This window comes from Euphorbia lathyris, chromosome 4 (assembly GCF_963576675.1).
Source record: "Euphorbia lathyris chromosome 4, ddEupLath1.1, whole genome shotgun sequence".
Classification (NCBI taxonomy): Eukaryota; Viridiplantae; Streptophyta; class Magnoliopsida; order Malpighiales; family Euphorbiaceae; genus Euphorbia; species Euphorbia lathyris.
The window spans coordinates 88,280,438-88,352,526 of NC_088913.1; the positions used below are offsets into that span (position 1 = coordinate 88,280,438).

The 72,089-nt window shown below is 34.8% G+C and overlaps 3 protein-coding genes across 8 annotated transcripts in view; all 3 read right to left on the reverse strand.

Annotated features, from left to right (window-relative positions):
• Nucleotides 1–19,484: 19,484 nt before the first annotated feature.
• Nucleotides 19,485–34,846, reverse strand: LOC136225643 (putative disease resistance protein RGA1). Of its 3 annotated transcripts, XR_010687205.1 has the most exons (6): nucleotides 34,652–34,833; nucleotides 34,411–34,541; nucleotides 29,905–30,067; nucleotides 29,687–29,712; nucleotides 29,504–29,586; nucleotides 19,485–25,591 (listed from the first exon to the last, which is right to left on the reverse strand). XR_010687205.1 is itself a non-coding variant. In XM_066013739.1 (3 exons), the coding sequence occupies exon 3, from the start codon at nucleotides 34,012–34,014 to the stop codon at nucleotides 30,550–30,552; it is 3,465 nt and encodes a 1,154-aa protein (XP_065869811.1). In that variant the 5' UTR covers nucleotides 34,015–34,026; nucleotides 34,411–34,541; nucleotides 34,652–34,839; the 3' UTR covers nucleotides 30,114–30,549. The 3 variants fall into 3 exon arrangements, 2 of the variants coding, with proteins under 2 accessions (XP_065869811.1, XP_065869810.1); XM_066013739.1 differs by lacking the exons at nucleotides 19,485–25,591; nucleotides 29,504–29,586; nucleotides 29,687–29,712; nucleotides 29,905–30,067 and adding an exon at nucleotides 30,114–34,026 and having other exon boundaries at nucleotides 34,652–34,839; XM_066013738.1 differs by lacking the exons at nucleotides 19,485–25,591; nucleotides 29,504–29,586; nucleotides 29,687–29,712; nucleotides 29,905–30,067 and adding an exon at nucleotides 30,116–34,026 and having other exon boundaries at nucleotides 34,411–34,846.
• A 10,618-nt stretch (nucleotides 34,847–45,464) lies between these two features.
• Nucleotides 45,465–48,610, reverse strand: LOC136225646 (probable cinnamyl alcohol dehydrogenase 1). 2 transcript variants are annotated; one of them, XM_066013744.1, is made up of 4 exons: nucleotides 48,361–48,610; nucleotides 47,817–47,862; nucleotides 46,012–46,125; nucleotides 45,465–45,933 (listed from the first exon to the last, which is right to left on the reverse strand). In XM_066013744.1, the coding sequence occupies exons 2-4, from the start codon at nucleotides 47,819–47,821 to the stop codon at nucleotides 45,702–45,704; spliced, it is 351 nt and encodes a 116-aa protein (XP_065869816.1). In that variant the 5' UTR covers nucleotides 47,822–47,862; nucleotides 48,361–48,610; the 3' UTR covers nucleotides 45,465–45,701. The 2 variants fall into 2 exon arrangements, 1 of the variants encoding a protein (XP_065869816.1); XR_010687206.1 differs by lacking the exon at nucleotides 47,817–47,862 and having other exon boundaries at nucleotides 48,361–48,608.
• Nucleotides 48,611–70,864: 22,254 nt separating this feature from the next.
• LOC136225645 (putative disease resistance protein RGA3) overlaps nucleotides 70,865–72,089 on the reverse strand; it is a 4,244-nt gene continuing 3,019 nt past the window's right edge. For all 3 annotated transcript variants that reach the window (XM_066013740.1, XM_066013741.1, XM_066013742.1), the window contains exon 2: nucleotides 70,865–72,089. This exon is cut by the window's right edge. In XM_066013740.1, the coding sequence (XP_065869812.1) occupies nucleotides 71,067–72,089 (1,023 nt within the window). In that variant the 3' untranslated portion in view covers nucleotides 70,865–71,066.

The window sequence follows — 72,089 nt, forward strand, 5'->3', positions numbered from 1 at the left end:
ATCATATGAAACAGCAGCTCAAGATCCAAATTGGATTCAAGCAATGCACGAAGAGTTGTCAATGATAGAAAAGAATCAAACTTGGAGTTTGGTAAAGAGACCAGTTAATAAGAAGATTATTGGGCTCAAATGGGTGTATAAAGTCAAAGTAAATCCTGATGGAACTTTGAATAAAAGGAAAGCAAGATTAGTGGTTAAAGGGTATGCACAGGAAGCCGGCGTGGATTATGGAGAAACTTTTTCACCCGTAGCAAGGCAAGATACAATCAGATTTTTGGTTGCCTTGGCAGCTCAGCACAATTGGAGATTGTACCATCTTGATGTAAAATCGGCCTTCCTAAATGGAGTGCTTGAGGAGGAGATTTATGTTGATATTCCTCCTGGATATGAGGTACAGAACAATGAAAATGTGGTGTTGAAGTTACATAAGGCTCTCTATGGTTTAAAGCAAGCTCCTAGAGCTTGGTATGGCAGGATAGATTCTCACTTCATTCAATGTGGTTTCAAAAGAAGTGAATCGGAAGCTACTTTATATGTGAAACATGATACAAATGGAAAGATGGTTATTGTTTCTCTTTATGTCGATGACTTGTTAGTCACAGGAAATGATGAAGATCTGGTCAAGCAATTTAAGGAGGAGATGGAATCACAATTCGAAATGTCAGATTTGGGTGAAATGAGATATTTTCTGGGCATGGATGTAAAGCAAACTTCTCAAGGAACATTCATGTCACAACAAAAATATGCAGCTGGATTACTTAAGAAGTTCAAAATGAATCAATCTAAACCTATGTCTACTCCCATAGGGCGTAATGAAAAACTCTCAAAAGACTATAAAGGGGAAAAGGCAGATCCTTCACTCTATAGAAGCTTAATTGGAAGTTTGTTATTCCTCACTCACACTAGGCCAGATATCATGTTCCCTGTAAGTTTTCTCTCTAGATTTATGCATGATCCAGGTCAAATACATCTTGTTCATGCTAAAAGGATCTTGAGGTATGTGAAGGGAACAATCAATTATGGATTATGGTTTGAAGCAGGAAAGCCAGGAAATTTAATTGGATTTTCTGACAGTGATTGGGCTGGAAATGATGATGATTGCAAGAGTACATCAGGCTATGTTTTTTCATTTGGGAATTGTGTGTTTTCCTGGTGTTCCAAAAAACAGGATGTTGTAGCACAATCATCAGCCGAAGCCGAATATATCTCTGCTGCTGGTGCTGCTAACCATGCTGTATGGTTGAGAAAGTTGTTGACGGATTTGGGAATGACTCCTATAAATGCTACAACTATCTATGTTGATAATAAGTCTGCTATATGCCTTGCTAAAAATCCCGTTTTTCATAGGAATTCAAAACATATACGGGTCAAATATCACGTTTTGAGACAGTTAGAGGCTGATAAGGATATCAGTTTACTGCATTGTTCATCTGAAGAACAACTAGCAGACATCATGACCAAGGGACTCCCTAAAGGAAGGTTTGAAAAGCTGAGAAGTCTTCTTGGAGTATTAGAACAAAATTCTCAAGGAGGAGTGTTACAAAATTGAGAACTTTGTTCTATTTTTGTATTTAATTAAAATGTATGTTTTGTTCTTAATGTTTGTAAACTTTAGTTTATGATATTTGACTCTTTGAAAGTTAATTATGGTTAGTTGTTAGAAGTTTGTAGAAGAGTCAAGAAAGTAGAAGTTTGTAGAAGTCATGTACTGTACAAGATATTTTAGTTTAGTATAAATAGAAATGAAGTACCTCTCTAGAATGAGAGAGTTTTATCTATTTCACTATAATCTATCTATCTATTTGTTCTCTATAATCACTATCAAAAACAGAGTGTCTGAAATTGCAGCTTGTTCTCTTCTGAAATTAACAGTTATCATCAATCGGAAAATTGAAACATTTGAGATATCTTGATGCATCAGTTTCTAAAGCCAAAGTGCTGTCTGAGTCAATCACCAAGCTATACAATCTTCGAACTTTGAATCTCTCAAATTCTAGCATCAACGAATTACCTGAATTCATCACTAAGCTCTTCAATCTTCAAACATTGAATCTCTCAAATTCTAGCATCAAAGAATTGCCTGAATCCATTAGCAAGCTCCACAGTCTTCATACTTTGAATGTCTCAAATTCCAGCATCAAAGAATTGCCTGACTCAATCACCAAGCTCCATAATCTTCACACTTTGGATGTCTCAAATTCTAACATCAAAGAGTTGCCTGAATCCATCACTGAGCTCTGCAATCTTCAAACTTTGAAATTCCTTGAATGCAAGGAACTTACCAAGCTTCCTAGAAAGAAGATCAACAATTTGATCAGTTTGAAGCATATTGCTTTTTCTTATGAGTACCAGATGCCATTTGGTTTGGGGATTTTAAATGGTCTTGAAACATTGCTATTATTTGTTGTGGGTCCCGAGTGGGGAGGTAGCATTGAAGAACTTGAATGCTTAAATGAACTAAGAGGGGACTTGAAAATAACCAGGCTTGAGGAGGTGGGTGATAAGAAAGAAGTCGAGAGAGCAAATCTGCAGGGGAAAGCAAAAATCCAAGGACTTGCTTTTCAATGGAGTTATGAAGCAAATGATAGAAGTCCAAGGGATGAGGAACTGCTTGAAGGCCTTCAACCTCACCCAAACATAAAAAGAATAAAGATCGAGTATTACATGGGAGAAAAATGGCCATCATGGATGTTGAGAATGAAGAGTCCAGGTGATTGTGATTCTTCTGTAGTAGTTAATAATTTGGTGGATCTTAGGTTGGAGCGGTGCTGCAACTGTGTATGACTCCCTCGCCTTGGAGATCTTCCTCATCTTAAATTTCTTAAGATGAATCACATGAGAAAAGTGAAGCACATAGGTAATGAGTTCTATGGGATTGACCGTGAAAGTAGCAACACTGGATGCTTGAGGTTTTTTCCAGCATTGAAATCATTATCTATAACCCGGATGGAGAATTTGACCGAATGGAGCTCTCCATCGGATGGAAATAAGGTTCTTGTGTTTCCTTGTCTTGAAAATTTGTCCGTTCAATCTTGTGCTAAATTGACAGGTTTTCCAATGAGTGATCTATCTGAACTTGTGAAGTTAGAAATCAGAGATTGTGAGGAACTGAGGCTCTTAATTGACAAGCAGCAGCCGTTTGGCTGTCTTAGAAGTCTATCAATTGCTAGATGTTCAAAATTAACTTATCTTCTGTAACAGACCATGTAATACACCAGAATACATGGGATACCATGTAGATTAAGATCCTACATGAATATATTTTACTTGGGAACAATACACAGATATATATACAAGTAGTAGCTCCTGATATTACTCCTACAGTCAAGGAGACATGCTGACCCTACTAGCACCCTAAGCATGCCCCAACAGCCCTTCAGCAGCCTTAGGCATATTATTCATTAATTACATTGACTTATACTCTAACAATTACATTGACTTATTCTATAACATCTTCCAAATCGGTTTCTATCTGACATTTGTTTCATGGAATTGAGTGTAAGAAGATGTAAATGGCTGACATTTATTCCTGAAGATTTAGCGAAGGTAAGCTGTTTAACATCCTTAGAGATATATTGTTGTAAAAGATTGAGATACTTTCCGGAGGAGATATTATGCAAACTCACTCAGTTGCACGAATTTAACTATTGGTGCATTCTCAGAGGAGTTGGATGGTTTCCCTTATTTGAATGGAATCAAAAACCTTCCATGCCTTGAGGAGTTAGAAATATGGGGATCTGATTTTTTCGGTCGAGATATGTTTTGTCTACCAAATCAACTTCAACACCTCACTGTCCTTAAATCATTGAAGATAATGGGATTCACAACAATGAAAGCATTGCCAGAATGGTTGATGGATCTTCAGTCTCTTCGGTTCCTTTCTCTGGATTATTGTAGGCATCTCGGGTGTCAATCAACAGCTAGAGTCATACAACGCCTCTGTAGTTTAACGCATCTCAACGTGAACTGCTGCCCTGTTCTCGAGGAAAGTAAATCTGAAATGTTGCAGTCTTTGGACACCACAAGAATCAAAGTTGAGTTTTCACATGTCTCAAAAGTCAGAGTTCGTTTGGGATATTAGTTGAATGTATATGAATGTTTTTGTTTGAATAGTTATTGTTTAAGGTTTTCAAATGTAATTGTAGGAATAGATTTTTTCTGTAAATATTTTGAGAAGGAAAATTTGTATGATAAGTCATTCTTCTTATCTATTACGGAAACATTTAATCAAATTTTCCGTCCAACATGGATGTGAATCAGATATAGTTCTTTCACTAGTTTGCAGTGAAATGTTAAATATGATCAATTCCTGTGCCTCAGCCGTAACGGGGAGGGGATGACTAAAAGAGGGACTTGGTGCAGATTATAAATTTTGTGAAAATCCAATTGGGTGATTACAACAGTGCGACCGCCGTAATAGGTGATTATGGCCGTGGGAATGCTACTGTTGGGGTCTGCTATGGTTGACTTGTGGGAAAATGATGGTAATTGTGCAATTTTTCTGTTATTTTAGCTTTTGTTCATTATGTAGAGATGGTGATTCTGATATTGTTCCTGCAGAAGGTACTTAATTATTTGTAGTGAGTTGGGACCTCAGCCTGTTCCATTTATTGTTCCTGCAGAACACCAAGTGCTTCATGAAAAAGATGTGAGTTACTCTTCATTGAATCCATTTTTACATTTTGGGAGCAGAATTTTAAATCACCATCCATTGTAGTAGATGTACATTCTCGTGGCCGATCTTACAACTGCACTTGAGAAAAAGTAAGCTTCCTCTTTTCTATTGCAACAAGGATCTTATGTGTTATAAGTATTACATAAACATGTATTTATGTCTTTTCACTTGTGTTATGAAGCCAAATATGGTTCCTAAAAAGCTCGCTTATTTTCGGTTGCATTTAATTTTTTTATTCTATGGAGATTATATGCAATGAGTATGAACTTTATTTGCCCATCTTCTTGCTTTTACTTTGAAATAAGAGAGCTAGAAATTGGATATGTTTTCTAACAACTATATCATCTGAATTCTTTCTATTTACATGGCCTGTGGCAGGTCTGCAAAGCCCAAGAGGGTGACTCAAGTTGAGTTGAATAAGAGAGCTAGACTTGAAGAACAGCAGAAAAAAATTAGCAGAATCCAAGAAGAAAGAGGGACTCTCGAAAGAAATTGATTCCTATGCATTAAGATAGTAATCGTTGTTCAAGCGAGACATATTTCAGTGGGTAATCTATTCTAATGATTGTCTATTCTCCTCTTTTATTGCAGTTTGCTTGATATCACTGATGAAATAGCTAAACAAGAAAGACTAAAATTATGTCCACCACGCTTGGGAAAGCACAAGAATGCGTTTAAATTCTTTCGATGCCACTTATAAATTTGCATTGTATCTCTTTCGTTAGCCCCTCGTAATATGAACTAATCGCACTTCTGAAATGGCTTTGTTCAATCATTTTAATGTATCTCTTCGTTAGCCCCTCGTAATATGTCTAATCTGTAATGTATTTCCTTCCTAATATGCCACTTAATATAATGTTGTTAATTAGCTCAAGCATGGAAAAAACTAATTAGCAGTTTTCTGCTTCAGATTTGAGCCTGCTCCTCCTCAGGTACTATTATCTGAAACTACTGGAATCTTTTTTATATTTTTGAAAGTTGTACATTTATGTGTCATCAGATTCTGTGCTGAAAGTTGCACCTTTCTTAAGACCTGCCAAAACCCCAAGGTCAGTTTTAGTCTTGTTCTTTTTTTGACTAATTGAATATTATTTCTACTCAATAGCGTTTTTTTTTTTTTTTTGCTTCTTTATTGGGTACAAATGCATTAACTAAACTAACAAAATAAATGCTCAACTACCTGCACTCATTCATAAATCCATACTGATAAGCTTATGTAATGTTGAAAACACAAGTATGCATTTAAATTCCTTTGATGCCACTTATAAATTTGCATTGTATCTCTTTCCTTAGTCCATAATATGAACTAATCGAACTTCTGAAATGGGTTTGTTCAATCATTTTAAGCTTATGTAATGTTAATTAGCTCAAGCATTGAAAAAACTAATTGTCATGGAACAATTTGAACTAGAAGCTCAATCTTATAGTTATAGTTAAAGGTTCACTTGATATTAATATCTGACACACCCCCTCACGCGAATGCCACTGGACTTGAAGCGTGCACAAAACAGGCTCGTATTACCATCTCCAGTAATTAAATCAACAAATGGGGCCGCGAGGAATCGAACCTTAGACCACTTGGTCAAACTGGCTCCAAGCTAGATTTGAGCAGAAAATTGCTAATTAGTATGAGGATACTAGATTTGAGCCTGCCCATCCGAAGAAATTACTGGTTCTCTTCACTGGCTGAAGGTGTTGTCTGTAATCTTTTTATATTTTTGAAAGTTGTACTTTTATTTCTCATCAGATTCTATTTTGTTCAAGCTTCAGGAACTGAAAGTAATTTTGTTCAAGCATTGGATGCATGAGGTTGTTTCCAGCATTGAGATCATTGTTTATGAGCCAGATGGAGAATTTGACAGAATGGAGCTCTCCATCGGATGACAATAAGGTGGTTGTGTTTCCTTGCCTCGAAAATTTCTCCATTCAATCTTGTCCTAAATTGATAGGTTTTCCAATGAGTGATCTGTCTGAACTTTTAAAGCTAGAAATCAGAGGAACTGAGGCTCCTAACTGCTAAGCAGCAGTCCTTTTGCTTTCTTACAAGTCTATCTGACATTTGTTTCATGGAATTGAGTGTGAGAAGATGTGAATGGCTGACATTTAATATGATTTAGGGAAGCTAAGTTGTTTAACTTCCTTAGAGATATATTGTTGTAAAAGATTGAGATATTTCCCAGAGTAGATACTATGCAATCTCACTCAGGTTGCAAAATTGAAGTATTGGCGCATTCTCCGAGGAGTTGGATGATTTTGGTATCTGAATCGAATCAAAGATCTTCCATGCCGTGAGGAGTTAGAAATATGGGGATCTGATTTTTTTGGTCGTGCAATGTGTTTTTTTGCCAAATCTAACCTCAACATGTCACTGCCTTGAAATCATTGAAGATAACAGATTCACAACAATAGAAGCATTGCCAGAATGGTTAACTAATTATTATAGGCATCTCGGGTGTCCATCAACAGCTACAGTCATACAATACTGCGCATATCAATATTAACTGCTGCCCCATTCTCGAGGAAAGTAAATCTGAATGGTTGCAGTCTTTGGACACCACAGGAATCAAAGTTGAGTCCGTTTGGGATATTGGTGGAATCAATATGATTATTTTTGTTGGAGCAATTTTCAAATGTAATTATTGGAATAGAGTTTCCTAAGAACTAAAATTTTGTTCGTTCGATATAACATTCTTCTTATTTATTATGCGATCGAATCGGATATAGTTATTTCACTTGTTCACAATAAAAAAGGTGTAAATAAAAACCCACAAATTACTATTATTAAAGTTAATTTAAGTTTTCAAGACAATCTTATAATAAAATTTATTTATACTTTATTAAATACTCATAAAAACAAGTAAATTAATTATATTTTCAATACAAATAAATAAATATTTTAAGGTTTTTATTTTATTAAAAACATATGGAGAATCAAGGGACACTTATTTGGTTTGTCCCAATATGCATACCGTGTGTCCTACCGTGTGTCCACGGAGTATTCGACACTCATCGTCAACTTCTTAAAAACAATGGTGCGTCATGGATATATACATATATAGTTGATATATACATATATTGTTGTCAACGATGGTGCACCATGAAAACAAATATATAGTTGTGGCAAATAACAAGCAATCAAAAGCATACATAGAAGTGTCCTAAATTCAACATCATTGCGAAATAGCTATGTAATAAGACATAAGAAGTTATTATTATCATCAACATATAACATTAATACAAAATTAAGCTATCATTAATATAAGGAAAGATGAAATCATCAAAAACATGAATCAGCTGCAATCTCTTAATATCTGATTAATACAAAACATGAATCAGCATAATGCTCTACTTTTCACTACGATGAATCTCTCCAAATCAATATCGGAAAATGAACAAAGTAGGCTAGGCTAGGCTAGGCTCTGTGAGTTATATGCTGTTATTTCATTATTATATTGTAAGGAAATGGGGGAATTTAGGCTATCTATGGATGTTTTCATGGTTTCCTTCCTTAGACGATGACGACCAACTACCAAGTCCATAGAATGTCCATCTTCTACCAGTTCAATGCGAAACAGATAGGGACTACTGTACTAGTCGGCATTGCACAGTGACCGGGTTAAATATTGCCCGATCACATTGAATATAGCCAAGAAAGCAATTGAAGGAAAGAGAACATCAATGACTGTTACCGAATTCGTGGTGTTTTGAACAGCGTCCCTGTGATGTTTCCTTACTTCTTTCGCAATACCAGAAACTCTTCTATTAGTTTCAGTTACCTAGCATGCTTTGCACCTGCCCTTCGCAAGACCTTCCTCGACTTTGAATGCTGACTCTCCATGTTGGAGTTTATCTGCCAGATCCATTGCAGTCTCGCCTTGATTATTAATGGCGTTGACATCTAGTGATGTATAGCACAGCAAAACGTTCACTATCTGACGGTGTTTGTTTTGCATAATGTTCCAGTTTCATGTGTCCTAATTTTCCAGTTTCAAGTACATGAATTATGCATGCTTTGGTAACAATTGTTGGAAAATTTCACCGAATTGAATCCTTGCATATATAATGTATTGAGAACTAGGGCTAATTCTCACTTACTCACCGATTCTAGGAACATTTCAACCAATGTCATTGCATTTATTGGCACGGTTCTCTAGATGATTCCATAAATTCATTTCCCATTAGGCTCAAGGTTTAGATCATTGCTTAGCTGCAAAAATATCCATTCAAAATCAATTGTCAAGCAACTTGTTTCACCAAAAATCACCATAAAATGTGATAAATAATATGCAAAACATTTATTCAAGTTATTGAAAATTCGTAGAAATACCTTATTAGTAACAATGTTGAAGAAATAGGAATGAGAACGAAGGGGGCATGGGTTAAAGAATCATGACCCGAAATATTTCATGCAAGTTTTCAGAGAATTTCGATTTCCGAAACATCTTGGAAACTTGAAACGCTTTGAAATCAAAATTCTTATGCAACGTTGGTGTCAACGAGTGATAATTTTTATGCTTTAGTCTTCCATAATAACAAAACATTTTATTCAACTCAAAAACAACTATTAAAATCAAATAGTACTTTAACGAAAAAACAATGAATATAGAAAATGTCATACCCATATCTATAGAAAATGTATGCTGGACTGAATTTGAATTCACTTGGGATCCCTACAAGGACAAGAATCCCAGCAGCTTTGAAAAGTGACAAGTATTGATAAAATGGGCGATCACCAGATGATGTGTCCACTATGAAACATATACAGGCTTCGCATATGCGAATTAAATTCATCAAATAAATCAACCTCTAGCTTCGCAGGCTTCGCATATGCGAACTAAATTCATCAATTATTATGAACATTAGCTTCGCAGGCTTCGCATAATATGGAATTTGCGAAGTCAGACGGGAGGGGACGAGACGCGCGTAAATATTGAGGGTATTATGGGAAAGTCACACAAAATCAGTCTAGATATGTAGTAGGTTGAGTAAATAGGTTTAATATGTAAATGGGCCTCCCATTTGACCTAGTTTTGTAATTTTCCCTTTTCATAAACCACTAAGAGCAACTCTAATGGTTGAACACCCTCCAACTATTCCACCTCACCCATTTCTAACAACTCCCTCTTCAAAACAACTCTATCAAAAATTCATCCTCTTGAAGTTGAAGGAGATGAGAGTTGTTTTTCATTGCCTTTAGCAATCCAAAATATAACTACTAGTATGCCTAATAGAAGAAAAAATGAAATATGTGTAAATCATTAGAGAAATAGTACTACTATTTATACTTGTAATTGCACCAATGCAATGATGGTGAAGCTTGATTAGTGTTATTCTTAAGGAAATATTGACTGAGTGCTTAATTTGCGTTTCTGCATTAATTATTTTATAGAATACTTATATTATTCAATTTATATTCGTGACATCACTTAATTAGTATTTCTTTATAAGGAAACTCGATATTCATATCATATAAGAGAGATAGAAAGAGACATCGCTTAATTTATAAAATTCAAATATTGATAAGGAAATTCAATATTTATAAGATTCAAATACAGATAAGGAAATCAATATTCATGGAATTCAAATATAGATAAGGAAATTCAATATTCATGAAATTCAAATTATTTCATAACATTAATTTAGCTTTTGTTTACGAAGAATACCATGTGAAGTGTGAACAGTTGATGAACGTTAATTAGGTGGGATTTTAATACCATAAGAAATTGTTATTGATATTAACGTGAAAACTTCTATAATATATATATATATATATATATATATATAATTAAATATATTATATATAATAAAGATACTTTATTATTTTTCTTTTTAGGAATGAACGGATTAAATAGGTCTTGACCCATTTACCATTCCATTACGCCAGCTGTAATCTTATGGATTAGGGATTAGAGTTGGGTCAAATACATGAATATTATAATTGAGCATAAAATTACAACTAGGTCATATCACCAAACTTAATTCTTAATATGTATGTCATTATCTTCTATATATTATGATTTTACACCATATTATAACAATTCTGGACCCTAATTCATAAATCATAAACACTAGAAAATATATTCTAGACTCCTAATCCTTAAAATATTTTAAAAGTACTGATTTTACTAGGTTTGACATAATTGAAAATCATTACTTGACATACTTGTAGATAGTTTTTTAAAAGTGAATTTATATGTAAATTTCTCATTAGAATTTGGTCTAGCTATAAATAGATCTTAGTTAAACCTAAGACACAAAATACTGAACATAACCTTAAATACCTTAAAAGGCAATTGCTCTCCTTCTCTCCCAACTAAGCCGCCCCTTCCATCTTAGTGTGAATTCTTAGTTCGTGAAACTATAGTGATTGTTCCTCTAGTGTAACCTTCATCTAGATCGGTGATACGGAGCCACAATTCGTTTCTTCCATTGCAAATCAACGGATCTACGCTACAAGAGGTAAGCCTATATCCGTTGTATATTAATTGATAGATCTAGGTTCATTACCCGTCCCTTAGATGTTAAATATTATCCATCATGGGTATAACATTCAATACTCGTATCAGAGTCATTAGGTCCGTGTTCCGTCTGTTAGGAACCCTTTTGCATGATTAATGATTCTTTTTTTATTAGTTTGAAAGAATATTTTCATACGTGGTTGAGTGATATCTTCATCTATGTGTTTTTTGAATTTCAGGATGATTTAAATTCGCCCCGCGACTGTTTGTGTCATTCCCTAATTTCTAGCCGTCAAAATCCAAAACTGACAACACCATCGAACTCCTAGACCTCGTAAATCCCCACCGGCCGAGTCATACCACCTGAAACTGCTCAGAAGGCGACATGGCATGCACGTGCCGCTTGTCACCGCGTACGCGTACAACACATGTGGCTTCTCCCAACATCATCTCGACGTCCTTTTTCCCAGCTTGCTCGATATATTTTAGGGTTTTTCTGTATTTTTTAATTCATTTTTTTTATATAGAATAATTGATATTAATTTATTAAGTATTCTGAAATAGTTTTTAATATGTAAAAATTGTTCAAAATATCCAAAATATTATATAAATTAAAACTTAATGTCAGAAAATTAAAACTTTTTTTCAGATTTTAAAATTAATTTTTCAGAGACGCATGTCTGAGTAAAAGTTAAATTAATAGGTAATTGACTGTACTTTTTTAATTTTTAGATTATATATATATATATATATATGAATACGCTTGTGTTTTGCTTTATTAAAAATTATTATTAGAAATTTTTCTAATTAAATGATTATTAGTACAAGATTGATAATCAAAGATTATTTTTAAATATATGACGTCCAATACACAGAAGTAATCTGGGAATTTTTTTTCATGAATGCATTATTCTTCCAAAAATAAATCAAAGTGTGTTTTTGATCTCGAAAAGATTTAGTTCATGACCTAATCTTTCTGTTTCTTTTTTGCCTTGACAGTGGTAGGCATAACGAGGGTTCCACTCCTAGCTCATTTTTCAGAGCATGAGAGAAGAGTGAGACAGATGGAGAGGAACATTAGGAGGTGTCATCTTGATAAGCATATTATCTGAAATGACATTAATGCTATTACGAGCCACATAGAGACGTTGCATATTCAAATACAAGACTGCATTTGGATAGATGGCCTAGACTAGGAGTGAGCATAACTCGGTTTGGTTTAAAAACCGAACTGAACCAAACAATAGGGTTTTTTAAAATCAAATCGAACCAAATTTTAATTCAGTTCGGTTCAAACCGAACTGAATTATTTCGGTTCGATTCTGTTAGAACTGAATTTCTCTAATTATCTTACTTCCTATAACTTTTTTTTTCTAGTTTTCTAGTTTTTTAGTTTTTAAATTTTTAAGTTTTCATTTTTTATATAAGGAAATATAAATTATAATATCAATTTTAGTTCAAGTCAAGTTTTTTTTATCTTTCAGTAGTAGTAAACATATAATTACTCCGAATAAATACAATTTTCTCACACCAGTGATATTATTTCTTAGGGATAAAGTGTAAAAAAACGTTATCAACCAAGAGCATACTATCCCTAGCGTTAGACATGGTGCAATTAAGGATCTAAGGTTAGTATCTTGGTCTAATTTTGGACATCCCTAATAGATAAACTGGCGTTGTTACTTGCTTTGTTTCCTTAAAAAAACATGCCTCCTATATGTGATGAAATTTTGTAGAAATCATACTGATATTTCATCATCACAATTCACAATTCTCTCTAGATATTGTGAGGCGTAACTCTTAGATGGCTTACCTCAAGGGGGAAAGTAAGCACCACACGGTATCAATGAGTTGGTCCCCGTGACATTTGCACATCCCTCAAAAAATGGGCAATAGTTCTATTAAAAGCTTTTATAGAAATATAATTTTGTTGTATTAATACCTTTGTGTTCTCAGTCCAAAAAGAAAATAAAAGAAACGTTTTTTCTATGTATAAGTAGGCAATTCATTCTTTTTTTTTTATCTACCGTCTATAATACAAGTTGGACAAAAAAAATTCAAAATATTTCACCAAATTTATAGACATTAATCTCCAATTTTATTATTAAATCACAGAAAATATGAAATCTTTTTTTTGTAAAATGAACTGATATGCAATTGGTGGAGAATAAAAACAAAATATACGTGTTTTATAATAATATCTGAAATCGACTCAACTAGCCAACGTTAGGGTAAAATTGCTCTTGACTGCCAACGTTAGGAGTAAAATTACTCCAGATCGTAAACGTTAGAAGTATTTTTGCACCTTATCCTTTTTACTTTCATCCACACTTGCTAATTGGCCTCTTCTAAATTTCAAATTTATAATTGAAATTCTCATGAAACAATCTAATTTCCATGTTGGTTTTTGATAATGCTTTAAAATATACATGTTAACCAATATCGGAAGATACTGCAATTCCCATGAGTTCCATTTTCAACCTTTTCATAAGGTGCGTTTCACTTATTTTTCTAATTCTTATTCTACGAATTCTCATATTCCAACTAAATTAAACATTTGTGGAAGCTTCAAACTTTCCAAACATACTCTTATCCATTGAATGTTGAACCTTGAGCTGTAAATTTTTATATTTTTCTATGTTATTTTTTCTAAGCCTTTTCATTCCAAATTTTTAATCTTGGTGTCATTTTCTTTTTCAATCTCCATCTTGACTTTAATAATTGAATTGCACACAAGGAATACAAAGTTCCAGTTACAAGTTTCTCTTTAATCATATGAATTGATTCAAAAGAAAACAAATATGAATATATCTTTATATGGAGGAAGCCATAGCCAATAGAAAGAGAACGAAAAAAAAAGAAAATGGAAGATCAACAGAACTAATTAGAAACAAATGATAGAATCCATATAAGAACAAAGTTAGAAATTGGGAAACAAGAAAACAAAAAGGCAAATGAAAAAAAAAACATATTATGAGAGTATAAACTTAAGAAACATGTTAGGTAAGAAGAATTTTTTTTAACAAAAAACTAAAAACTGACACAGAAGCAAACAATGACAAGGGAATAAAAACTGCAAAAGAGAAAGTGAAAACTAGAATGATTATTCAGATAACATTTAATAATGAGAAAAATTAAAAAAACCCTAATGTACTCTCTACGTTAAGTAGCCCCGCCTCCGAGGTCGCGTTACCATCCTCCTCTTTCCTGCGACTTCCCCGTGCACCACCGGACGGACATGTTGATGTTGGTTCTCCTCATGAAAATAAATTGCCTCGCCTCTCTTGGAGGGATCTCTTGCTCGATAAAGAAGTGCTTCATGAATCCCGTCAATGAGAAAACCTCTGCAAGCGATGCGTCTCGGAGCTAACGCTGAATGAGACTCAGTAAGGGATAAGTGTACCCTGTCATTATCAAGTAATAATTTGGACAAGTCCAGGTATCGAATCCACATGATTTACTTTTGCAAGTATTGAGCTATTAAGCTTCTAATGTTATCTAGGCTATGCGGGTTTGAGATTGAGTTTTGTTTATATCAATCTACTCCTAAGTTATTCTACTCCTAAGTGATCCTTTAACAATCTAATTACCCTTTAACAATCTAATTACCCTGAGGGAAGCGTAGTGATACGATAATGTTGAATTCAACCTAATTCATTAACCAATTGTTAACCTAATCTGAGTCGCTTTTGCCTAAGGCGATTAACCCTACTATCCTTCTATGGTTCCTAGTGCGTGATTCCCTTGTAAGCCCGAAACTAGCTCTAAGGCTCAGTAATTTGGGCTTAATCTTCCATAGGGACCTTAATCCTATAAGCTCTGACTAGGTTAGATTCAGCTTGCAATATGTGCCAAGTATATGTTTGGACTTATGAATGAGTTAAACCAATTAAGCAAAGCGTAAGACAAAGATTAAAGCATACAATTAATTGAACAAAACAAGAAACTGAATTAATATTAAAGATGAAAAGTGTTGTTATGAAGATACAATGAGCCTAGGATTCATAACATGGATCAGAGGCAAATAGAATGTAAAAGATAAAGAAAATCCCTTTCAGGGAACTTGTCTATCAATGCAGGCGTCTTTCTAGGACTTAAGGATGGAGCCTTGAACAATCCTCGGGGAGTGGAGCTTCAAGGTTCTTCAATGGTGGATAGAAAAGGACGAGAGGATTCGTCAAAGAGGAAGACTAGGATTTTACAAAAGATAAAAGATATAAAAACTAAAAACTAAAATTGATCGATCAAAAACTAATTACAAAATAATTCTCTACAAAAACTGACTAACTCTCGGGGTGTTTGTTAGAAAAATATAGGAGGTGGGATAGGGATAAAAAAACACGAGATAAGTTATCATGTATTTGTTTGGGAGATAGAAGACTGAGACAGATGAGGGATAAGCTTCTTATACCTCAAATCATATACCTAGGAGGAGGGTGTTATAAGGAGGTGAGATAAGCTCATGCAATTGTAATAGGATGGAAAAGTCCATCTTATCCCTCAAATTAATGTTATGTAGTTTAAATAAGGTTAAAAATAGTAAAATATATTATTTTATCTCTATCCCTATCCCTATCCCACATACCAAACATTAGATAATAATTCTCGACTATTATATTTTTATCCGTATCCCAACCATTTATCTTTGTCCCTATCCCAACCTTTATCCTTATCCCTATCACAATAGAATACCAAACACCCCGTAAAAAATGTCTAACTCTTTATTCCTAACAAATGGAACTATTTATTACGAAAAACTAAAATCTATTCCTAATAAAAGACTAATTAATAAAATCTATTTCTAATGAAAGACTAATTAATAAAAAGTTATTCTAATGAAACACTAATTAATAAAAAGCTATTCTAATGAAAAACTAACTCGTCAACCATTATCTAATAAAAACTAATTTATCTTTGGGGATAAAAAAATCTAATTATTTAAATACAAAAAGTCCAGAGATAATCCCTAAAAATCTAACAAAATATCATGCAAGATTTTTATTTGAATTGAACTCTTGAGTAGGTTCAATGAATCTGGTCAGAAAAGCATCCTGGTTCTGATCCTTAAAAATTTCACTTTTATCTCTAAAAATCTGCACATAATCTCATAAAATATTATTTAGATAATTCACCCAAAATTAATTAATTATCCTACCAAAAATCATTTTTAATTACCAAGTCAAAATTGATTTATTTTTTGTAGGTTAATTTCTTAATTTTAGGCACAGATAAAGCTCAAAATAACATATAAAGATTAATTTATTAAAAGTGACAAAATACTTGACAAAAGTTGGGAATATTTAATAAAATGATAAAAAGTAATTTAAAAATCTAAAATTGGCAAAACAATGATAAATTACTATTAAAGCAAATAAAATATACAAAATAATCCCTAAAACTGTACTACAATATATGGGTTTTTGACCCCTATCAGCAAGCTCGGCCAAGTTGCCATTGAAATCGCCGAGGATAACCTATTGTATCCTAAAGTATTGCTTACAACTGAACTGAGGAAAAAAATAGAGACTCATTGGAAAACTGCGTTGATTATTAATCTCATTGGTAAGAACCTCAGCTATATTGCACTACATAAACGTGTGATGGACATGTGAAAGCCAATTGGGAGCTTCAAGATGATGGATTTAGGGCATGGATTCTACGTGGTCAAGTTTGATGACCCTCTAGATAGGGAACATGTTGTGATGGATGGCCCGTGGTTAATTCAGGGACACTACATTATGGCCCGAACCTGGTCTCCTTCGGATTCACTAATAGAGTCGACCCTGGTATGGATTCGATTACCCCATTTACCTTTGTTTCACTACAATCAGGATGTCCTTCTTGTTATAATTGAGGATATTGGAAGTCGATCAAGGTTGATGATAATAGGACCTTTTGCGAAGTTAACCTAATGAACCTAATGAACCCCCTTATTGCCTAGTTTGAGCTGGATGGCCCTGAACAAATGGTTGAATATGAAAGGTTGCACACAGCTTGTACGAAGTGCGGGAGATATGGTCATATTCGGCAATTTTGTAATTGGCCGAGTGTGTATATGACGGAGGGCGATGTCCATTCTGATATGGAGGTAGAAGTCACTAGAAGGGTTGACATGAATCTTGGCAAGGATATTATGGATCGGGATGCTGAAGCTCTGAACGGTCAATCTTCCTCGTCTGATACGGAGTATGGACCTTGGAATCGGAGATCTAAAATTGGGTCAAATACTAGTATTTCAATTGGGTTTTTTAAATGAAAATCATAATCTATATATAATATAAAATAGTAACGATGGAGCTGAGATGTCACTCCCTCCTTTTCATCTGATAAAAATATATAATATAATATATTAATTTTAATTATATTATTATATTTATCTATAAAAAGATAGATTTTATCCGTACTACATCTAAATCTCTCTAATTCTCTGCATATCTATATATAATATAAAAAAAAAGTAACGACGGAGCTGAGATGTCACTTCCTCATTTTTTACTGATAAAAAATAAAATAAAATATATAATATATTAATTTTAATTATATTATTATATTTATCTATAAAAAATATTATTTAAAGTAAATGTGAAAATAAAATAATAATATTTAATTTATATAGCATTTTTATATCATTAATTATTAATTGTAATTATTATATTATATTTTTGAATTTTAAAATGAATTTGTGCCTCGGAGCTAAATATAAAAATACAACTAAATCATACTATTGAAATTAATTCTAAATATGTCACTTTTTCTATATATCAGAAATAAATTATGATTTTATACCCAAAAAAAAAATTCCGACCCCAATTCGTAGATCATAAATCCTATAAAATATATCATATAATCATACGAGGCATTTAACATTCTATATCTTGGGATAGAAATAAGGATAAAAGATTGGCTTAAGGTGTTATTAAGTCTCTGATCTATTCAAAATTTTATCATTTGACCCATGACCTATTATTCGGTCATATTTGGCCCTTGAACTATCTCAATTGGTGAAATTTCACCCAATGTAGATAGAGACTAAACAAAACTTACCCCCGCTCATATGTAATAGTATTTTGACATATGAGCTTAACACATCACATGTCTTGAAGTTTATTTGCTATATAAACTCTCTTATGTGAAAATATTAATTAGATTAAAAAAATAAAAACAAAAAAAACAAATATCTAAACTCAAATTTATTAAATTTAAGTGTCAAAATATCATCACATGCTAATAAAATAACAATTATATTAAGTCTCTATTTAAATTTGGTGAAACTGTACCACTTGAGATATGTCATGAACCAAATGTGATCAAATAATAGGTTAACGGTCAAATAACCAAATTTTGGATAGATTGATGGCCAAATAGTGGTTTAAGCCTAGTTTTAACCAAATACACAAAAATCTCTTGTTTGGAATGGAACAGCAAAAAAAAGCAACCCAACGAGCTCTTAGTCCTGTCATTCAATGGTGGAGCCAGTAATTTAAATTTGAGGGGCTAATTTTACTCGTGCAGTTGAGGCTAAATTTTCAAAAAAAAAATTAGCCTCCAACGCATTAAAATTGTAAAAATGTTATCATTTTTTAGAAACTACCATTGAACTTATAGAAAATTAAATATGTTTACTTTTTTTTAATGGAAAAAACATAATAAAAATGAATTCAAAAGTCTTATCAAAATAAAGAGTCTATTTAAATTAATTAATAATGGTAACATTTTTTATAATTATTTAAAAATAAAGTTAAAATAAATATAAAAACTTTCAAAAAGAAAATGAGGTTGAACTTCAACATAGGACTTCTCAAATAGATCTTTAAGACATGTAATTACCCTCGAGCCCTGGGCTGGCTCCGCCCCTACCTGTCATGATCAACGAGATCTTTAGTAAGCTGGATAGCCGAAGTATTATCACAGTACAGTTATGTAGGATAAGGAATAGAGATAGGCCAAATCAGTAAGGAGATAGGATATCCATTTAAGCTCGCATGAAGTAGTTGCGGAACACAAACATACAAGCATCAATGTTCCTAAAAACAGACGTAAAAACACAAAACATTGTGGATAAGATATCATTCTGAAAAATGAAAAAGAGTCATGCATCGTTTGAGACATAGTTGTTAAATGCGTAAGGCACACTAAGACGCTAAAGGAAAGAAAAAACACATATGACCACAAACAAAAACAAAGCAAGACCACATAAAAACATAATACTAAATGTCAAAAACACCAAGTTAAGTTCATACTTACGTCTCTTGATTTTTTTTATTTAGTACACCCTTGTGGTGGGATCCCTCCCCGGACCCTCGCTCAGTAGGGAGGCGTAGTGCACCGGGCCGCCCCTTAGATCACTAGTTAAGATTAAGTTTATTTAAATTAGATCAGTGGTTGAGATTAATCAACCATTTGTCTTATACAAAACGGTAAAAAAAATAGTGAAAACAGTATAGGTTACTGAGGCGTGCCTTGGCTCAGGCTCCGAATCAACGTGCACAAAGCGAGAGCCTTTTTAAACTGCACCTCACCCTGTGCAATCAAGGCTCACTACCTTGAGCCTTCCGCAAAGCGCCCCTTTAACAACTATGGTTTTAGGCAGATTGAATTTCATACACTGACATTCGTCTTTCCTATATACATCTCCTTTTTCTCCCTGCTCTCAGTTTTTTCTTTTTGTAATCCACAACATATAATATGTCCATAAAAAAGAAAGCATAGCTGAGACAAGAATGTTGAGATGAATGTGACAATGTAGCTAAGATGACTGGATAGGTAAATCAGTGAATGGGGGCATTTCCAGTATAGATCAACAGCATGCTAGTGCAGAAAACTAACAAACTGAGAAGATAGAAGGAATAAAAAGAGTAAAAATAATAGTGTATAGTAACGTGAAAACCCGCATTTGCATCACCGTTTAAAAAAAAAGAATTCAGAACAGTAAAAATTACCAGTGTAAGCTCCACAGCTAGATTGAAATGAAACTCAGTAGTTGAATTTTAACAGTGGTCTACACTACACAAACAAAAAAAATTGGGTAATAGAGTATTTGGTTTTTTCGGTTAAGTTCGGTTTTCAACCGACGCACACCCCTAGTTAACGCACAATGAAATAACATAACCAAATCAACCGACCTTCGGCTTTTGGCAGGTGGGATCAATCCTCTCCTCTTCTCTAGACTTTTAAACCAATCCCTTAGAAGGGTGCAGCAATGTTATGATCGTTGGTTTTATTGTCTATTTATTATTTACGGGGCGTTTGGTATTCTATTGGGACAGGGATAGGGATAATGATAAATGGTTGGGGTAAGGATAAAAATATGATAGTCGAGAATTATTATTCAATATTTGATATGTGTGATAGGGATGGGAATAAAATAATACACTTTACTATTTTAACCTTATTTAAACTGCATAACATTAATTTGAGAGATAAGATGAACTTTTCCATCCTATTAAAATCGCAGGAACTTATCCCACCTCCTTATACCACCTCCTCCTGGATATAGTACTTGAGGGATAAGAAATTTATCCCTCATCCATCTCACTCTTCTATCTCCCAAACAAACACGAGATAACTTATCTCGTGTTTTTTTTATCCATATCCCACCTCTTATATCCCTTCTCACAAACACCCCGTTAGGAGTTTTTATTATTTAAGTCTTTATTATTTATGAGTCTTTTATTAATTAGGCAGATTTACTTGTTTTTATTATTATTTAGGAGTCTTTTGTTATTTAGGAGTTTTACTAGGAATATCTTTTAGGAGTTTTATTATTTAGGAATATCTTTAGTATTTATCGGTTAAAATCCTATTTTGGTTTATGTGATCAGGAACCACTGTACCTTTTTTTTTTTTTGATAATAATACTAATATTTCATTAAGTAGTAAAATTGCAAGTACAAGATAAGACCGGTAAGGCATAAAACCTCACATACATATAGGCTAAGCCTAATACATAGTCCACTAGGGCAAGAAAATGATTATTAAAAGCAAAAAGGGTCATCAAAGGCACATCGAACATAAACAACAGTTGAAACATATATTTATCATAGCTCCTAATGCGCTGTAAAGCAACTGTAGACCAATCTTCAACATTTGAACCATTCTGAACCTTCGGATCTAAGTCCTTTCTTATGCAACCACGTAGATTCATTGATCTACGGATAAGATCTACCGTTTCTGCTCTTGCTAAAACAGAAAAAGTTACAAAAATAAAGATTGTAGCCACCAGATGCAATTCCAACAGATCTAGAGATCTGATAAGATATAGGATCCAACAAACAAGACCAACACAAACAAAAGGAAAAACAACTACAAAGACGAAAAACAAAGAAAAAATAAAATGGTAGGAGGAGCTTCCTTCTTCCTCCTCAACTAGCCTGCAGCAAAAGGAAGAGAGCTAATGGAAGATCGGTAGGTTGGGCTGGGGCAAAGAAGAAAAAAGAAAAAGAAAGAAGAAAGCGGCGGGAGGCGGCAATAGGAGGCGGTGGTGTATGTAAATCCTAGAGAGAAGGCAGACCTTCTCTCTCTAGGAGGCGGGGAACCACTGTACCTCTTTAAAAGGGGATTTTTCATCGAATAAACTTATGCAAAATTTTAAATCAAAAATATCAGAAAGAGATGATGAACTCTTAAATAAAAACATCCACCATCGTTTATTGAGTAAATAGTTCCTTCAAAGAGGGCAGAAATACCAACAAAGGAATCGCATCTGATTTCATTGTGGAAAGACCCGTGACGAGATCCTATTCGCGGAACCATAACAAGCAACCCTTTACAAAATTCAATAAAAAGACCAAGAACACAACTTCAGTTCTTAAAGCTTGAGATGGATATATTCTCATGACACATAAATGTAAGACTTTCAAATATAAAAAGATTCAAGTGAGCACCTTCAGCTTGCGAAGAGAACCAGTAATTTCTTGTTCTTGAGGAGGGAGCAGGCTCAAATCTGAAGAAGAAATTTTCTAATTAGTTTTTTCCATGCTTGAGGTAATTAAAAACATTATACAAGCTTGAAATGGTTGAACAAACCCATTTTAGAAGTTACAGCTTAATAACAGTGAAACCTTGACATAAATGTGTATTTGTTCATATTACTAAATAAGTAACAAAAGAAAAACATTGCAAATTTTTAAGTGGAACCAAAGGAATTTAAATGCATACTTGTGCTTTTTCCACCGTGCAGCAAAAATTAAATCTACAACAAGCCGACCTATGTCCCTAATGATCAATGGTCAACTCTCGTCGGATATTGATTGTATCGCAAACCATGCGGTTTCATTCTATGCAGGATTGTTCAGAGCTGATAATACCACGTCACACCTCGGACATATCAGTTCGGTCATTCCTCAGTCCATTTCAGAGGGGGAAAACGCAAACCTCGTCGCATGCCCTGACGATGAGGAAATCCGCGACACGGTATTTGGTATGAACAAGGAGAGCGCACCAGGGTCAGATGGTTTCGGTGGTTGTTTCTTCCAAGCTTTTTGGGATGTGATTGGCAAGGATGTCTGCAGCACTGTTAAGGCATTCTTTGGCACAGGTTATATTTTACCCGGGTTGAACTCTAATCTAATGGCACTTTTGCCAAAGGTTCCCGATGCAACTAACATTGAGAACTTCAGGCCCATTGTAATGAGCAACTTCTCTTACAAGATAATCACTAAAATCTTGGCTGGTCGTTTAGCTGGAATTGCAGCTAGAATCATATCTCCTAACCAGTTCGGATTCCTGAAGGGGCGGAATATTTAGCATTGTATTGCGGCAGCCTCAGAAGGCGTTAATACCTTAGGGAAGAAGACTTATGGTGGAAGCATGGCACTGAAAATAGATATCAAAAAGGCATTTGACACCCTAGATTGGAACTTCCTGCTCTCGGTTATGGAAGCTTTCGGCTTCTCATTGAAATTCAGGGGCTAGATTCTGAACATCCTCTCCTCAGCTCGGATTTCCATCTTAGTTAACGGCCAGGCCAAAGGGTTCTTCGGGTGCTCTCGCGGTGTCCGTCAAGGGGATCCCCTCTCTCCTATTCTATTTGGGATTGTTGAGGATTTTTTCAGCCGCTGGTTAATAAAAATGGAAGAAGATGGCAATTTCGCTCCCATGCCTTACACCCGGAGGTTCAATTTCCCCTCACACCTACTATATGTAGATGACATGCTATTATTCGGTAGAGCTACAATCGAGAATATGGGTTCCATTAAAAGTATCTTTGACTTTTACGGTAACATATCTGGATAGAGAGTTAACTGGGAGAAGTCTACCGGTTATTTCAGTCACCATATCAGTGATAGCAGAGTCCGACGGCTTGGGGGAATTTTGGGAATTCGCACGGCCCCGCCCTCCTTCTCTTATCTGGGGGTCCCTTTATTCACTGGCACGCCTAGAGCTCGTCATCTTGCCCCTATTGCTGATCGGTTCTTAGCCTCGTTCAGTCGTTGGAAAGGATCCATGCTCTCCTTTGCTGGTCGCCTAACTTTGATAAAATCTTCCGTGACAGGGGCGTTGGTGCACTCCTTTATGGTATATAAGTGGCATGCACAACTTATTCAGAGAATTAACCGGAGTGTTAGAAACTTTCTGTGGACTGGCTGCATCGATTCTAGGAAACTGGTTACGGTAGCTTGGGATAAATGCTGTCAACATCAAAGTTCGGGAGGATTGGGGATTAAAGACTTCCGTCACTTTAACAACGCCCTACTGGGCAAGATCAGTTGGGACCTGATACAAGGGGACTCGGTAATTATCAGCTTGCTCAAATCACGATTTCTATCTGTTGCAGGCCTTCCAAAACAGGTTATCTCTCCTTCATCGGTTTGGTCCTCATGTCGGGTCTCCTACAATACCATCCATGCTGATTGTGAATGGTGGATAGGCAAAAACTCGAAGTTGAATTTCTGGACCGACCCCTGGATACGGCCACCAGTGGCGGACCAACTGGTTATCCCTAGCAGGGTTCAGCGAAACACTTATCGCTGTGTAGAAGATTTCCTTAATGAGGAATCATGGATAAACTTACAGCACCTGCCGTTACATTTACAACAACAAATTGAAGCCACTCCTAGGGACCTCAATGATACAAACCGTTGCATATGGCGATGCTCTGAATCCGGAAATTTTGAAACAAGGGCTTTTTATTCTGTTCTTCACGGAACTGCCCCGGCTGTCCCCTGGCACCGGTTCATATGGGGCCCACATATTCCCCCTTCGCGTTCGGTCACGTGCTGGAAGCTCATACACAATGGGCTAGCAACGCATGATAAACTAATTGACAAGGGTTGGCACTTGGTATCTCGGTGTGAATTGTGTAAGGCCGATGCAGAATCTGCAGATCACACCTTCATCCACTGTCAGTTTGCCTCCACGCTGTGGAATCTGTTGGGAAATTTATTCGGCACGCCTGTAAGCCTAACCGGCAATGCAAGGGATTTTTTGGCTAACCTTATGCTTTACTCTGGTAGTCCACAGGTGCGGACGGTGTGGAATGCAGCAGTCCTCCATGCCATTTGGCTCATATGGCGTTGCAGAAACTTGGCGACATTTGAGTCCGAACTCCCTTCAATCCAAAGGACATTTACGAAACTTTGCTCACTGGCACGGGAGTCAAATGCCCTGCGCAAAGGATATTGCAGCAGCAGCAGAGATGCTGCAATTTTGCATAAATTGCGAGTTGTACCTCGTGCGGTCACTCACCACCGCACAACTTTGGTTAGATGGATCCCCCCACCAGCGAATTGGTTAAAAGTCAACACAGACGGCTCGTCAATTAGCCACACCGGTCCGGCAGGAGCAGGCGGAGTATTCAGGAATTCTAGAGGTTTCGCAATTGGCTGTTTCTCGATTCATATGGGCGCATCTCACGCTTTCTTAGCAGAACTAGCCGCGGTCATCTTCGCCATCGACAGCGCTTGGGAGAGGGGCTGGTTAAAAATCTGGGTAGAGTGCGACTCGCTGGCTGTCGTTCAGCTCCTGCAGCGTCGGGTCAGAACAGTCCCTTGGGTTATCATGCGTCAATGGATGAAATGCCTACGACAATGTTCTGTGATGGACGTAGTGGCAACGCACATATACAGAGAGGGTAACCGGACAGCGGATGCCTTGGCTAAACACGGAGTAACAGCCACGGACGTTTGGTGGTGGAACTCAGCACCAAATTTTTGTAGCTCATTCATTTTTGACGATCTTTGTAACTTAGCACATTTACGATTTCATTAATTCTTTCTCCCTTTGTATTCTTCTTTTTTTTTTTAATAATATATCGGGTTTGTGTCTTGGTCGGGGGGGTGCCGACCTAGTCGGGATGTCCTCGCCTGGATGCTTTGTCCCAGCCTTCATTTAAAAAAAATGCATACTTGTGCTTTCCCGAGCATGGTGGACGTATGTTTAGTTTTCTTACTGCTCGTCTTATGTGTTTCTTATGCCTCTCCACATCTTCTTAAGCTATTTCATCAATGATGTAAGGCCACTGCAACCAAAGAGGAGAGCAAACAATCATTAGATATAAGTCTCACTTCAACAGAAGTTATTATCTTTTAAGAGTCCCTCTATCTTTCTTCTTGGATTCTGCTAATTTAGTACACAGGCCCATATTACCATGTCCTGCAATTAAATCAACAAATGGGGCTGCCAGGAATCGAACCCTAGACCACTTAGTCAAAGTGGCTATGATACCATGTCATGGAAACGTTTGAACTAAAAGCTCAACCTGATAGTTAAAGGTCCACCTCATTAATATCTGACAATATGCAGCAGATAATAAGTGTGAGCTTTTATGTTTATGTAATGCTTATAACATATAAAATCCTTGTTGCAATAGGAAAGAGGAATCTTACTTTTTATCAAGTGCAGTATCCTCATTCTCTGTTACATTATCGGCCTCGAGAAAGTACATCTAATACAACGGCTCATGATTCAAAAATATAGTTCTAGGAAACAACCAAAATATAAAAATGCATTAATAAGAAGCAACATCTTCTTCATCAAGCACCAGGTGTTTTGCAGAAACAATTAATAGGACAGGGTGAGGTCCCAACTAGGAGTGCAAATGACTCTGCCTAGTTCGCAAACTGTTCAAGTTCGGCTTGGTCAAAGTTTGGATCGATTAGGCTTGGCTCAAGCATTAATGAGCCCGAGTCTGAGCTTCTCTAGGTTCAGCTCGAAAGCTCGTATTATTGATTTTTATTTTTTAATTTAAATACATTTTAATTTTGTAATTTTTTATTAGCTTTTTTAATTAGTAATTTTGAACCACGCATAAATGTCTGGCCCAAAACTCAATTTGAAACTATATAGTTGTAGACTACATGTTAAATTCGAATTTGTTAGATGCTATATTTGTTTAATCTTTATTACTTTGTTTAAATTTGTTGTAAATTGTATGTTATATTTATTTTTTGGAATTTAAACTTGGTATTGCTTCTTTAGAAGACTGATTTTATATAATAAAATGTTAATAGGTACAACAACAACAACAACAACAACAAAGCCTTAGTCCCGAAATGATTCGGGGTCGGCTAACATGAACCATCATATAAAACCGTGAAAATCAAGTCGTGTCAGCGACACAGATTCGCTCCCTCCACTCCGTCCTATCCACTACCATATTTTCCTCAATTCCCAATAAACTCATATCACTCTCGATCACCCTCCTCCAAGTTTGCTTAGGTCTTCCCCTACCCCTCACCACTACATCCCTTTGCCACTCTTCGGTTCTCCTAACCGGCGCATCAAGCGCTCTACGTCTCACATGGCCAAACCACCTTAGTCGGTTTTCTCTCATTTTATTCTCAATAGATGTAACCCCTACTTTTGTCCTAATTATTTCATTACGCACCCGGTCCTTTCTCGTGTGACCACACATCCATCTCAACATACGCATCTCCGCCACCGACATCTTATGGATGTGGCAGTGTTTCACTGCCCAACACTCCGTACCATATAACAATGCTGGTCTAATTGCCGTCCGGTAGAATTTTCCCTTCAATCTATTAGGCATGCCGGGATCACAAAGGAAACCCGTAGCACTCTTCCACTTCGACCAACCAGCTTTAATCCTATGGGCAACATCTCCATCTACTTCTCCATCCATTTGGATAATAGATCCTAAATACCGGAAGCAATCCGAGGCCTGAACAACTCTCCCATCTAGGGTGATTGTCCCTGCCTCCCTACTCCTACGGCCGCTAAACTTACACTCCAAATATTCTGTCTTACTTCGACTCAACTTAAAGCCTCTAGATTCTAGAGTTTGCCTCCATAGTTCCAACTTCATCTCCACTCCTTCTTTCGTCTCATCAACCAACACAATATCATCTGCAAACAGCATGCACCATGGTATACCATCTTGAAGTGAACTTGTTAGTTCATCCATAACGATGGCAAAAAGAAATGGGCTTAGTGCGGAACCTTGATGCACTCCAATCGTAATAGGAAACTCTTCAGTTTTCCCAACACTAGTACGTACACTCGTGCATACTCCCTCATACATGTCCTTTATGATGTCAATATATTTCCGCGAAATGCCTTTCCTTATCAAGGCCCACCAAAGTACTTCCCTTGGTACCTTATCATATGCTTTCTCCAAGTCAATGAAAACCATATGCAAGTCTTTCTTCTTATTTCGATAGTGCTCCATTAATTGTCTCATTAGATGGATGGCTTCCATAGTTGATCTTCCCGGCATAAAGCCAAACTGGTTTTCCGAGATCTTCACCGTCCTCCTTAGCCTTTGTTCAATCACTCGCTCCCAAAGTTTCATAGTGTGACTCATTAATTTGATTCCCCGATAGTTGGCACAATCTTGGACATCGCCTTTGTTCTTATACAAAGGGATTAAGGTACTTTTCCTCCATTCTGATGGCATCTTATTGTTTCTCCAAATTTTGTTGAAGAACGTCGTCAACCATTCGATTCCTCTTTCTCCCAAACATCTCCAAATCTCAATAGGGATGCCATCAGGTCCTACTGCTTTCTTCAACTTCATCTTACTTAATGCCATTTTGACTTCACCCTTTTGAATTCTCCGCAGGCATTCATGATTTATCACATCGTGATGGATACTTATATCTCCAACATCTTGTTGGCGATCTCCATTAAATAAGTCATCAAAATAGGACCTCCATCGTTCCTTGATATCCTTATCTCCAACTAGGACTTTCTGGTCCACATCCTTCACACATTTAACTTTTCCGAGATCTCGCGTCTTCCTATCTCTCATCCGAGCAATTCTATATATGTCTCTTTCCCCTTCTTTCGTATCCAATCTTGTATACAGATCCCGATTCACCTTTGCTCTAGCATCTCGTATGACCTTCTTTACTTCCCTTTTAGCCTCTTTGTATTTTTCGTAGTTCTCGTCACTCCTACATTTCCCCAATAGTTTATAGGATTCTCTCTTACTCTTTACTGCTTGTCGTACTTCTTCTGTCCACCAAGATGTGTCCTTACCCGGTGGCATGCTACCTTTAGATTCCCCTAGAACTTCCTTCGCTACTTCCCTTATACTATGCTCCATCTTATTCCATATTGAATCTATATCTGAATCCATATTGCAAGTCCAAATATCTTTTTTGGTCATCTCATCCACAAATTTTTGTTGATTCTCCCCTTGCAATTTCCACCACTTAATCTTAGTCTCTACTTGAGGTGTTTGTTTTCTTATACATTTCCTACTTCGAAAATCTAGCACCACTACTCTATGTTGGGTTGTCGTACTCTCACCAGGGATCACCTTACAATCAATATAACTCTTTCTCCAAGCACTCCTTACTAAGAAGAAGTCAATTTGGCTCGCATTACCGCCACTCCGATAAGTCACTAAGTGGGATGTTCTCTTCATAAACCATGTGTTCATGATACTCAAGTCATAGGCTGATGCGAATTCCAAAATATCATTTCCTGCTTCATTCTTATCTCCAAAACCATACCCTCCATGAACACTCTCAAACCCATCTCGCCTAGAACCCACGTGTCCATTGAGATCACCCCCTAGTACCATTTTTTCATCCTAGGAACCTGTTGCACCACTTCCTCTAAGTCATCCCAAAAAGCTTGTCTTATAGACACATCTAATCCTATTTGTGGCGCATAAGTATATTCGACGAGCTTCGAGCTCAAGCCGAGCTCCAAAATTCCAGGCTCGTCGAGCTTCGAGCTCAAGCCGAGCCCGATCTTCGAACTACTCGAGCCGACTCTGTTCCTGTTCGGTCTCGGTTTAGCTCGTTTGCACCCCTAGTCCCAACTCGATACATTTTCTGCAACGGCTTAGGCCAACAAATCCTAAATTGAAGTTACAAAGAACACAAATTGTTCTTTTTTTTTTAAGAAATGATATAAGAATTGGGAATTTTCACAAGTATTTACTATCTCAAGAAATTACCTGATGAGCTTCTGATGGAGGATTATATGAGAGCATCCTGGAGCCGCAACTTCCACTGCTGGAGTTACTGAAGGTACGCATACCTGTAAATAACATGCGATTTATCAAATTTAAAGAAATAAGCTCATTCAGATGCAATTTAGCAACAATCTATAACTTGGACTATTAGAAATAATTAAGTACCTTCCTGGTTTTGTTGTCAGAATCACCTGCAATATTATCAAAGAAAACAAAATCAATTATTATCTCTACATAACCAAACAAGCTACCATAGCAGAAGCCTCCCAACGGTAGCAAGACCCTAGCATAAAAATATCAAAGCAACATCTTTATCTCAATCTCAAGAAATTACCTAGGCACTAAGGACAAGCTCCATCAAAATCGATTGCACATACAATTACCTTGGTATCTTTAGGTTCAGAAACACTCTGGTTTCTCTTAGATTTCTTTTTCTCCTTTTGATTCGAGGATGGCACTGCTGGAACAAAAGGGTTCTTTTCAAGTATACTATCACAGGGGAGCACCTTCTCTCTGCGTTTCCCAATCTTCGCCTCACAGAAAGGTCTGCAAATTGATTGACCCAAACAAGGGAAAGTGTTTAAGCGAAAAAAAGGAGGTCTATTAGAAAATAGAGAGAAAGGGGTTAGGTTAACTTTGGATTTTTCAACAAAGGACTAGGTAGGAACTTTGGATTTGCATAAAAAACAAATTGTACTTATTTTCCTAATAAACTGTTGTAATTGAGTATGAAAAAACAGGGATCCAAATAAGAGTTTTACATTCAAATGCAAGAACTCACAAACAACTAATCATATTTAACACTTCACAAACTGAAAGAACCAATAATTAAAAGGATTCAAATAAATCTACATCAGTGCTTAAAGTATAACAAATTTCAAATGGGAATCTCATTTTAATTTCTTCCTTAGGATCTTTAATTCAATATACATCAGTCTTTTAGCCACAATGTATTCCTACCTATAATTACATTTGAAAGCCTTAAACAAGAACTACCAAACAAAATGAAATGCAGCAAATTCATCCAACTAATATCCCAAACGGACTCTGACTTTTGAGACATTTGAAAACTCAACTTTGATTTTTGCACCGTTCAAAAACAGCAAACATTGAAGATTAGTTTCCTCCAAGAGGGGACAGAAATCAATGTAGAGATGCGCTAATTTGGAGAGGCGTTGTACGACAATTGCTGTTGATTGACACTCGAGATGCCGACAATAATCCAGAGAAAGGTACTGAAGAGACTGAAGATTAGCCAACCATTCTGGCAATTCTTCCATTGCTGTGAATCCCATTATCTTCAATGATTTCAGGGAAGTGAGGTGTTGAAGTTGATTTGGTAGACAACACATTTCACGACCAAAAAAATCTGATCCCCATATTTCTAAGTCCTCAAGCCATGGAAGGTCTTTGATCCGATTCAGGTAATGGAAATCATCCAACTCCTTTGAGAATGCACCAATACTTACACTCTTCAAGTGAGTGAGTTTGCATAGTATTTCCTCTGAGAAACATCTCAATCTTTTACAGCAATACATCTCTAAGGAGGTTAAAGAGCTCAGCTGAGTCAACTTCTCTAAATCTTCTGGAATAAATGTCAGCCACTCACATATTCTTATACTGAACTCCTTAAAACAAGTGCTGGGGGGAAGCCAATTTCGAAGATAAGTTAACTTTGGACATCCAACAATGGATAGAATTGTAAGAGATGGGAAGGAGTGCTCTTTAATAATGAACCTGAATTCCTCGCAATCTTTAATTTCGAGATTCGCAAGTGCTGACAGATCACTAGCTGGAAAACCTGTCAATTTAGCACAAGATTGAACGGACAAATTTTCAAGGCAAGGAAATACGACGACCCAGTTACCATCAGATGGAGAGCTCCAGTCAGTTAAATTCTCCATCCAACTTAGAGACAATGATTTCAATGCTGGAAACAGCCTAAAGTGCCATTCACTGGAATTGTCTTTACTATCAATTCCATAAAACTCATTACCTATGCACTTGAGTCTTTTCATATGACTTATGTGAAGAAACTGTAGGCAAGCAAGATCCCCAAGGCGTGGCAGTTGTACACAGTTCCAGCACCTCTCTAAGTGAAGATCCACCAAATTACTGAGCACTAGAAAAGAATCAATGTGCCTTGGATTCTTCATTCTCAGAATCCATGACGGCCATTTCTCACCCATGTAATACTTGATCTTTATTCTTTTTATGTTTGCATTAGGTTGAAGGCCTTCCAGCAGTTCCTCATCACTTGAACTTCTACCATTTTCTCCATAACTCCATTCAAAGCCTAGTCCTTGTAATTTTGTTTTCCCCTGCAAATTTGCTCTTCTAGCTTCCTTCTTATCTTCCACCTGCTCAAGCCTAGTTATTTCCAAGTCCCCTCTTAGTTGATCTAAGCATTCAAGTTCCTTAATGCTTCCTCCCCAATCAAAACCCACAACAAAGAAAGGCAATGTTTCAAGACCACATAGCTGCCCCAATCCAAATGGCATATAGTACTTGTAAGAAAACAAAATATGCTTCAAATTCATCAGATTCCTTATCTTCTTTCTAGGAAGCTTGATAAGTTCCTTGCAATTGGCGAATTTCAAAGTTTGAAGATTGAAAAGGTTGGTGATGGATTCAGGCAACTTTCTGATCTTAGTCTTTGAGACATTCAACGTTAGAAGATTATGGAGCTTGCCAATGGATTCAGGCAACTCTTCAATGTTAGAATTTGAGACATCCAAAATTCGAAGTTCCAGGAGATTTGAGATGGATTCAGGCAACTCTTTGATGTTGGAATTTGAGACGTTTAAAGTTTGAAGTCTTTGGAGTTCAGCGATGAATCCGGGCATCTCTTTGATGTTAGAATTTGAGAGATTCAAAGTTTGAAGACTGTAAAGCTTTGTGATGAGTTCAGGTAACTCTTCAATCTTAGAATTTGAGAGATTCAAAGAGTGAAGATTGTAGAAATTGGTGATGGATTCAGACAACTTCTCGACCTTAGAATTTGAGAGATCCAAAATTTGAACAGTGTAGAGCATGGTGATTGACTTGGGCAACTCTTTGATTTCAGAATTTGAGAAATTAAGATATCTCAAGTGTTTTATTTTGCTGATTGATGATAGAAACACTTCCAAATCAGCACCATTGAAGTGTAGAGTCTGCAACCTTCTCAAATTCCATGAATATTCATAATAGGTGGCACCGTTGAGGATAATTGTACGGCACTTCTCGGCCCTATCCTTGAGAACATGCTTTGAAGTTGTTATGAATTGATCATCTGCATATAAACGATGAATGGAAGATGTTTCATGTTTGGATAGGAACAATGCAAGATCATGCACAAGATCGTGCATTTTGCATTGTATAACTTCCCCATTATCATTCAGTTCTGCATCTTCGAAGTAGGAAGTAGCAAGCAAGGCATCAAAATAGTTGTTGCCCTCATCAAATGACTCGACAAACCCCTCGCCCATCCACAACTGAATCAACTCTTCCTTGCTAATTGAAAAGCCTTTTGGAAAAACAGAAAAAAATGTAAAGCATGGCTTTAAATATGAGGGGAAAAGATCAAAACTTACTTTTAAAATAGACAAAACATCACTTTGTTCGCCTCTTAAAACATCACTATGTCTAATTTTCAACCATGTTTCTTTATCCGTGTAAAACCCCAATATCCCTCCTAAAACTTTTGCCACCAATGGCACTCCTCTACATTTTCTTGCAATTTCCCTTCCTATGGCCCCTAAATAAGACGGGTATGGTGCTGTTATATTTCTAAACGCCCTTTCCTCCAAAATTAACCAACACTCATCATCAAACAAGAAATCAAGTGTATGCCTATGTTGAGATGAAGTCTCGATAATGGATGCCACACTCCCAATACGAGTTGTGACAAGAACAACATTTCCATTGTTCGTACAAATTTTTAACAACCGAGTTTTCAAATCATCCCACCACTTGGACACATCTTCCCAAACATCATCAAGAATAATAAGAAACTTTTTCCTCGCCAACTCTTTTTCAAGCTGTTGAAGAATTGCATCTTTGTTGGTTAAGCCCCCCATCCTTCTTCCAGTCAATGATTGCAACATTTCTCCTAAAATTATGTGTGCTTCAGATTTTTTAGAAACACACACCCACATCTTAACATCAAAAAGGTTTCTTGTCATGACGCTTTGACACACAAGTTTAGCTAAAACTGTCTTTCCAAGACCACCCTCTCCTACTATCGGAACAACGGTAAGTATTTGATAGCAAGAACTTGTAAGCAAGTCAACAATTTTGGCTACATCTTCATCCCTTCCTACAGCTGAATCTTCCAAGAATGAGTGTGTTTCGAACCTATTCCTAGATGTCATATCCTCAAAATTGTGTTGGATTGACCTAAGCTGAAGGTATTGACCATCTCTTTGAATGCTTAGCAGTGACTCAGACATTTTCTTAAGCTTATGTGCCATTGTGAGACGATATTCAGCCTTTTCGGGGTACACTTTCATATTTTGATACACCTGGTTGTAAAAGCATACATAATAATAATCTGGTGATTAGTCTTCTTGGGATCATAGGTTAATTTTGCTCAATAACACAATTTTGTAATAACAAAATGGCAAGCGCCATATTTTGGTCCTGGTACCTTCTTCAATAAGGTCAATCTACTCTGATTCTAAGACTAATCACAGATTATCTCATAGATTAAAGTACAGATGCTAATTATTAGTCAGGTGCTAGATTATCCAATAAATGATAATAGAAGGGCTAATTAAATGTAAATCAGAGTAAAAGGGGATTATTGAAGAAATTTAGACAAATACAGGGAAATTTGCCCTAACAAAATCAATAAAACTTTGATTTGAATAAAATACTCTGAAATACAGTTCAGAGATTATAAGTACCTCATTAGTTTGAAGCTGAAGTCGAGTAGCTTCATAAGCCAACTCAGAGAGCAAGTCGTCTGCTTCATAAGCTACATCTCTCAGTTTTCTCAGCCACCATCTCTCTTCCAGCAATCTCTCTTGCTTCTCCTCTGCATCTTCAACTAGATCAGCAATCGCATCTAGTGATTCTCGAAGCTTGTCGAGTTCCTTTTCAAGTCCCCAAAAAAATTTCAAATGTTGAAATTCAAAGGGAACTAACTTGATTAAGTTGGATATTTGCTTCCCCATGTAAGTAACAGCATCCTCAGCAGCCATTAATTAATTCTAAGATGCCAAAGCAAACCTGCAAGTGATAGTAGAAGATGATCAAATAGCAAGTGAGATAGTCAACAGCAACTGTCATATAAATAGGAGATGAAGAAAACCCAACTTCATATCTCTTTCCAATACTTTATTTATTTATTGTCTTAATTTCAAATAAAGCACGCTGGTTCAAAATTTTCATTTTTTAAAGGCTTTCTATATCAGCAGGTACTCTAACTTGTCTAAAATAGCATATTGGCTCCCTGAACTTTAAGAAAATTTCATTAGGTTCTTCAACTTGTTCAATTTGTAACGTTTAAACACAAAAGTGTCTCTCTTCCATCTGGTCATTACTGTTTGTATTTCACGTGCGGTGGCGTGGAAAAATAGCATGACACATTGTTTTTCTATTGGATAGTCGATCCGTCGATGGTAAAAGACCTAATTTCTGAAAATCCATACATCATCTCTCTGTCTATTCTCTCAATCCATGGAGTTGAACCCTAATCGCTGAAATCGAACACTCTTAGACGGTGAGAGAATCGGTAATTGTGAGTAAGTGACCATGATTTAAGTAAAAAGAGATTAACTTAGGTTTTGAACATCTTATATAAGGAGAAAATAGAAGACTGCTGTGTTTGTAGAAAATCGACAACAAGACGTATAGTTGGTAAGTCTATTTTCTCCATTTTATTTGAATTGCAAGAGTATTTTTGCTATAATGTTCAAAAGTAATGGCAATTTTATTCTTTAGAAAATTGAAAACATGTGGGGTCAGATAGCTTGTCTATATTCTGTACTCTTTTTTTTTGTAGTGAAAATAGTCATAACATGTAAAAAAAGGGTAATTAATTATTAGTCCATATATTTTGATAAAACACACTGTTTAGTCTCTGTATTTTAAAAAACACATGATAAGGTCCCTAATCTTTTTCTCAATGAACTGTGTAGTCCTTCTGTCTGTTTGTTAGATTTTTTTACCATTTATGACTTTGGAAATGAGTAAATTACCCTTTACTATTTACTTTCAAACTTCAGAAGAGGAAATCCAATTTAGAAGAATAAGCTATTTGTATGGAGAAAAGAAAAAGAACAGACCAATGCTTACGAATTTGAACGATTAAGAAAAAAATCAAGAAGAAGAACACTCAAAGTTGATTTCAGATGCATTAGAGTTTAAATGAAATAAAAATAAAGGAAAAGAAGAACACAAATCCAAATTGACTAACAGAATCTTCATGAGAGTCTAACGGCAGGGACTAAACAGTTCACCGAGAAAAACGTTAGGAACTAAACTGTTCACCGAGAAAAACGTTAGGGACTAAACTGTTCACCGAGAAAAACGTTAGGGACTTTACTGTATGTTTTTGAAAATATAGGGACTAAACAGTGTGTTTTGTCAAAATATAGAGACTAATAAATTAATTACCCTAAAAAAATTAGATTTAAGGATGGTTGAATAGGTAAAAAAATGATCTAAGAGGGCCTACAAAACCAAAAAAGTTAATAATTTGAATTTAAGTAGGTCTAAATAGCAAAAAAAAAATAGAAATTTGGATTTATAAAGACCTAACATGTCAAAAAAAATTAGAAATTTTGATTTAAAGAGGCTTAATACGTCAAAAAAAAAAAGTTAGAAATTTGGATTTAAATATTGCATTCGATATTAAGGAAAAGTGGAAGAAGCACATCAAGATAAATTCCAAAGAGAATGAGCCTTATGGAAACTTACAAATTGAGCTCCTAAAGAAAGAACCCATAAGTTTATGAGATGGTCCTCCCGAATTGGTTAGGAACAACAACACTATTGGAAAAACTCGATTCAAAGAGCTTCAAATTAAAGAAACATAATGTCATTTTGAGTTTAATAACCTGAGCAAATAATGCTCAAAGGGACAATCGGTACGCGTTCGAGAATATTTAGGACACAATGTGAAAGCAACTAAGGCTAAAAATGCATGAGAATACTATTTATGGGTCTCAGGTTGTTGACTTGAGGCCCTCATATTCCAGTGAGGTTGCTGATGACCTCACTTTAGAGTCATCGACCCTAATCGCTGCCAGGCAATATTTCGTCCAGCCCTCCCCTCAAATGTTTCTCTTAAGTTGAATTTTTTCATGTGAGCTCTTGGTTTTGATTACATGGACCTTAACGACCATGCAGTATTTGGCCATCCATCATTAGATTTAGGCTTATTAGAATCCTAAAATGAAGATTCAAAGCATCCCACGGCTTAGATTTAATAAGCCTAGATCTAACGGTTAATGACCAGATTCACTTGGTCATTAAAGTCCATATGAATATTCCTGGTGAGCTCCACTCACTATATTATCGATTTATTATTTGTTTTGAGTCATCATTTACTTATTTACCCCTTTATATATGTAATAGTTACATTCAAGTTTTAATCTGGTATGTAATCTTTATTCTAGGTTTTTAATAGTATAAATACCTTTTAAATCCTTCGAATTCGGAAAATTATTTTTTATGGTATATTAATTGTAAGAGTCATCAATCTTTTTATTAATCAAATTCTGAAAATTGTGTGTCCATTTCTTTTATCAATTTGGGGATTTTAAATCCCTCGAATTTTAACTTCAAGTTTTTTTTATTTATTGATTTATGGTCAAAAGCTTTAATAATTCTTTTCTATCCTCTTAACCCCCTCTTGCATGAGAAAACTAGTGAAATAAGACCTTGGTTTGATTTTGAATAGCTCATAAAAAAAATTTAAGTAGATAAAACAACTAATTTGATTGCATCTTTATGTGAGAAAATAAAAATAATTTTTAAAGTCAGCACGTCATCGTTTAAATATCTTGAAAATCACAAATTATTTGGTTGAGGTTTTTTTGAAGAGGCCTCTTGCTAAAATAAATTGGCAGGGGAAGACTTGCCCCCAGTACACCCTTGTGGTGGGACCCCTCCCCGGACCCTCGCTCAGCGGGGATGCGTAGTGCGACCGGACCGCCCTTTTTTTAAGGTAAGTGTAAAAGGAAAGGATATCCTTATTTATTTTGAGGTGTAAATAAGATGTAGGGTGAGTAAAATCTATTTACACGTACACTTGATAAAGAATGGTTTGAAACACAGCCAGTATCAGTTCATTGATGCGACAGTCGGAATGAAGCAAAATTGTTAAACAGATAAAACCCTCACCTTATCGCTAGATGTGAATACATGATTGGTCTGTTGGGGACAATTTTACACGTGTGTATAAAAAAATTGCTAAATAGAACTCACTCACTTTTCCCCCTGTATATACATATTATCATATGAGTGCTCCAAAACCAATTTTGGCGTACACTGTAAAACTTATTAAAATTAAGCTTTATTTAGACAACAAAGATAAAATTAAGTTGTTTTGAACAAATTTAGGAAAGTATATCGTCTATCGTATATCAATCAAGTTGGATTTTGTAATTAAATACAAATTAAATGAATTAACTAAACACCCCAACCCTTAATTTGTTAAAAAAAACAGGGGCTGAAACCATTCATAATAGGGATAGTTCTAATGACCGGAGATACCGAAACCATTCATGGTAGGGGTGGTTCCGGCGGAAATGGTTTGATCATGTTATTATTGCCATTATAGTTAATGAGAGAAAATCATTTCATCTAACAATAACTTTTTAGTGTAGGATCAATGTTCTATTTAGTTTTAAGTGCTTCTATTTTCTCTGTTTCTTAAAACTGATGCATTTGAGTTTAAATCAGTTTCTTCAATTTGTACAATAAAGAAATAATTGGATAACAAAATAACGTAATAACTAAACTTTTAAGAAATTTGGACAATTTAATTAATTGGTTCTTTTGAATATCTCCAAGAGCCTCTTAGTTTGACTGTAAGTTAAAATTTGAGGAGAGAGAATTAAAAATCACTAAAAGTCTCTTCATCTTTTCTATTAATAGAGAGTCTCTCTCCACCTCTTAGTACCTCCTAACTTCAAACTCTTTATTAGTACGATGTTGATCATCATTTTGCTTCATTCTATTCTGGGCAGAAGATAAGCATTCCTTTCATTATGGTGTATTAGTTCTTCAACTAATGCCACATTTGATGAACGTGGAGGAAGTATAGGCAATGTGAGAACTACAATGTATAAGGCTTGGAAGGAGACATTTTGATAGCACTGTGATACGTAGAGTTGTACCAATACTCTACGAGGCTTAGCTACTTAGACCAAGTTTTAGGCTTAAAGAAGCACATGATACGTAGCTAGGTTTCCAAAAACTAGTTGAGCCTTTTAGATCGACCATCTGTTTGAGGATGGTAAGCACTACTGAAATGAAGGTAGGTGCCCGTTTCAACAACTCTTTTCAAAAAACCCTTGTAAATCGAAAATTGTACCTTAGGATACCATTTGTATAGGTAAAAGTGGGATGGTAACTTGGTTGGATAGACATTGTTGGATTAAAGCTACAACATAACCATCTACCTTGACTCTTGAATCTCTATCATCCAAGTTGGCATATTGATAGATAGAGCTAGTAACCTAAGGTTGGATCCCTCTATGCCTTCTTGTTGCCTAGAAAAAGCATCATCTACCCTATTTTCAGCTCCTTTTATTCTAAATGTTGTTATCTAGCCCAAACAACTTTGAAATGCCCTTATACTAGATGTAGGTGTGCATATTCTGCTCCAATATGTGCTTAATGCTCCCATGATCTGTTTTTATTATAAAAACACAAGTAGTGCTTAGCGCATGCTGACATGGTATCTAAAAACTCCATTTTATATGTAGAAAGTCTTTGATTTGTAGGACTGAGTGCCTTTGATAGGTAATACAAAGGTCTTCTTTATTGTACCAAGACTTATCATATGCCAATGCCACTGGCATCACATTCCAAAATGAGTGAGCCCTAAGAATCCTCTTCATACCCTTAAGGGAAGTGGGAGTAGGACATTGCTACATCGCTGATATTTTTGCACGATTTGTGACCACACCTTCTACAGAGATAATATGCCCTAAATAGGCCACATGTTGTACTCTAAAATCACATTTTGACCCTTTAGCATATACTTGATGGTTTTGTAGTAATTGGAATACTAATTCAAGGTGGATTAACTATAAGTAGGGCTCAAACATAGTGTTCGTGAGGAACTGAAAAGTAACAGAGGCATTTTTAAGATGAAAAGGCATAACTAGGAACTCATAATGCCCTGCATGTGTTCTAAAGGAAATTTTATTAATGTCTTTAGGCCTCATCCTTATCCGGTAGTAACCTTCCCTTAAGTTAATTTTAGAAAAAATAGTAGACCCTTTCAATTCATCAATGAGCTCTTGGATAACAGGGATAGGAAACTTATTCTTAATGATGGCCTTATTTGGATCTATGTAATCAACATAAAATCTCTAGGTACCTTTTTCCTTTTAACAAAGAGAACTGGAGATGCATAAGGGATATGGATGGGCTGAACGACTCCATTAGCAAGCATTTCAGTAATTAACTTCTCAATTTCATTCTTTTGGTGATGGGAGTATTTCCAGGGTCTTACATTTATAGGATCAGTGTTGAATGTCATGATCATGTGATCTATGTGGTAGTAATGAAGTTGGAGATTGGAATATGCTTTGGTAATGGTTAATAAATTGTTAAATATAATGGAGGACTCAATTGAACAATCTTTATTTATTAGATTAAAACTCAAATTTTACACTATATATCATGACCCAACTCACCACACTAATTTATACACTACACTCAATTTATTTTTATCACTTGCATAACTCTCTCAATTTTTCTTACACAAAACTCTCAACCTCAATACCTATTTATACTAAGATGGAACTAATTTAAACCACAAACTTGTACAAATCTCATCCACAAACTTGTACAAATTATAGCCTTAAACTTGTATAAATTAGGACCACATTTTAAAATTTTTTATAACTAATCCTAGATATTTCAAATAGATTAATCTAGAACTTAGATTAGTCTAATTTGCTAGATGCTTCCACATAAAAATCAAGGTTGATATTTCAATACTCCCCCTCAACATTGATTTTTAATACTTCGTGCGTGTTAGCCATTCCAAATGACTTTTCTAAAATCTTCTTCCAAAACTTTTCTCCTTTCCTTGCTTGAAGATGCTTCTCCATATATCGTACGCTCCTTTATGGTAGCTTCTTCGATCACTTGTATTCCTTTACCAAATACGACTTGTTCACACTCGTCTTTTATGACACGATCATGTTTTCCCGCCCCACTAGATTTGTGAGACTGCTCCTTGTTAGTCTCCTTCAACCTATGTCGTCTCGACGTGTGATTGCATCTCTTAGATTTTCGTCGTTGGTTTTCTAACCAATATTGGCGAGCCTTTCCTAGCTTAACCAATTCTCTCAAGCTTTTGACTAGAGCTTCGAGCAGCATCATCTCTTTGATGATTGATTTCTTAGTGAACCGTTGTTGATTGTAAGCGCCTTGCTTACATTTCCTCGATGTAGCAACTCCACCTTTAGCTATGTTCGTCTTGTGCTCCACTTTATTCTGTGGCTTTTGCACCTTAAACATATGCATTGGCGTAGGTTTCATCCTCTCCTTGGGTGATGACCATTTTGGTGAACCGATTGGCTTAGTCTTCACCAGCTTCCCTTTTCGTGACATCATCTTTGTCATTGCTTCCTGTTGATGCTTCACCTCTTCCTTGACTAATGGCATCTCGCATGAAGCTGGTGACTCATGTCGGGCATCTTTCTTTCTCCTTTCTTCATTGGAAGGCTCCTCGAGTGGTTCCTCATTACCACCATGATCTTCAATCTTTTGTACAGAGTTGAGGAGTTGAAGGCAACCCAGCTGCCTTATTAGTTCCTCCTCCTTTTGCTGCCCAGCAGCAAACGCTTGCTCTTTCTTTCCATCTGCTATGGATGATCTGACTGGATCACATAACATCGGCTCTACCATGGCACTTGAAGCCTGGAAATCCCATTCTTCTTCGCTTCCTTCTTGAGTGTGTGTGGATGTAACGACGTTGCCTTCTACTTTCCTGTACCAGCAATCTCGTGCATAATGACCTCTTTTTCCACAAACATAACACTGGTCATTCTTTCGTCGATACGCCTTCTCGTCCTCTTCATTATGGTTGTGAGTATGGTGAGCTCCCCCTTGTTGCCAACTCCTTCTTTATGGACTTTTCTGCCATCTGTCCTGTTGTTTGAACCTTCCGCCATTTCTCGATCTCGTAATTTTTGGATCCTTGCTCTTTTTATTGATAAAAAGAGCTTTATCTTCATCTTTCACTGAGACTTTAGACATTTGTTTGTCTAGAGCCTCTTGATTAGCCAAAATATTTTCCAATTCATTTAAATTTGGCTCTTTAGCCCATCCACGGGTTGCTGTGACAAGTGCGTTAAATTCTGGACGCAACCCGTGGACTATAATTCTTCTAATCCTTGTTTCGGTGATTTTATTTTCAGGATCCAATTTTGAAATTTCTTTACATAAAGTTTTAACTTTAGTAAAATATTCACTCACCGTCATATCTTGTTGCGAGACCGACAGTAACTCGTTCTCGAGTTGTTCGAGCTTGGCATCATTTTTCTTTGCAAATAATTCCGCTAGAGTGTCCCATGCTTCCTTCGGGGTTTTCGCATCCTTGATGTGTTGCAGCAAATCGTCCTCCACCGAAATTGATAAAGCATACATAGCTTTACCGCGCTTGACCTTCCATTTCTTAAGGTCATTTTGTTCCGTTGGAGGTGCTGTTTCGTTTCCTCCAACAATCTCCCACAGATCTTGGCCGAGCAGATAAAATTGCATACGAGTACTCCAAGTACTATAATTATTATTATTAAGTTTTTCAAGAGTGCTTACCCAGGTAGCCATGCCTGCCATCACGACTTGGTTATCCTCTAATTAACCAAGTAACACCGACCAATAATTTTTTACAGTCCCGGACTGCGCGCTAAAAATACCTCGTACCACCACGATCCCGGATCGCGAACTTTCGAAGCACCCGACTCCCGGTCCCTGACCGTTTGCTTGCACTCGACCACGTACCGGTCCCTGACCGCCCGCTCTGATACCACTTGTTAAATATACTGGAGGAATCAATTGAACAATCTTTATTTATTAGATTAAAACTCAAATTTTACACTATATATCATGACCCAACTCACCACACTAATTTATACACTACACTCAATTTATTTTTATCACTTGCATAACTCTCTCAATTTTTCTTACACAAAACTCTCAACCTCAATACCTATTTATACTAAGATGGAACTAATTTAAACCACAAACTTGTACAAATCTCATCCACAAACTTGTACAAATTATAGCCTTAAACTTGTATAAATTAGGACCACATTTTAAAGATTTTTATAACTAATCCTAGATATTTCAAATAGATTAATCTAGAACTTAGATTAGTCTAATTTGCTAGATGCTTCCACATAAAAATCAAGGTTGATATTTCAATATAAGTGATTGATAAGGCCCTGATACTTTAAGAATTTGAGTGTCAAGTGTTGGTGGTTTATTGACTTCAGTAACTGACATTAAAAGCAGCCTAGAGGGTGACCCTTTTCCACCCTTTAGACACTAGTTGGTTGATATATTTAAGGGTCGTGGCCTTAATTTTGGCTTCATGTGCCATCCCATGAAACTCTAACGGGGTGTTTGTTAGAGGGGATAAAGACACGGGGATAGGGATAAAAAAAACTAAGGCGAGTTATCCCATATTTGTTTTAGAGATAGGTTAGGGAGATAAGAGAGGGATATAAGTTTTATCCCTCAAATCCTATACCCAGGAGGGGGTGGTATAAAGAGGTGAGATAAGCTCCTACGATTTTAATAGGATGGAAAAGTTCATCGTATCCCTCAAATTAATGTTATGTAGTTTAAATAAGGTTAAAGTAGTAAAATTATTATTTTAGCCCTATCTCTATCCCACATACCAAACATTGAATAATAATTCTCGACTATCATATTTTTATCCTTATCCCAACCATTTATCCTTATCCCTATCGCAAAATTTATCCTTATCTCTATCCCAATAGAATACCAAACGCCCCGTAAAGGTTTTTGATCTTTATGGATGATAAGTTTATTTCAATCAAAGTCAAAAGTGACAGGGATGTGGTTTCTCATCCAATCTAGACCCAATATTAGATCATAAACACCCAGTTTAAGGATTCTAACAAGAAATTGGAACTTAGAACTATACATAAACCATTACTCATTACACTTGGTATTTAAAATGAGTTGCCTTTCATCTGCCACAGCTACAACAACAGGCTTGACATTCAGTAGTGGTAAGTTTGCCTATGTAGCTAGTCCATAATCAATAAAGTTGTATGAGAATCACAATGACTCTTTTGTTCACCACTCCTTATCATTTTCTTAAAATTTGAAGAGGTCAAAGCATCTTTAGGATTTGGTGGTTTAGGCACCAAGGAAGTAGAGGATGAGGTAGAGTTATTTGGTTTATAGGATAAAATTGGAGTGGGATTCCATGGTTTGGTTGTGAAAGGTGTTTTGAATCTGGGTTTAGTTTTAACTACTACCATCAACTCCTTAACATAAGTTTTTTAGAGCTTAGCTTGTTTAATGGCCGTATAATCTCAGTAGGTTGGCTAGGCCTTTTTAATCTTGAGATAACATTGCTCGCGGAAGGATGAGGGTAATGGTAGGAAAGGGTTTCTCCATTTTGAGCTTCAATGCTTCGAAACATCTTTAGTTTCAGTTTCTTAGAACCTTTTGCTAATTTCCTCCAAAAATTCTCCCCAACTAGCTTCCCTTTCATATAAAGCCAGTTTTTGTACCACTTGTTTGTCTTGCATTGAAAATAGAGCCCTGCTAGATCTTTTTTTCTCAGGTGCAACTTTGAAAAGTTAGAATATTTCTCACCCAAGTTTCAATATTAGGTCCATCAAAATGTGACAGGTCACACCTAGGAAACATTAATATTCAAAATGATGCCCAACAATTCTGGATGCCTTCTTTATATAGCATATGGGCAAAAACAGTTACAGACTAACTGTTCTACATGTATGTGGCTAACAACTTTCACTAGAATTCAAAGGTCTACGCAACTTCTAGAAACCTCATGGGCTTCGTAATAAAATGATCATTACATTCAAGACCCATTATCATATTTGGTTGTATGTTGCAAATTTGTTGTAATGAAATGAGAAAACCATTAGTTATATTTTGTTCAACAACTCTTGTAATCCCCATTACATAGAAAAATGATTTGAATTCCCATTACATCCAAAACATGTAATTCTAATTCCTATTTTTAAAGCTCAATCTAACTTCTTATTTATCAAATCTCACATCTTATCATTATTAAAAACACAAAAAGAGAAAAACAGGAAATTGAAAACAGGAAAAAAACGCAAAAAATAAAAAATAACAGGAAACCGGAAAAAAAAAAAACCGACGAAAATGTTGAAAGTGGAAACTAAAAAACGAAAAACTATTCATTAATTTATTGATTTCAGTTAATATAATTTTGTATTTGCTTTTGATTCAATTTTCTTTTTCATTTTTTGTGTTTTATGCTTTTCACGTTTTTCTCATTTTTCAGGTTGTTCGTTTATTATAATTATGTAAATAAAATTTTATAATTACATTTAATTAGGAAAACTAGGAAAACATAAGTATTGTAATGGTCATTACATTCTATCATTTTGTTTTTATTTGTCAACCGAACATTATAATAGAATCATCATTCCATTACATTACATTACAAATTTGATTACAATTTTAATTACATTACATTGCATTACGGCATACCAAACGGACCCTTAGGAAATATAAAAACAGAATAATCAAACTTTTAAGAAACCTGGACAATCTCATAATTGGTACATTAAGCTTTAATTCTGTGTGACATGTGAATAGAGGGGCATAAACTAAATCTACCGAGAACTCTTGAACTCTTAAACTTTATTTCGAGCAGTCTCTGCTTCCAAAATTTCACTTCAATGACTTCTCAATCTCTATCACGAACCGGAACTTCACATCCTTTTTTGTTACCCTTTCAAGAGCTTCATTTGCATACTCTATAGGAACCAACTCTATATTTGGGTAAATTTTTTGAGCAGTACAGAAATCTAGCATTAAAGGTCAGAACTGGCACTTTTATGCAATTATATTCTTCCCTATCATTACAATACTCACAATCTCCACATGAGCTAACATAAGCGCCTACTCCAACATGGTCACCGACCTTGAAGTGGCTAACATTTGAACCAACTTGTACGAGTCCAACAATTTCATGCCTGCAAATGCAACAAATCACGAATTCCTTAATTCAAGGAGATGAGAATTTTGTGAAATCATAGAAGTATGTTACGCACCTTGGCACCATGGGATACTTTGAATTTTCGTGCATATTCCTACTCCAAATAACATCAGCATAGCATATTCCACAATGTGTAATTTTCAGTGAAACATCATCTCCACCAACAGACCTAAGTAACATTCAGAAAAAGACACTGTTTTAGCATTCTAAAAACATCTTAGGGAGTGCGAAGGAAGATGTATAAGGTGATAAAATTCCAGATGGATCTCTAGCTGCCCATCCAAGACAGTTTCCTTCTTCACCCTCTGAACTCATTTATTGTAAATGACTGTTGAATTAATATTCAAAATTAAAGCATTGTCATTAATTTCCTCCAATGAAGGTGATACTATTGCTGAAAGATATATTAAACAAGAACATTGCATGTATCATCAATGTTGTCCTTGAAGGACCCAAAATACGGATTACCAATAGCCACAATCAAACACGCGGGATACCAATAACAACACCACAAGGATCTATCTCACAAACAATCAACCACAGCACAACCCTAAACCAAAATCAACAACACGAGATTTATAACCCAACAAAATCTTACAAAGGTTTATAACCCACCAACAACAATCATAAATAATAAGAGATCAAGAAGCAAACAAATACCACAAAAGGAGATAATCTGTCAACCAATCTGTCCCAACCCAAACAGACCTTCCAGACCTCTGAAGGACAATCACAACGGTGAGAAAATGGAACAATATGTCAAGAATATGAGAATTCAAACATAATTTAGCTATCCATTCGATTTTAATCAAGTGAAGGGCAATGGCAAGGAAAGAGGACAGACATTTGCAAGTACTAACAATGGATACCTGCATATATATGATGTTCTTTAAAACTTTTGCAACTAAACACTTAGCTGCATTTCCAATTTCGTACAAAATGTTGCCAGAAATGGCACTTATTTTCCGTAACTGAACAAGGCCTAATTAACTCTGCATCACTTTCGTAAACAAGTAATGCCATTTTCCACCGCTAATACTCAAAAAAAATGTTCGAAAATTGAGGTTCGATGTAAATATTTACACGACAATTGAGGTTTGATGTAAAATTCAAAATATACATTTGTCATAGCATGAAAATAGTTAATCTGACAACCACATTGTCATCAATTCATTGAATTATCAAATAGCCAATGGTGCATATATGGAAAATTTTAAAAGATTGTACACAGCTATAATCAAAATTCTCATTCATAAACTAATGAAAATAGTGAACAAAAGAAGTATATCAATTATTTTCGGCCTAAACCATATGCAGCCCCTGAACTTGTCAATATATGGAAAATTTTAAAAGATTGTACACAGCTATAATCAAAATTCTCATTCATAAACTAATGAAAATAGTGAACAAAAGAAGTATATCAATTATTTTCGGTCTAAACCATATGCAGCCCCTGAACTTGTCAATTTTAGTCATTTTGCCCCCTGAATTTACGGGACGACCTATTTGCCCCCTCAACTATTTAAAAGTGATATTAGTAACCCCTCTTTTCATTATAAAAAAGGGTGGCCCGGTCGCACTACGCGTCCCCGTTGAGCGAGGGTCCTGGGAGGGGTCCCACCACAATGGTGTACAGGGGGCAAGCCTTCCCCAGCCAATTTATTTGGCAAGAGACCGCTCCTAAGACTCGAACCCGTGACCTCTTGGTCACACGACAACAACGTTTACCGATGCGCCAAGGCTCGCCCTCTTTTCACTATAACGGAAACAAAATGAAGTTCCTAGATTATTAGGAGTGTTAGCCTGCATGTAAGCTATATGTAATTTTTAGAAGAGAACTTAAGTGTTGTCTATACGAACCTCATTTGCAGCTTGTTTTAGTAGTGCATAACCCTTTTTATTGTTTCTGTTATAATGAAAAGAGATGGTTACTAATACCACTTTTAAATAGTGTTATAATGAAAAGAGATGGTTACTAATACCACTTTTAAATAGTTTAAGGAGCAAATAGGTGTCCTGTAAGTTGACCAAAAATGACAAGTTCGGAGGGATACGTATGGTTTAGGCCATTATTTTCAATGAATTTACTAACATAGGTTGCTCTAATTTTCAAAATCTACAACTAGTCCTACATTTATACAACTAGCACAGAGATGGAATGACTGAAATGATTGTTTAAATCCACCTACTTGTTAGTTTAGCCTTCAGATGCATTTTATTAAACTTAATTTGGGGGATTTTAAAGATTTTAAAGATTTCTGATGCTAAATAATAACCTAACCTAGGTTCTCTTATTTAATTTCCAATTTGACATATCCAAATTACTTTCTGATGCAATGTAATGTTCACAGAATTCCGATTAAATCATAAATCCAATAAAGCAAAAGTACAAAGAATTACTTACCCAGAAGTAGCTGCCGGGATGCACCAAAATTCCGAATGATTTTGTATGGGTTCATGACTATCAGAGTTGATGATCGACTTAATCGCAATCGCATCCTATCAAAGTTCACACGGATGCTTCGTTGTTCTCCAGCGGCGAGAAGAAAGGGTGGGTTATCTCACGGCGGCGGAGAAGACCCACCCCTCAAAAGCTCTTTCTTTCTTTCGATACAAACTAAATTAGGTCTTGAATTTGTAGGGGTAAGAACAGAGTGACAACACATCTTGATCTGTCGAACTTATCCAATTCTCTTTTTTCTTTTTTCTTTTTGTTTCTCTGATATTTAAAATCTGTTTATTAATTATATTTTATAACCGTTCCCAAATTATTTATCACCGCCTCCTTTTGGACACTTTTATCCTTTTTATTTTTTAAACTCAAAAACTGAAATTCTTTTAAATTTCTTCGAAATTCAAAAACCCGAACAATATTCATGGGACTTAAATACTGTAAAGGAAAAAGACTAATAATTCCCCGGGTAAGTATTTTTATTTGAAAATCGAATCGAAAATACAAATTTCATCTCCGGATTTGGGAAAAAAATTCATCCAAAATGTGCTAAACGGGTGATTCACACCATTTCGCCTAGGTAGAAACGGATAGGCAGAACATTTCCACCTAGGAAGAAACGGGTGATCCACCTGTTTCCGCCTATCCGTTTCTACCTAGGCGAAATGGTGTGAATCACCCGTTTAGCATATTTTGGATGAATTTTTTTATATATATTGATTAAATCGGTTAGTTTTTGGAGACGAATTTCAATTAGTGTAAATAGGAATTGTAGTTATTCGATTTCCTCGACATTTTCAGGTCCATTTTTCATACATCTCAAATAGAAAATAGGATTTTATTGCTATTTTATATGTAGGATCCATCATTATGATCAGTATCCAAGTTTGGATACCATCTAGAATTGGATACAACACTTTCTTTATTTTCTAATGGTTAAATACACATTTTATATTTTGTATATTTAGTCTTTCTCATAAACCACTAGTTGCAATGAAATCTTTCATAAGGTGCTCTAACGATTTTTCTTAAATTTTATTGAATATAAAGTTCGATGTTTTAGAGCTAAAAATACTGATCATTAATATTATATTTTCTTGTAAGAATGTGAGAAATCTAATCAATAAATTAAGTAAGACGTTTTTTTCCCTCTAGTATAATATATCTCCATAAATTATGATTAATTAATATAAATAAATCAAAATCTTTTTTTTATTAAAGGAAGAGGAGGAATATCAAGGAGCCGAGACATCCCAACTAGGTTGACACCCTTCGGTTGCCACGAGACACGAACTCAAAATATATAAATAGGAGAAAAAATATAAAGTAGTCCAAAATTAAGCAAACCGATACATCGTACGTCCTATACAATTATCAATAATAAAAGAATTAAGAAGCGGCGGATGAGAATCCCACCAGCATGCTAAAGTGCTATTTCGTCCCAAATTAGCCAGGAAATCGATAGCCATATTGCCTTTGCAGAAGACGTGCGAAACCACGAACAGAAGCGAGATGCTCCACTGCCACTAAACTCTTTGTTGCCATGGGATCAGTCCAAGATATGATTTTAGCATGGAGACTACATAAGATGAATCACTTTTTAACCAGAGGGACGTCCAGTCGTGAGAATGAGCAAGGTGGATGGCTTGTAAGGCTGTTTCCAATTCAGCGAGGTGAGCGTGTGCGTACGACGAAGGGAAAGCGAAGGACCCGATGGAGATGCCTCTGTCATTTCTAATGATGCCCCGGCCTCCACCTGACCTGCAATAACAGATGCATCTGTGTTCACCTTTGTCCAAAACAGAGGGGGGTGATGCCATCGAACCAGAATCATCCGTGGAGCGTGTCGTAGCCTCGGGTGTAAGCGCAAACTGTGTAGAATTCCAAGTTCCGTTGTGGAGTTCCACACTGAACCTTTCCCAACAACATCAGCTCTTCTAATTTACGCCCACAAAAAGACGCAATGACTTATGAATAAATGGCGTGATATTTTCCAATAGACTGTCATTCCTAGCCATCCATATAACCCAGACTCCATGTATCACGACGATAATCCATAGAGCTCGAATTTGTGAACTGAATCTTTGTGTTATCACCCTCTGCATAAATTCTTGAAAATTAGTGCATAAATCTATCCTTCGACCAAATAACATGCTAATACTCATCCAAATTTGCCTAGCAAACGGACAATCTAGGAGCAAATGTTGCAGGGACTCGTTGTTACAAAGGCACATGCAGCACCGAGACACGATTGGTATGCTTTTTAGTCTCAGTTGGTCCTGAGTCGTTAGATAGCCAAATAAATCAAAATCTTAAACCAACATTGGACTAACAAGTATGGAATTATCTTAAGATAAATCAATGTGAAATTACGTGAAATGCATGAAATATAATATTTTTGTTTTTTTTTATTAATTGCTTAAATTAAATGAAAATGAAAAAAAAAACGATCTAACTAAAAAATTGTAAAATTAATTAGCTACATAAGTATTTTTCCTTACCAATTTGAGATAACGAACTCAAAAACTTTAATTCAAGGCTTAATACCCTCCCAGCCCCTTCAAGTTGGTCAAATACTGCAACTGACCCAACATACTTAAACTTTTAACAAGTAACTCCCCAACTTGCTTAATTTGAATAAATAACCCCTCAAATAGGTTATTTCGGGAGTTTTTTCCCTTTACTTAATGTATCACTATTATTGAAATCTTTTATTTCTGATATAATATTATATATGTTGAATATTTTTTTGGGGTTTAGGGGTTATTTGTTCTAAATAAACAACTTGATGAGTTATTTGTTCCAATTGAGCAATTTGAGGGGTTATTTGTTCCAAATAAGCAAGTTGAGGGGGGTTACTTGTTAAAAATGTAAGTATGGGGTCAGTTGCAGTATCGAATCAATTTGAGGGGACTGGGAGGATATTAAGCCTTAATTCAATCAATAAAAGTTAAAGAGAAAATTGGAACTGAAAAGAATATTAATCTATGGGTAAATAATTTATTAGTCCCCTAGTTTTTACCTAAGACACTGTTTAGTCCCCCTATTTTGAAAAACACATTATAAGGTCCCTAACTCTTACCAATATTAACCATTTGGTCATTTTGTCTAGTTTTTTTAGACCTGTAACCATTATATTTTAGAATAAATAGACATATATAAAATAACAGAGTAACATGGTCAACTTGTATTGTACCGTGGTTGTTCTAAAAGCTAAGATATGTTCGGTTAAAAATCTAAAAAAATAGATAAAAGGACCACAGAGTTAATATTGGTAAAAGATAGGGACCTTAAAATGTGTTTTTCAAAATAAGGGGACTAAACAGTGTGTTAGGTAAAAACTAGGGGACTAATAAATTATTTACCCTTAATCTATTTTTTTTTTTTTTTGGTAAGAACCCTTAATCTATTATTAACATTATAATAGAATGGTAAATTTAAAATATATGACTAAACAATTTAATTACCTCGAAATGAAAACACATACAATGAAGATAGAATAACTAAAAACTTATATCGATCAAATATATACATTAAAAGAAAAAATCATATTAATAGTTAATGGGATCCATATTTTAAATTATTAAAAATATTATCTAATTCCACACTTTTTTTCTTTTGAGACTTCAATAAGAACTATTTTATATATTATCTTCTTTGACACATTTTTTCATACACTATAATATTACAAGAAATTTTATATTAAAAGGGATTAAATCTTGTCCTTGAAGAGATGACGCTAGTCAACAACTCTCATGCCAAAGAGATGACCGGTTACAATTTGAAGTGTGTAGTTTCTTATTTAATGTTTTTTAGATATTAGGTTGTCAGGAATTTTTCAAATATTTTTGTTAGGAGAAACCTAATTTCACAACTCTATCTTCTTATATATATAACTTGGCTTGCTTCTTTTTATATATTGGCTGGATCTTGTTACATAAAGTTGGGCCTTCTTCTTTCAGAATTGGCATTGACATTCGGACATTTCATTGGAGATCGAATTAAATTGAAATTCCGAAAATAAAACTGAAACTCAAACATTTCAGGTCACTAATTTGCATTTAGAATTAAAAAAATAGTTGAATAATTATTCAAATCTCTTGATTGAGCAATGAAAATGTGGAATGTAAAAAAGAAGTTATTTGATTATTTATGTTTATGTAAAAAGTAAAAAAAAAAAAATCAAACATTTTTTTAATAAAATAAATTAGGTAATTTGGAAATTAAAAAGAAAAAATGCAAATAATTTTTAACAATTTGTGATCTTCCACGACAAACAAAGATCATTACATAAAGAATACACTAATTATATTTATAAATCACTGATACGTATTCTTGATATTTCTTATATTTATATCCATTGAATCAAAAGACAACATCTTTCATATTTAGGTTGAAATCTCAAGACCATTTATATTAGTAAAAAGATGATTTACAACAAGAATAATCTACTATTTTAAAAAACAAAAACAAAAGAATACACACTATTATATGGAACTAATCAACCACCATTTTAAAAAAAAACAAAAACAAAAGAATACACACTACTATATGGAACTAATCAACCACCAGAGTAAAACAGGATACCATTTTCCTCAATATCGAGCCCTTCCTCACTCTACCTCCATCTTCATCCTTTATCGGAATTAATGGCAGTGGTGGCCTCTGACTCTGCCTATTCTTAATGTCTTTGAGCTCCATGTTTGTTGACATCTTTGCCACTCCAAATAAAATTTTACGGATCTTATTATTCGTTGAAGAAATAGATGGAGTGGTGGAAGATAATGAAGATAACATTTTATGCACCTTCTTCTTTGATAATGAAGAACACACAGGTGGAGTAGACGATAAAAATTTAGATTTACCCGGTGGTGGTGGTATCATGATCTTTCCACAGAAAATGATCAAATTATCCTCTGATGAGGTACATTCCGACTTTGAAATTGAAGGAAAGGTGAAGTCTATTTCTTCAATATCATCCTCATAGGAAGATGGAGAACGATCAACTTGAAGTTGAAGGAGATAAGAGTTGTTTTCCATTATCTTTAGCAATCCAAAATAGAACTATTAGTGTGCGTAATAGAAGAAAAAATGAAATATGTGTAAACCATTAGAGAAATAGTACTACTATTTATACGTGTAAACCAATGCAATGATGGTGAAGCTTTGATTAGTGTTATTCTTAAGGAAATATTGACTGAGTGCTTAATTTGCGTTTCTGCATTAATTATTTTATAGAGAGACATTACTTAATTAGTGTTTTTTATATGAAAATTCGATATTCATAGGAGAGAGACATCACTTAATTCATAAAATTCAAATATAGATAAGGAAATTCAGTATTTATAAAATTCGAATATAGATAAAGAAATCAGTATTCATGAAATTTAAATATAGATAAGGAAATTCAATATTCATGAAATTCAAATTATTTCATAACATTAATTTAGCTTTTTTTTTTACAAAAAATACCGTGTGAAGTGTGAACAATGGATGAATGTTAATTAGGTGGAATTTTAATACCATAAGAAATTGTTATTGATATTAACGTGAAAACTTCTATAATATATATATATATATATATATATATATATATATATATATATAAAATTACATATAGTATATATAATAGGATAAATAATTATAAAGTCCATATATTTTTACCTAATACACTACTTAGTCTCTGTGTTCTTAGAAATAATTATATAGTTCTCCAGTTTTTGTTTTTGTTAACTCCTTAGTCCTTATGATTGGGTCAATAGTCAAACTATACTAAATAAATTTTAAAATACCAAAACTACCATTTATTTTATATTTTAACAATAAAACATCTATTTTCCTATTTTATATTTTTTTCTCTCTTTTCCTAAATAATCACAATCTCTCTAATATAAACTCCAATATAAATTAATTGATTTATTAATTTTTATATAATTATAAAATTTTAATTTAATAACGTAAATTTTATTGACTAAAAAATGAATGAAAAATATTTCAAAAATTATTAAAATAGGAGTAAGACTATCATTGTAAAAAGTTTTTATACAATCCTAACAAATTTTACAAATGAAAAAAAAAATATATGATTTTTAAAAAATTTATAATAATATTTAATGTTAGTTTAAAGATATTATATTAAAAATAATGAAAAAAATAATTACAATTTAAGAAAATTAATAATATATTTTTTCAAGTACATTAATTTCGGTGTATATATAGTTTAAAAACTTCATTAAAATTAATTAGATTAAATTTGGAACTAAAAGATAAATTTTTTATGCATATAACTTGGGGCAATTTGAGACTTTCATTTATAAAAATAAATTGAAGGACTAAACAATTGATTAAGATAAAATTTAAGGACCTTATAATAATATGATGGACCTACTAGCGTGTTAAGTAAAAACATAAGGACTTTATAATTATTTACCCTATATAATAATATACTTTATTATTTTTCTTTTTAGGAATGAACGGATTAAATGGGCTTTCACCCATTTACCAATCCATTAAGCCAGATGTAATCTTATAGATTAGGGATTGGAGTTGGGTCAAATACATGAATATCATAATTGAGTACAAAATTACAACTAAGTCATATCACCAAACTTAATTCTTAATATGTCATTATCTTCTATATAATATGATTTTATACTATGTTTTGAAAATTCTAGATCTCAATTCATAAATCATAAACGCTAGAAAATATATTCTAGTCTCCTAATCCTTAAAATGTTTTAAAAGTACTGATTTTACTAGTTTGACATAATTGAAAATCATTACTTGACATACTTGTATATAGTTTTTTAAAAGTGAATTTATATGTAAATTTCCCATTAGAGTTTGGTATAGCTATAAATAGATCTTAGGCTAAACCTAAGACACAAAATACTAAACATAACCTTAAATACTGCAAAAGGCAATTGCTCTCCATCTCTCCTTACTAAGCCGCCCCCTCCATCTCAGTGTGAATTCTTAGTTCGTGAAACTATGGTGATTATTCGTCTAGTGTAGCCTTCATCTAGATCGGTGATACGGAGCCACGATTCATTTCTTCCACTACAAATCAACGAATCTGCGCTACAAGAGGTAAGCATATATCCGTTGTATATTAATTGATCGATCTAGGTTCATTACCCGTCCCTTAGATGTTAAATATTATCCATCATGGGTATAACATTCAATACTTGTATCATAGCCATTAGGCATGTGTTTCGTCTGTTAGGAACCCTTTTGCATGATTAATGATTCTTTTGATTAGTTTGAATGAATATTTTCATACGTGGTTGAGTCATGTCTTGATCTATGTGTTTTTTGAATTTCGGGATGATTTTGGTTCATTCAAATTCGCCCCGAGACTGCTGGATTTTTTTTCCATCGTTTTAATGATTTAATGCACGCGATAAAGCAACTATTTGTGCCATTCCCTAATTTCTAGCCGTCAATATCCAAAACTGACAACACCATCGAACTCATAGACCTCGTAAATCCCCACTGGCCGAGTCATATACCACCCGGAACTGTCGGGAGGGCGACGCATGTCATGCATGTGCCGCTTTCACCGCGTACAACGCATGTGGCTTCTTCCAACATCATCTTGACGTCCTTTTTCCCACCTTGCTCGATATTTTTTAGGGTTTTTTTTGTTTTTTTAATTCATTTTTTGTATATAGAATAATTAATATTAATTTATTAAGTATTCTGAAATAGTTTTTAATATGTAATTTTTTTTTTCAAAATATCCAAAATATTATATAAATTAAAAATTAACGTCAGAAAATTAAAACTTTTTTTCAGATTTTAAAATCAATTTTTCAGAGACACGTTTATGAGTAAAAGTTAAATTAATAGGTGATTGATTGTACTTTTTTAAGTTTTAGATATATGCTTGTGTTTTTCTTTATTAAAAATAATTATTAGAAATTTTTCTAATTAAATGATTATTAGTACATGATTGATAATCAAAGATTATTTTTAAATATATGACATCCAATACACAAAAGTAATCTGGAAAACTGTTTTTTCGTGAATGCATTATTCCTCAAAAAATAGATCAAAATGTGTTTTTGCTCTCGGAAAGATTTAATTCATGACCTAATCTTTTTGTTTCTTTTTTGCCTTAGTGGTAGGCATTACGAGGGTCCCACTCTTAGCTTGTTTTCCAGAGCATCAGAGAAGAGTGAGACAGATAGAGATGAACATTAGAAGGTGTCATCTTGATAAGCATAAGAACATCTCCAACCCAATTACCCTTAGGCTCGTTTGGTTCGCGGAATAGAAGGGGAATAGAATAGCCTATTCCTAAAGAATAGTTATTCCCACTTTTGGTTGATATTTTTTTATGGAATAGATATTCAATGGAATCCCTATTTATTGATTTCATGGAATAGCTATTTTTCAATTTAGGTTAGGAATAGCCTATTCCTAATATTATATTTTTGTAATTTACAAAATTATCCTCCATTAAATCCTCAATCTTCTCTCTAATCACTTTCCCAAATCTTATAAATTTTGGTCAATCCATAATTTATATCATATAAAACGTGAAAAATGGAAAAATTACGAAAACGTTAAAAAATGTAAAAATACGAAAAATATGAAACACGAAAAATGTGAAAATATTACAAATACGAGAATATGCAAAAAATAAAATATACGAAAAACATGAAAACGTGAACAAATGCGAAAAACACGAAGACGCAAAAAAAAAAGCAAACACACGAAAAACACAAAATAGAAATAGTGCGAAAACGTGACAAAACACGAAATATTAAAAAATGTGAAAAATAAAAACACGAAAATGCGAAAAAATACGAAAAATGCTAAAACACAAAAACGTGACAATATGTGAAAAACATGAAAATGCGAAAAACGCAAACAAAACACGAAAACGTTAAAAACAAAAAAAATATGAAAAAATACGAAAAACATGGAAAAACGTGAATAACACGAAAAAGTAACAAAATACGAAAAATACAAAAACGCGAAAAAAAAACAAAAAGGAAAAAAACCGAAAAACTAAAACGTGAAAAATCGAAAAAATGCAAAATAAAACACAATAACATGACAAAACGTGAAAAATACGAAAACGTGAACAAACGGAAAAAACAAGAAAACTTGGGAAACACGGAAAAACATAAAAAACGTTACAAACGCATTTTTCGTGTTTTTAACACTTTTTCATGTTTTCGTGTTTTTCGATTTTTTCACGTTTTTCATTTTTTTCACATTTTCGTGTTTTCCACTTTTTTCATGTTTTTGTGTTTTTTACGGTTTGCACATTTTTTTTGTTTTTTCATATTTTGCGTGTGTGTTTTTTTTTTGTGTTAACACGTTTATATGTTTTTGCGTTTTCATCCTTTTCCACTTTTATCTCATTTTTTTCTTTTGTTTTTGTTTTTTTACCTCTCTTTTTTCGTGTTTTTACAATTTTTCCGTTTTCATGTTCTTATTGTTTTTTCGTTTTTAATGTATTTTTCGTGTTTTTTTCGTCTTTCGTGTTTCCCATTTTTCTATTTTTTATATATTTTTTAAAATAATATATATTAAATATTTGAACAATTTATAGTAAAAAATTAAAATTTTAAAATAAATAAGAAATTACATTTGAGGATAATATTGTCTTTTTAATAAAAAAATTATCTATTCCATTCTACCTTATTCCATCAACCAAACATAGGAATAGTAATTCTTAAGAATTTCTATTCCATTCTTTGCTATTCCATTCCTTTGAAATAACCATTCTATTCCATTCCATTCTATTCCGCGAACCAAACGGCACCTTAATTCCCTTTCCTATTCTTAATTCTCCATTTTTTTCTTCAATCCCTATTTTTTCTTCAACCCACTGATCAACTTTCTTCCCTAAAAAGAATATTCTTTCTTTTTATTCCATTTCATTTACAACATTTACTAATATTATAATACCTTTTACATTTAAAACATATTTTTTAATAAAAAAAATTAATAAAAACACATTAAACTAATGTTCCTCATAAAATGGAAACCATTTTCCTTCCCTTCTTGCAGGGAAGAATTTTGAACTTCCCTTAAAGAAGGGAAGTATATAACTTCAACCCTCCCTATATCATCTCCAATGCTTAGTGTTGGAGTTGCTCTAATAAATTGATATTGATATCCTGCAAATCTTAATTAAAAAAAACTCAAAGCTTAAAAGAATTAATTAAAACTTCATATAATTCCTTCTTTTTCTACAATTAATATTATGATGTTCTCACGTGAGTTAAACTTAATATTCTGTAAATGGCTATATGTATATATTAATGGCAAAAAGTATCATTGGATCCTTTATCTTTCGTTTTTTTTGTTCATTAAGCTCTTAATTTTTTATTTGGACACATTAAGCTCTTTATCTTTCGTTTTTTTTATCTCATTAGATAAGGAGTTTAATGTGTCCAAATAAAAAAGGGATAAGGTACCAAAATAGGTCTAAGGTTTTTGGAAAAGTACCAATTTAGGCTCAACGTTCAAAATAGCACCAATATAGGCTTAACCTTTACAACATAATATCAATTTAGGCTTAACGTTTACAATATAGCATTAATTTAGGCCCCACGTACAAAATAACATCAATATAGACTTAACGTTTACAAAATAATACGAATTTAAGCTTAACGTTTATAAACTATATACAATTTAAGCTAAACGTTATAATTAAATTAATCATATTATATTTTTTCCTATAATTTTCCTATTAACTTTATATGTTATCTTTTTATTTAGTTCTATATTTTTATTTATTATAATACAATTAATTAGTATTATTGCCCATTAAGATCTTATATTTGTTTTTCATCAATGATTCTATGACTACTAAATTTCATTGCTCATGTAATATATGCAAACTAAAAGTAATTGAATATCCACAATATTTCGAACACTGACATGTATCAATATTATTTTAACTAGTGTTCGAAATATTGTGGATATTCAATTACTTTTAATTTGCATATATTACATGAACCATTGAATTTAGGAGTCATGGAATGGTTGATGAAAAACAAATATAAGGTTTTAATGGGCAAAAATACTAATTAATTGTATTATAATAAATAAGAAAATAAAACTAAATAAAAAGATAACATATAAAGTTAATAGGAAAAGAATAGGGTTAATATACATATTTGCCCTTGTATTATCGCAAAAAAATAAATATGCCCTTATATTAAATAAATGCACAAAATTATCCCTAAATTTTCCACAAACCTACAATTATATCATAGTCTAACAGAATTATGTTGTGGCATAAACGGTGTTGAAATTTTCACTTTCCTTCCATCCAAACATGTACGTTCTACTCTTCCACCTCCTATATCTCTCCTTTTTTTCTCTCTCTCTACTACCGAACTGCAACTTCTACTCCAAATCAAAACCAAAACACAGTTCACACCAATAAAAACTAAAGCATAATACAACTGTTTTTTCCCTTAATGAATTAGCAGCAACATCCAACACTCCAACATTCTTTTCTTTTTTCCAGAAAGAAAATTTGCTTTTCCCCTTTTGAGCAAATCATCAAACACATAAAAGGACCATTATAGGAACTAGATCAAATTCTAATTCTCTTATTCCATCAGCACAATGAAGAAAATGAAAAAGAAGAAGAAGCAGAATTGAATTTCATATCCTTACCAAACAGGAATTTCCTTCCAAAACTTAGAGATTTCAATGAATTATTGAGAGCTGAAAAACAGAATCTCTTATAATTTGAAAAAGTGGGGAAGAAAAGGAAACGGACAAAATAAGAGAGAAGAGAAGGAAGAAGCTCACTGCAAGAGAAGTTTGAGAAGAAAGAGTTGTTCGGAAATGGTGGGATTTTTCTTTCTTCAGCTCTTTGATTGAGAAAGTGAATCACGACGGCTAATTAGCATTTATTGAGAGGGAACCGTGAAATTAGCCAAAGATGCAGTCTTTACTCTAATGGTGGAACCTAAACAAATGTCCCAAAATGAAAATTCACTCAGATTTTGATCAAATCATATGAACAAAACAAACCTCTCTCTGTTAATTGGAGTTCAGCAGTAAAGAAGAAGGATAAAGAGAAAAAAAAGGAGAGAGATAGGAGGTGGAACAGTAAAAGATGGATGTTTGGGTGGAAGGAGAGTGAAGAAGGGCAAGCCGTTTATGCCACGTGACTTGTCAGTTAGATTTGGGTATAATTATAGGTTTGTGGAAAATTTAGGGATAATTTTGTGCATTTATTTGATATAAGGGTATATTTGTTTTTTCGCGATAATACAAGGGAAAATATGTATATTAACCCAAAAGAATATAATATGGTTAATTTAATTGTGACGTTTAACTTAAATTGGATATATTTTGTAAACGTTAAGCTTAAATTCGTATTATTTTGTAAACGTTAAGCCTATATTGGTGTTATTTTGTACGTGAGACCCAAATTGATGCTATATTGTAAACGTTGAGCCTAAATTGATATTATGTTGTAAACATTAAACCTATATTGGTGTTATTTTGAACGTTGAGCCTAAATTGGTATTTTTTAAAATACCTTTGACCTATTTTAATACATTATCCCAATAAAAGATCAAGAGCTTGATAAAACCAAAAAAATGAAAAAATTTCTAATGATGTTTTTTTTTTCCTATATTAATTATATAAGCTAAATCTGTTCTTCGCTATGCCGTCATTGAACTCATCAAGATCTTCATCTGCAAGTAACTTGCTGAAAAAAAAAGGAAATTATAATCCATCTTTATTCTTTGTATATTCGAGTTTTCTGGATTTAAACTCTTAAATAATCAAGATTCAATCGCAAAAGGAGATTGCAACAGATCATAATGAGCCCACAAAGCATCAATCGGACATGGCCGGTTCGAATCCAATGCAGTAAACTCACCGGTACGGGGTAAAATCCGACACCTCCCTTCAAAATTATCCCCTCCAAGTCCATGCTGGTTCCACCTGTCACCAGCGCAATATTCCCGATGAATATAAGTAAAAACGGCGACAAGGTATCTTCATTTTCAAACAAATCTTATTATTATAGTACCTAGTTATCTGTTCATTAAGTATGAAAAAGAAGTTATGTTTCCCGTTCTAATGTTCAATACTAGTTTTGCATTTTTTTCAAGTTTCACCGATAAACTTTACTTCGCTTCAAGAAAAAATAACTTGACAATTTTACTAAATTGATTTGTACTTTAACCACTTGATATATAATAGTAACTAAAAATAAAAAGGGTTTTTTTCCATTAAACGTCAATTTAACCAAATAAATATCCGAACTTAAAAACCACAATTAAAAAATTAAAAGCAGCCAACTTAAAATTAAATTATGTACTAATTTTGTTCTTGGTTGAGAGATTGGGGCTAGATTGAGAAAAAATTTAAAATAGAAAAATTCTAATAAGATTAAAGAACTTGAGTTAGTCATAATAATTATTATTTTTCCAATTCCAGTTATAAAATTATGATCAAATTAAGGAGCTATGTAAAATTAGACTATTAATATTATCAGTAGTGTTCACGTTGATTCTGAATGATCAAATAAATAAATTTGGTCATTTAGAATTAGATCCAGACTTATTGAATCTACAACCTTGTTTAATAACCTATTTAATCACTTAAATTAAAAATATTAAGCACTTATTTAATTTAAGTGTGTTTTCTCTTTACCACTTAAAATAGTCAATTAAGTAAAAAAATCATTTATTTTCATAAGTCAAAATATTTAACTTAAATCTTAAGTTAAATCTTATTAACTATTATTTTTATAACAGTTACATCATTTAATACTTTCAGCAATTATAATTTCCAACACTTAAAATTCATTAATGATTTTTTCAGCACTTAATTTTAAGTTTTATCAAACATCATCCAAATCTTTAGAATCTGAACCCTAGGATTTTAATAAGTCTAGATTATTAGATTCAAACCTTAGAATGCTAAGAATTTTCACTCTAAAATTTTAATAAGTCTAGATCTAACAGTGAATAAGCATATTTATTTCATTAAATAGGTTTACGTGAACACTATAGTTAATATAATATTACAATTTAAGTGGCCTAAAACTTTACATAATGAGGGTAGAGGCTAATAGATATTTTTATGTTTATATATTTCAACTGATTTTTTTTTGAAAGGCAACAGAACTTCATTAAAATCAAGCTGAAACATCCCTAACTAAGATGTCTCCAATAAATACAAGGAAAAAATAATGAATGAAAAACTTAGCAGAGGCTCGAGCATTCCTTGCGAAGGCATGGGCTGCTTCGTTCGCTAATCTTGAAACATTGACTACTAAGAAACCGGAATGAGGATACATGATAGACCTAATATCTGCAATCACATTTCCGAATTCAGTCAAATCTCTTGCAGACGAGAAAATTGCTTCAACCACTACCTTTGCATCTGTCTCAAAGATTATGTTGTGATAGTCAAGTGATTGAGCCCAAATTAGGCTCTCTCTTAGTGCTAACGCCTCTGCAAGTTTTGCTGGCATTTTTCCTTCATTATGCGTGCATAAGCCGATTAAATATGTACCTTGAAAATCGCGGATAACAACACCTGCACCGAAAAAGCCTTCTTCGTGCCAAACCGCAGCATCAACATTGCATTTAACATAGCCCGAAGGCGGCCTCTGCCATTGTTTATTTCTGCTGGTTGTCTGTCTTTGAACCGTGCCAACTAATGACGGTTCAGTACCGCTATCAACATGCAGTGGATCAGATTCTACAGCACTGTTGTGCATCATAATCCGACCTTGACGGCTGCTTGACGGATCTGCTGTACAGATTTCTCCTTGATTTTGCCTAAAGGGAATTGAGATAAGCAGCTTCTGTCCGCATGTGCCAATCTCCCGCGTTGTTGATATCGCACGGTGGAACTGCACTTGCTGGTGCAGGGTAGAACCTCTCGATTGGACGTTGGGCATTGAAGTGCCTGCTATGGCAGCTCGCCTACCCTCCACTCCTTGTTGTGCTGACCTGCACGGCATCCCATCTCTTATAGCATCGCCAGAACCAAGAGTAGCTCCGGCGACATCAGCGATACCTGCAAAAATAAGAGAAGAGAAACGGTTAGCTGGTAACGCCCTCCGCGTTTGCTCCCTCACCAATCTCTTCATCTCCAACCATTTCTCCACACAGCGCATAGCTAAGGTTATGCTAACTCTCGGATTCCGCAAATTGTGGTTCCATAGCAAATCATTTCTCGCTTTCCAGATCACCCATAGTGCAATAGCACTTTTCGTAAGGCTACCAGAATCCAAATTAGTACTAGAATGGAGAAGCCATTCCTCAATGTACTCCCACTCTGTTCCAGGTGGCTCCAGTCCTACAACCTGCCAGCATTGTTGTGCATAGGAACAACCAAAAAATAGGTGCCATCCACATTCCACATCATTGGGGCATAATAAACAATTAATTGGTACAGCCAAGTGGCGATTAGCAAGTTGGGTCCTTAAAGGTAAGATTTCTGAGGCAAGTTTCCATAATAACAACTTGAGCTTAGGGGGAAGAACATATTTCCACAGCTTTTTCCACCCATTTCTTTCACCCCCTCTTTCCCGTCTTACTATTAGGAGTCGATACCCTGATTTAGAGGAATACAAACCATTTGCAGTAAAGTGCCAGATCAACCTATCTGGTCTATTTGGTGATGGGATGACCATCTTAGTAATGATCTCGATCATCTCACTCTCAAAATAACGGCTCAACTTCCCTCTATCCCACAACCTGGTCCCCGGGATGAAAAGATCTTTCACCTTTGTCTCCCTAATAGTAGCCTCACAGCCATGACCTATAACAAGTTTGTCCCCATCCCAGATCCAAGTATCCCTGTGATTGGCAACCTGATCACCCCTACCAACACACCATCTCAAACCAGTCCTCAATAAATCGACTGAGCTCCACACACTCCTCCAAATAAAACTAGGATTAGTGCCTAATTTGGAAGAAAGGAAAGTCCCTCTCGAAAAATATTTAGCTTTGAACATGCGACTAACCAAAGTATGAGGGTCTGCAATCAATTTCCACCCTTATTTTCCCAGGAGGGCGATGTTGAACTCGCGAAGGTCTCTAAATCCCAAGCCCCCTTCACCCTTACACTCACATAAACGATCCCAACTTATCTAGTGGATTCGATTTCTACCATCCTCCTTCGAACCCCACCAAAAGGAATTCATCATCTTTTGTAGCTCATCACAGGTAGTCTTAGGTAGAAGGAACGTGCTCATACAGAAGGTGGGTAATGCCCGAGCCAATGACTTCAATAAAACCTCCTTCCCAACAGCGGATAAGAACCGAAAGGTCCAATTCCTTAGGCGCTTGGCCAATTTTTCCTTTAGGAAACCAAATATAGCTCATTTAGACCTGCCAATAAGGGAAGGTAACCCCAAATATCTACCCGTATCAAGAGGTGAATGAACTGACAGAATATTGCTAATTGTCAGGCGTACATCAGGTTTCACATTCGAGCTGAAATATATACCAGATTTGGTAAGATTGACAGCCTGGCCCGAAGCGCTTTCGTAAACCCTTAGAAGATCCCTTAACCTCGTGCTTTCCTCAACAGTCGCACTGAAGAAGAGGAAACTATCATCTGCAAAAAAAATAGGTGACACTCGGTGCACTAGGGCAAATTTTGCAACCAGTGATATGGCCTTCCACCTCCGCCTTCTCAATAAGTTTTGACAGCACCTCAGCGCACATTAGAAATAGGTATGGGGATAGGGGATCCCCCTGCCCGAGCCCACGTTCCGGTTTAACTGAATCCGTGACTTCCGAGTTTACAGTGAAAGAGTAAGATACCGTACTGACACACATCATAATCCACTTAACCCATTGATCATAGAATCCCATTCTTGACATTGCATTCTGAAGGAACTTCCAGTCTACCCTGTCATATGCCTTGCTAATATCAATCTTCAAGGCCACCTCGCCCTTGACACCTCTATTCTTCCTCTTCATGTAGTGAATGATTTCAAAAGCCGCCTGCACACTATCAATTAAAGACCTGTCAGGCACAAAGGCAGATTGGCTTTCAGAGATCACATCAGGCAACACTACTTTCAGTTTATTGGTAAGGACCTTGACAATTATTTTATACAAAACATTACACAGTGAAATTGGCCTCAATTCAGTCATTCTCTTTGGGTTTTCACACTTTGGAATTAGAGTTACCAATGTATCATTCAGGTTGTCAGGGAGCTCACCCTTCTGAAGCCAATCACAGCAAGTACAAAAAATATCTCTGTCAATTAACTTCCAAAAGTGCTGATAAAATCCTGGATTAAGGCCATCAGGCCCAGGTGACTTGTCAGGATGCATTTGATTAATAGCCAATGTAAATTCCTCAAAATTGAACTCCTTGATTAACTCCTCATTCATAGCAGGAGTAATCGATTCTGGGAGAACATTGACTAGGTCGAATGAAGACTGCCCACTTGCCCGTACTTCTTCACCACCTCACTCATACTAGGCCCATCAGACACCTCAGAACCATTCTCGTCAATCAGGCTAGGGATTTTATTTGCCTGTTTTCGTGCATTTACACTTGCATGAAAGTATTTAGAATTCATATTTCCCTCCTTCAACCAAAACTGCTTAGCTCGCTGGCCCCAATAGATCTCCTCATGTTCCAGCAAGACATTCAATCTTGGCCTGGTCTCAAAGTATTTAGTAACTGATTCCGGATCAGTGTTGTCCTGAAGTTGTGTTAGAACATGTTTACAGTGAGCGATTTTCCTTGTAAACCGTGCTTTGAAGTGCCGACCCCACTCTTCCAATGCCAAGCTACACGCTGCCAATCTAGTTGGGATGCCAGTCTCACTATTCTGCCTCCAAACCCCTAGAACTAACATCTCCAATTCATGATCCTTTAACCACACATTATCGAAACGGAATCTTCCTTTCCGTTTATGTCTCCTCTGCTCACAAACCCTCAGAAGAATAGGTGAGTGATCTGAATATCCCGAGACAAGATTAGAAATTTTGTAATCAGGGAAGCGGTCACACCAAGCTGCACACCCAAGCACTCTATCCAATTTTTCTCGGACTTCAAACCTCATACCTTTACCTCGTTCCCAGGTAAACTGGCTACCTGACATTTTTAGATCCATCAGGGATGCCCTATTAATAGCCTCAGCAAAGTGACACATAACGGCCCAGGGGTATGTTGCACCACCAATCTTTTCTGTCTCATCCAGAATGCAATTAAAGTCCCCAATGACCACCCACGGTAGAGAGTGATTGTCTGCAATCCGCCCAAGTAGGTCCCAAGACTCCCTATGCCTGCCCCTGCATTTTTAACAATCGCTTCAATGTGATGGTCCGAGTAAGACTGAATGTCAATATCACTGCTCTTCCTCCACACGAGGCATAGACCCCCGCTATGGCCTCTTGCATCCACAACAAAGCCCCCTTCAAAACCCAATTTCTTCTGAATTCCTTCCATTCTTGCCTTATTAACCAGGGTTTCAATCAAGAAAACGAAACCCGGGGCATGAGCTTTGATTAGCTCACTAAGGGCTCGAACTGCCTGGGGGTTGCCCAGACCCCGATAGTTCCAACTCAGACAACTCGTGACCAAATAGAATGTACAAAAGAATAAATTGGACTTTGAAATAACATAAAAAAAACCATCAACTGTTTATATATAAAAGGAATGTGAGAGCATGTAAGAGGGATAATGTGTTAATAAGAAAAGGAAAGGAAGCAAAAAAAAAAAAAGCCTTTGAAAGATCATGAAAAAAACGGGTAAATTACATACGTGGTGTATAACCTTTACTCGTAATCACACTTTGGTGTACAACTAAAATTTTGTCATACTAAACTGTACAACCTTTTAGTGACCTCACACTAAAATGTACAACAGGTAAAAATGACCGGTCAATGCTCAGTCAACGCGCCACCTCAGCTTTGACCGGTCAAAAAGTAAAAAAAATTTAACCACTTAATATAAAACTACTTTTATACCCATATTTCTCCATATCTTCATCTTCTTCCCTCTATTTCTTTCTCTCTCTTCAAATTTCTTTCTTTCTCTAACCTCTCTATCTTTGAATTTCTTTCTCTCTCTAACCTCTCTCCATAAAATTAATACCATCAAATCTTTGTAGGAAACTTCAAATTTCTTTCTCTCTCTAATATTTCTCTTCAAATTTCTTTCTCTCTCTAACCCCTCTCTCTCTATAATATAGCTTTCCTAAGTCAGTTCCAGAGTGCATGCGTGAATAAGAATAAAACTTTACTGATGTTAAAGTAAATTTGGACCTTTATCCCTATTTTTAATCAATCGCATAGATCTAGGTTTGGATGATTCACTCATGGCTTCATGACATTTAATTTTTCTTGTGTAGGAGGAAGATTTTCTTTTAGATAATGCTTACTACTCTGAGATGAAGGATGTTGGGTTATTCGATGCAGACTGAGATTGATTTAACGCACGGGATACTGCAGAGAAAGCCATAGGAAACAAATAAATCATTTTCCCCCAATTTTTAAGAAAAACGATGTACAGTAGTAGCTGTAATTAATATTCCAATAATGACAAGTTATAGAATTTTAACAGACATGTCAAATGTAAATATTATTTTTAGAGAGAGAAGAGTTAGAGAGAGAAATGGAGCGAGTTCTATTTTTTTTCAATTTGGAAAGGATGATGGTATTTTAGTAATTCCATATTAGGAATGTGAATTTTTGCCTTTGAAAGTGGTCAAAATGCTGATGTGGCAATGTTGACTTGCGTTGACCGGTCATTTTTACCGGATGTACACTTTAGTGGGAGGTCACTAGAAGATTGTATAGTTTAGTGTGACAAAATTTTGTTTGTACACCAAAGTGTGATTATGGATAAATATTGTACATCATTTATGTAATTTACCGTGAAAAAAACGACACCATTTTGCTCCCAATTAGGTGGGTGCCACAAAAGCTAAGAGAAATCATTGTTGATGGCAAATTTGAAAAATGAGGAGCAGAAAATAGAGGAGGGTAAGATTGGAATGAATTAGAAAAATATTTGAATTGGTATTATTCACAAAGCTTCACTTTTATAATTATATATAATTTTAATTTAATTAATTAACGGAAAAATGAAGAGGCTAACGAGAGACAAAAACATTGGTATATTTGATTTTTATTTCTTATTTTGGAGTTTTCTTTGTAATAATTAGATAATAAGTGAGTTAATTTATAAAATAAATAAATATAAAGATAAAATTAACTTATTTCCCTTTAACTTTTGACTTTTTTTAACACTATTAGTCGATTTAGACTGTGTTTGTTAAAAGAATCAACTTTAAGATACATGTTTGCCAACTTTCAAACCACATAGTTTATGTTTAAAAATGACTCAAATCACAGAGTTTATTTGTATACTTTCTCCTAAATATTATTAGCGATATTTTACAATATACTAATTTTCAACCTTAAACACACGTGGGTTAATCCAATGCTAACTGCTAACTCATTACTTTCCTTTTTCTACTTTTGTAACTTTTACACGATCAATCAAATTATGGGAAAATTACAAATCTAGACTAATTGAAGAGGTCTATTAAAATATTTGACTCACTTTGCTTCCATCTCACCAAATTAGACACTTTCATCCTTTTTGGATAAATATACCCCTAGTTCCATTCTGCTTCTGCTTCTGCTCCCGCTCTCGCTTCTTCTTCTTCTTCGTTTCAACTTCTGCTTCGGTTTATCTTCTTCGGTTTCTGATACCAATCGTTAGCAATTTTTGAGATTATTGAAGTATTATAAATTTTGGAAAGGAAGCACAAAACAAATAAAGCTTTCCAGTAGAAACGGTATGTTTTTAGCTTATAAGCCGGTTTTTCTCACTGGTCTTGTTTTTTTCTGCGATAAATTTCGTCACAAATGTGACAACTCTTGTCTCACATCTCAGATGCGACAACAGTTGTCGCAGATGCTTCTCTATTATGATTAAAAAATGGCGTATGTTTCCTCTCTCTGAGATCTCTACAAACATAATCTCTTCTTTCTCTCTCTATAAACCATCGTATTTTCTCTCTCTACAAACATAATCTCTTCTTTCTCTCTCTATAAACCACCATATTTTCTCTTTCAAGACTTGGCGATAATGCCACTTTCGTCGGTTTAGGATGTAAAGAAGACGTTGAGAGTCTGAGATAGAAAGTGAATTGAAATAAGGATATTCTTATCCAAAGTTGAGATGGAAACAAAGTGGATTATCCCTACATATAATGTATTTAACTTGTTTATATTAATGTTCTTGTTATTTGTATTTTTTATTCGTTCTTTCTCTTTTCGACTTTTTTAACTACTATAAAGGGATAAGAAATACCATTTTTATGAAGTTAAGAGGGTAAATAGGATCATAAGTGGTGAGAAATACCACTTTTATGGAATTAAGAGGGTAAATAGGATATTCGATGAGTTGAGAATGGGTAAAATGACAAATTTGAACAAGTTAAGGAGGTGAGGAATACCATTTTTATGGAGTTAAGGGGGTTAATAGGACATTCGATGAGTTGGAGGGGTAAAATGACCAATTTGAATAAGTTAAATGGGTTGGAGAAGCATTAAGCCTTAAAATAATAAAAAGCTTAATACATTTAGGTCTCTAAACTTGTCTTAAAAAAATTGATTGATTTTCTGACTTTACAAATATTTCATTAGGCCTGCGGATTTGCTTAAAATGGTGTATTAGACCTTGAAATTTGTATAAAGTTATATATTGACCTCCTTAACTTACTTACATTGGTCTATTCGGCTTTGAACTTACTTAAAGTAATATATATTACGAGTGGGCTGTTTTATCCTTGAGGCGACCGGAATTATACACTGCTTGTACTTTCTGACTTCCACGAACATCTTAAAGAAAGCGACTTAATCCGTGACTATATCGATTATTTTATTTGGTACTGTGTTCCACAATTTCGGTTCTAACAATTACCTTGGCATCTCAAGCAATACATGATTAAGGACAAGCTCCAACAAAATCGGCTGCACACAATTACCTTGGCATCTTTTGGCTCAGGAAAACTCTGCTGGTTTCTACAACTTCTGCCTCACATAGAATTGTTACTTTACTAGAGCTACTGCATAGAAAACTTGTACTGATTTTTCTGGTAATTCAAATAAGAGTTTTACATTCAAGTGCAAGAATATTCACACACAACTAATCATATTTTACACTTCACTGCAAAAAATTGAAAGAACCAATAATGTAAAGGATTCAAATAATTCTATATTAGTGCTTAAAGTATACAAATAATGCAATCTCATCTAAATTTCTTCCTTTAGCTCCTAACTTCAATTCAATTCACAACAGTGTGTAGCAACCTACTAGACAATATGCAAAATTGATTGAAGAATGATGAACTAAAAGTATGGCCAATGCTTAGAAGAAAAACATATCAGACTGTTTGTGTGGAGAAAAGTATGGCAAACAATTGTTCATATTTGATAGTTCACTGCAAACAAGTGAAAGAACCATAATAATATCTGATTCACATATATGTTTTCAGGACATTTAATCACATGTTTCTATAATGAATAAGAACCAAGAAGAATGTTTTATCATACAAAAATTTTCCTTTATCAAACTATCAACAACAAAAATGTATTCCTATAATTACATTTCAAAGCCTTAAACAAGAACTGCCAAACAGAATCAAATTCATCAATCTAATATCCCAAACGGACTCTGACGTTCGAGACATGTGAAAACTCAACTTTGATTGTTGTGGTGTCCAAAGACTGTAACCATTCAGATTTACTTTCCTCAAGAATGGGGCAGCAGCTAATGTTGAGATGTGTTAAATTGCAGAGGCGTTGTATGACTGTAGCTGTTGATGAAGACCCAAGAAGCCTACAGTAATCCAGAGAAAGGGACTGAAGAGACTGAAGATTTGTCAACCATTCTGGGAATGTTTCCATTGTTGTGAATCCCATTATCTTCAATGATTTCAGGACTGTGAGGTGTTGAAGTTGACTTGGTAGACAACTCATTTTACGACCGAAAAAATCAGATCCCCATATTTCTAACTTCTCGAGGAATGGAAGGTTTTTTATTCCATCTAAATAGCGGAAACCATCCAACTCCTCTGAGAAGGCACCAATACTTAAATTCTGCAACCGAGTGAGTTTGCATAATATCTCCTCCCGGCAATATCTCAATCTTTTACAACAATATAGCTCTAAGGAGGTTAAACAGCTTATCTTCCCTAAATCTTCTGGAATAAACGTCAGCCATTCACATCTTCTTACACTCAATTCCATGAAACACAAGTCAGATAAAAGACAATTTCGAAAGTAAGTTAATTTGGAACATCCAACAATTAATAGACTTGTAAGAAAGGGAAAGGACTGCTTCTTATCCGTTAAGAGCCTCAGTTCCACACAATCTCTGATTTCTAGCTTCACAAGTTCAGACAAATCACTCATCGGAAAACCTGTCAATTTAGAACAAGACTGAATGGACAAATGTTCGAGACAAGGAAACACAACCACCCTATTACCATCCGATGGAGAGCTCCATTCAGTCAAATTATCCATCCAACTCATAGACAATGATTTCAATGCTGGAAACAACCTCAAGCACCCATTGCTACTGCCTTCACTGTCAATTCCATAGAACTCATTATCGATGTGCTTCACTTTTCCCATGTGATTCATCTTAAGAAATTTAAGATGGGGAAGATCTCCAAG

Bases quoted from the DNA above. Each gene is read 5' to 3' on its own strand.
- LOC136225646 (XM_066013744.1), bottom strand. The intron at 45,934-46,011 runs GTGCGTAACATA...TTGCATTTGCAG, and splicing joins AAGTATCCCATGGTGCCAAG to GCATGAAATTGTTGGACTCG.
- LOC136225643 (XM_066013738.1), bottom strand. From the start codon at position 34,707: ATGGCTGCTGAGGATGCTGTTACTTACATGGGGAAGCAAATATCCAAC. The intron at 34,027-34,410 runs GTACTTATAATC...TTTTACAACCAG, and splicing joins TTCAGCTTCAAACTAATGAG to GTGTATCAAAATATGAAAGT.